A 72,089-nucleotide genomic window follows, 5' to 3' on the forward strand; every position below is an offset into this window, starting at 1 on the left:
AGGATTGAACCTATCCTATAAATACCCCAACCAAAAACAAAAAGGCAGGTACAGGAGTTTTTAGGAGCAGTTGGATACTGCCGGCTCTGGATTCCTGGATTTGCAGAAATAGCAAAACCCCTGTACACTAGCACAGGGGAAAGGAGGAAGCTCTAACCTGGACCGAGGCTGAGCAAAAAGCTTTTAAAACTTGAAACAGGTGCTTGTGAGCCCCTGCCTTGACTTTGCCTGACCTGTCCAAACCTTTTCAACTACATGTTGCTGAAACCCGAGGAATAGCAAAAGGAGTCCTCACCCAAATGTTAGGACCATGGAAAAGGCCAGTTGCCTACCTGTCCAAAAGACTAGACTATGTAGCTGCCGGGTGGCCAAGCTTCCTCCGAGCCATTGCAGCCACTGCCATTTTGGTAAAAGAAGCATCTAAATTAACTCTGGGACAGGACTTACACACAGTGGCCCCACATTCAGTAGAAACATTACTAAGGAGCCCGCCCGATAGATGGCTCTCAAATGCCCAGATAACTCAGTATCAGGTATTGCTACTGGATCCCCCAAGAATCCGCTTCCTAAAAACAGCTCTTAACCTGCCACCTTGCTTCCGGATGATGACCCATCCGAGCCCATCCATGACTGTCGTGAGATCTTGGAATCTTTCAAACCTGAGGGCTGATCTCACCGACAACCCCTGGCCAAATCCTGATGAAGAATTATACAGACAGCAGTTACATCTCAGAGGGAATCAGGTATGCGGGGCAGCGGTGGTAACTGTGGACCGGGTCATCTGGGCTCAGGCCCTAGGACATGGGACTTCGGCCCAAAGGCCGAATAGCTCTGACCAGGCTCTAAGGTGGGGAAAAGGGAAGGTTGTCAACATCTACATGGACAGCAGATACGCCTTCGCAACTGCACATGTCCATGGGGCACTATATCAGGAGCGGGACTTTTGACATCGGGGAAAGGAAATAAAAAATATACCAGAAATACTCACCTTGCTAGAATCTATCTGGTTACCAAAAAGGGCAGCCATTATACATTGCAAAGGACATCAGACTGCCGAAACTCAAATTGCCAGAGGAAATGCCCTGGCTGATAAAACGGCAAAAGAGGTTGCCCAAAAACCAGTGGGGATGCTGCAGATACTTCCTGTTTTACCAGGGCGAGTGCTGCCGAGCTCTCCAGAATACACCAGGGAAGAAATTAAACTAGGTGAAACACTGTGCACCAAAACAGATCCAGACGGTTGGAAAATTCTCCCGGATGGGAGAATCCTAGTGCCAGAGCGCCTGGGGCACAATTTGGTTGCCCAGGTTCACCAAAGTACACATCTGGGCAATACAAAACTAACTGAACTCTTACAAAGGGATTACTGTATTCCCCAATTGCAGCAACAAGCCTGGCAGATATCTTCCAGATGCCACATCTGCGCCCAGGTAAATTCCGGCCGAGGGAGAGAAATGCCCCAAGGAAACAGGCTGAAGGAACAAGCCCCAGGGGAACAGTGGGAAATAGACTTCACAAAATATTACTGGTCCATATGGATACAAATACCTGTTAGTCTTCATCGACACCTTCTCTGGATGGACTGAGGCATTTCCTACCAGAACCAAGACAGCACAAATAGTAGTAAAAAACTAGTTTCTGAAATTGTCCCCCATTGGCCTCCCGACTGCAATGGGGTCCGACAATGGCTGGCGTTCATCACCCAAGTTACCCAATTGTTAGCAAAAATATTAAATATCAAATGGAAATTACATTGTATTTATAGGCCACAGAGTTCAGGGCAAGTTGAAAGAATGAACAGAACAATAAAGGAAACTTTAAATAAACTAAAGCTCGAGACTGGTGAAAACTGGGTGAGTCTCCTTCCATTTGCCCTCCTAAAAACTAGATGTACTCCCTATGTTAAGGGAATTACCCCATATGAAATCATGTTTGGATGACCACCTCCACTAATCCCTAAATTGGGGGAAGAAAAAATAGCTGAATTAAATAACCATTCTCTTCTAAAATCATTACAGGCCCTGCAGTCTACCACCCAGCAAACTTGGAACTGGTGAAGGCAGCCCATCTGGGACCAACAAATCCTGCCCCTAAAAAAGATTTATTTCAGGTGCAGCCCGGAGACCTAGTCTGGATAAAGAAACTTCAGCCAGCCACCTTGGAGCCCGGTGGACAGGACCCCTGCCAGTGATCCTCTCAACTCCAACAGGCAGTGAAAGTTGCGGGAAAACGGCACTGGATTCATCACACCAGATAAAAAAGGCCACCCCAGACCAGATCCCTGAAAAATGGACCATCCAGCGAACTGAGGATCCACTAAAATAAGACTTTCCAGAAATCCCTCTGGGTCCTCTTAATATCCCTGGTGGGGTCACGGGAAAAAACCCTCACCAGGTTATAAACTATACCTGGGAACTCACAAAAATGGTGGATGGAGTACTGGTGGCTACAACCACCACTCCTCTCAACATCTCTGCCAACTGTTGGAACCTGGGGAAGGGGAGTTATGGTAACATGCTCAGATATGGGTGTGCTACCCCCCACCAAGAAAAAGGTTATGGCATACCCAATACTATGCCTGTCCTGAGGAGGGAAGTTCTAACTGCCAAGGGGGAGGCCAAATTACTGTGCCAACTGGGGTTGTGAAACAATCACAGAATGGACTAACCGAGACCCGTTCATAACTTTAACAAGGGCACCAGCCCATAACCCCAACAGTTGCACCCAAGGTGCCGTAACCCAATGATTATTACTATCCCTTCCTGGTAGCCAAACCTGGGTGGAAAAACTGGGGATTGAGATTATATGTCTCAGGTCACAACCCAGGCACCATTTTTACAATTCAAGGTTCCGACCCCATAAAGCAGACAATCCCATAGGACCTAATCGACTTCAACCCTGGCATAAAACTGGCACAGCCCCCCAGACTCATAAATTCCTCTCCCTCCCCTAAGAAACCCTGCTTGACATGTTAAATTCAGTTTTCAGTTTATGAATCAAACCAATCCACTTATTACTAAAGACTGTTGGCTTTGCTTAAACCCTGAACCCCCTTATTACATTGGAATAGGAGCTAATATCTCCCTAGTCTCACGATACCCATATCAGAAACCTCTCAGTCCAAGAAGCACAAGGCCAACACCTATGCAAGTGGGGACAGGAACCGAAACTCACCCTAGGAGATCTCAAGGGCAGGGAACCTGCATTTATTCTGAGAATTTTAATCTAGCTAAATCCCCCTAAGTGACTCCTGCGGTCTCATCATGTCACTAAAGGGCATTTTAACTTGAACCCCAGGTGGATGGGACCGCCTCCTTGTAGCCCCTGATGGTACTTGGTTTGCCTGCACATCCGGCATCACCCCCTGTATAACTCACCCACTAAAGAGTCGAGGAGGAGTTTGTATTTTGGTTCATATTATCCCCCAAGTATATTATTATTCTGGGAAGGAGGTAGGGAACATTTAGAACCCACTTACCGGTCAAGCGAGCCCCAATCTTAATGCCCCTCCTTGTCAGACTGGGCATTGCAGGATCAACTGCAGTCGGGACTTCAGCCCTTATCACCGGGGACCAAAATTTTAAAACTCTTAGCAAACAAGTTGATCTGTATCTTAGTGAATTAGAAAGCTCCGTCAGCCATTTGGAAAACTCCCTAAATTCACTGGTGAGGTCATCCTCCAAAACCGCAGAGCTTAGACCTCCTATTTCTGAAACAAGGGGGGTTATGTGTAGCCCTCGGAGAAACCTGCTGCTTCTATGCCGATCATTCTGGAATAATTAGAAATAGTCTATCCCAAGGCCATAGCAGCTTACGAGAGCAGGAAGAATGCCAACAAACTGAAACCAACTGGTATGAAAACTTATTTTCCTGGTCTCCATAGCTAACCACACTCTTGTCTGCCATAGCAGGGCCCCTAATTCTCATATCATTAGGCTTAATGTTTGGACCCTGTGTAATCAACTGTCTAACTTCATACGTGCAAAGCAAAATACAAACTGTTAAACCGTTAGTTCTTGGAACCCAATATCAACAGATTTATAATCAAAATGAAGAAACAATGATTTGATTCTCTCATAAAACCAGTGGGGAATGTGGAGGGCCAGGAGCAATTAATCAGGCCCAAGCAGGAGCAATCAATCAGGCCCAAGCAGGGAGAGCCCCCATACCAGTGGGGCGGAATGTCCCCAAGAGTTAAACAATAACCAATGCTAAGAAACTGTGGGAATGGGATAGGTTTTGGCAACGGCTAACGGCATTCTTCTGCTTCTATGAACAGCTTGCTTGCTAGCAACTGCAAAAACAAAAACAAAACAAACAAACAAAAAAAAAACCCCACAGCATGATTTTAGCCTTTATAAGCACACCTTGAAAACCTCTAGTGGCTGCTCTCTGAATCCTCTTTCTTGGAGGTTTCTGAGGCAGTGGCCAGCCGGCTAATAAAGACTTCAAAATGGCTTGTAGTTTTAATTTGTGTGGTCTCTCTTTCGGTGTGCCGTAATTTGTGCCTGTATCCTCTAAAGGTAAGGGTTTTTTTTCCCTATGTTTCTTTCAAGATTTTCTCTTTCATTTTTTTCCTAAATGCTTTCAATCTGATATGCCTAAGAATAGAATTTTGGTATTTATCCTACTTGGTGTTCTCTGAGATTCCTGGAACTGTGGTTTGGTATTTGTCATTAATTTTAGAAAATTATCAGCCACTATTACCTCAAATATTTCTTCTCCTCCTTTCTTTCTTTTCCTCCTGGAATTCCCATCTCCCTTATGTTATACTTTTTATAACTGTCCCTCATTTCTTGGATATTATATTTCTTCTTTAAAAAAATTATTTTTTTCTTTGCTTTAAAGTTTGGGAAGTTTCTTTTGCTATATCTTCAAGCATACTGATTTTTTTCTTTAGACTGGTCCTCTCTATTTATAAGCCCATTAAAGGACTCATTCATTTCTATTAAGTTTTTATTATTTTTTTAAATTTCCGTTTTCATTTCCATCTCTATGCTCACATTACCCAACTTTTCTCACATAGTCTACTTTTTCTATTAGAACTCATAACTTATTAATTCCTTCTATAATTCCAAAATCTGGGTCATAGCTGAGTCATGTACTAATGTCTGCTTTGACCCTTTAGACTGTTTCTTCCTGCCTTTTAGCATGCCTTATACTTTTTTAAAGTGAAAGTCAGACATAAATAATCCAGTCAGACATGAAGTACTGGATTATAGGAGCAGTCACAGACAGGCATTTAGTATGAGGTTTTAGGTTAATTTGGCTGGAAGACGATCTGTGTTTAATGTTTCCTTTAGCTGCAGGTGCAGAGGCTTCATTTTCCTCTAGGGCCCTTGTTTTTTGTTTTTATTTTTCTGAATTGTATTTAAATTTCCCTAACTACTCCCTCTTATATAGAATCTGTGTCTTGTAGCTCTCTCAGTTATAATTCAATGTTATCATACTGGAGTCCCATTCATGTGATGGTAAGGTGTTAGAGAAGGAAAGCATTCTATAATCCCATGATGAAATATCAGATTTTTTTTGTGATCTTGAATCTCAGGGTTGTGACATTCAGAAGCATTTCTTAGCCTTTTTATTGCTCCCCTAAGATGAGAAATGATGCTTGGAGTGGGCTAGATTCGACTAATTGCCTTTCCCCCAGGCAACTGGTAAAAAATAAAAGGCTCTGGTAAAGTCATTTCCCTTGGAAAACAGGCAGACAATCATTATGGAGAATAATCTGGGAGTATTTAAAAACGGTTCATTTTCCCCCTTTCCAGAAACATGAGAAGTTTGTCTTGGATCTTCAACATGAGAACATGGTAGGGTTTCTGTAGGTAAAATCTATGTATATCCTACCATACATAGATTCCTAAGGAGATCTTTATTTTCAAGTCAGTCTGCATTTGGCTTCTAATAATTTGTCTAAATTACCAAGTGTTCCTACCTGTTTATGGCTCCAGTTGCTTCTGCTCCATGTAAGCTTATCTCAGCTGTAATTCTCCGTATTTGCCTATCCAGATTTCCGGGGGGGGTAATTTATCCTGTGACCTCAATTATCTGACAGGTCTAAGAAAAGCCACCAATTTGTTTATTTAGCTTTTTGTGGGGGGGGGGTCTGTGTGTGCATGTGTGTGTGTGCGTGTGTATGCGTGTGGTCAGGAGTGATGATTTCCAAATTCTCTACTTGTGGAGGTGAAACTGGGAGTCTGGTTGTCTTTTTATTAAACAGTTGCAAGAGTTTGTGTGGTCTAGATACAAGTTGTTTACTAAATACATGATTTGCAAATATTTTCTCCCACTCTGTGAGTTATCTTTTCACTTTTTAAAAGGTTTGGCAACATATGCAATATAAAAGTTGCCATTTCAACCATTGTGCTGGTTTGAAAAACTGTATGTACCCTAAAAAGCCATGTTTTAAACCTAATCCCATTTTATAAAGGCAGCCATTTCTTTTAATTCCTATTCAGTATTGTATGTTTGAAACTTTAATTAGATACTCTCCCTGGAGATGTGACTCAATCAAGAGTGGTTGTTAAACTGGATTAGGGTCTTGATTAGTTTACTGAAATCCTATAAAAGAGGAAACATTTTGGAGAAAAGGAGAGACTCCGAGAAAGAAGAATGACATAGCCACGAGAAGCAGAGTGTCCACCAGCCAGTGACCTTTGGAGATGAAGAAGGAAAATGTCTCCTTGGGAGCTTCATGAAACAGGAAGTCAGGAAAGAAAGCTAGCAGATGATGCCGTGTTCACCACGTGCTTTTCAGATGAGAGAGAAACCCTGACCATATTTGCCATGTGCCTTCTCACTTGAGAGAGAAACCCTGAACTTCATCAGCCTTCTTGAACCAAGGTATCTTTCCCTGGATGCCTTATACTGGACATTTCTATAGACTTGTTTTAACTAGGACATTTTCTCAGCCTTAGAACTGTAAACTAGCAACTTATTAAATTTCCGTTTTTAAAAGCCATTCCATTTCTGGAATATTGCATTCTGGCAGCTAGCAAACTAGAACAACTGTACGATCTGGTGGCATTAATTATTTCTTAAATGCTCTGCAGCAATCACCATCTTCAATTACTCAAAGTTTTTCATCACTCAAAACATCAACTCTTACCTTTTAAATAGTAACTCCTCACACTCTTTTCCCCAGCTCCTGGTCTTCTAATATTCTTGGTGGCATCATTTGCTGTCCGTTTTTAAAATTTTTGACATCATCCAATTTATCTATTTTTTCTTTTGCTTGTACTTTTGTCACACCTAAGAAACCAATGTCTATTAGAAGATTTATTTTCCTCTAAGAGCTTTATAATTTTAGTTTCTACATTAGATAAATGATTTCTTTTTGATTAATTTTTGCATATGGTATAAGGAAAGTATCCAATTTCTTTCTTTTGCATATATTCATCATTTGCTGAAAAGACTACTCTTTCCTCCATCAAACTATCTTGGCACCTGGTTGAAAATTAATTGATCATAAACACAAGGGCTTATACCTGGACTCTCAATTCTATTCCATTAATTCATGTCTATCCTTAGGTGCGCATCACACTGTAGTTCGGAGTAACTAAAATTTTGGTAATTTCTTCTTCTCCAAAATTGTTTTGACTCTTCTGGGTTCCATTTCCATATGAATTTTAGGACCAGCTGGCCAACTTCTACAACAAAAGACAACTGGGATTTTGATAGGGATTGCACTAAGTCTGTAGATTAATTTGGGGAGTACTGACAATATTCGGTCTTCCAATCCATGAGCACATGATGTCTTTCCATTTATTTAGGTCTTCAATTTCTTTCAATGATTTTCATTATTTTCAGTGTACAAGTCTTTCACTTATTTTAATGAATTTATTCCTAAGCATCTTATTCTTTTGATGCTATTATAAATAGAATTTTCTTAATTTCATTTTTGGATTACTTATTGCTATTGTATAGAAATACAATTGACTTCTGCATACTGATTACATATCCTGCAACTTTGTTTAACTCACTAATCAGTCCTAATAGTTTTTATTGCTGTTGTTAGTAGAAGATTTCTTAGAATTTTCTATATACAAGATCATGTAATGTCTAAATGGATAATTTTACTTCTTCTTTTCTAACCTGGATGCCTTTTATTTCTTTTTCTTGTCTAACTGCTCTGGTTAGAAACTCCAGCAAAATAACAAACTGAAATGATGAAAGTGGAAGCTCTTGTCTTGTGTTCTGGTTTGTAAGCTGCCAGAATGTGATAGATCAGAAACGGAACAGCTTTTATAAAGGGGAATTTATTAAATTGCAAGTTTACAGTTCTAAGGCCATGAAATGCCCAAATTAAGGCAAGTTTATGAAAATGTCAAATTAAGACACCAACAAGAAGTTACCTTTACTCAAGAAAGGCCAATGAAGTTAAGGGCTCCTTTCTCAGCTGGGAGGGCACATAGTGGGAGTCTGCTAGCTTTCGCTCCTGGCTTCTTGTTTCATGAAGCTCACCCAGGGACATTTTGCTTCTTCATCTCCAAAGGTCTCTCGCTGTGTGGCTCTAAATCTTTTTCCAAAATTGTTCCCTCTTAAAGGGGTCCAGTAAGCAACCCCACCTTGAATAAGTGGAGACACATCTCCATGGAAACCATCTAATCAAAAGTTACCACCCACAACTGGGTGGTGACATTTCCATGGAAATAATAAAAAAGCTCCCACCCAGCAATACTGAATGAGGATTAAAGACCTTGGCTTTCCTGGGGTGCACAACAGATTCAAACCAGCACATCTTGTTACTGATCTTAGAGGGAAAGCACTCAGTCTGCCACCATTAACTATTAGTTGTGGAATTTTTCATAGATAGCATTATCATTTTGAGGAAGTCCCCTTCTATTCCTAGTTTGTTGAGTGTTTTTTTTTAACCTTTTTTTATGGTATAGTATAATATATATACAAAGCAAAGAAATAAGAAAGCAATACTTTTTCAAAGCACTCTTCTACAAGTAGTTACAGGACAGATCCCAGAGTTTGTCATGGGTTATCATGGGATCCTCTCATATTTTTCCTTCTAGCTACTCCAGAATATAGGAGGCTAGAGGGCTTAAATATTTTTTTATCATCACAATTGACTTTTCCCTTTTTTGTGAAAAATAATATATATACAAAAAAGCTATAAATTTCAAAGCACAGCACCACAATTAGTTGCAGAACATATTTCAGACTTTGACATGGGTTACAATTTCACAATTTTAGATTTTCACTTCTAATCTCTAATACTGGAGACTAAAAGATATCTCAATTTAATGATTCAGCATTCATATTCATTTGTTACACCCTACCTTCTCTGTATAACTCCACCATCACCTTTGATCTTTCCATCCCTCTCTTTAGGGGTGACTGGGCTATGGTGATTCTAAATTTTTCATATCAGAAGGGTCTGTCACTAATATGGGGTAGGGAGATAGAACTATCAGATGTTCTGTAGAGGCTGGGCTAGGTTTCAGGACTTATCTGGACCAGGGACCCATTTGGAGGTTGTAGGTTTCTGGAAAGTTACTCTAGTGCATGGAAGCCTTGTGGAATCTTACATATTGCCCTAGGTGTCCTTTAGTATTGGCTGGAATGGTCCTGGTTGGGGGTTAGCAGGATATGATAGGTAACAAGGTCTTCCTGAAGCATGCGCAAAAGTAACCTCTAGAGTAGCCTTTTGACTTTATCTGAACTCTCTCTGCCACTGATACTTTATTAATTACACTTCTTTTTCCCCTTCTGGTCAGGATGAAATTGTTGATCCCATGGTGCCAGATCTGGATTCATCCCTGGGAGTCATCTCCCACATCACCAGAGAGACCTTCATCCCTGGATGTCATGTCCCACATAGGGGGGAGGGCAATGATTTCACTTGCAGAGTTGGGCTTAGAGAGACTGAGGCCACATCTGAGCCACAAGAGGTCCTCCAGAAGTAACTCTGAGGCATACCTATAGGTAGTCTAAGCTCCATACCTACATAAGATTCACAAGAGTAAGCCTCATGATCAAGGGTTTGGCCTACTGATTTGGGTAGCTCTAAAGTTTGGCACAGTATCAGGGAATTCTCTGATGATATGGTTTAATAGTTTCGTATTATTCTCCCATCCCTCAGAGGACTTTGTGTTGAGTGTTTTTTTTATCATGAATGGGTACTATTTCATAGATTTTTAGTTATTTTTATAATTTTCTTTCTTCTGCTTACTTTGGATTTAACTTACTCTTTCATGTTTCTTAAAGGAGAAGCTTAGGTCACATTTTTCTTCTTTCTAATATAAGTATTTAGTGCTATAAATTTACCTTTAAGTATTGTTTTAGCAGCATTCTATACATTTTTAAAAAATTTTTTTCATTAATCAAAAAAAAGAAAAGAAATTAACACATTTAGAAATCATTCCATTCTACACATGCACTCAGTAATTCTTAGTATCATCACATAGATGTATGATCATCATTTCTTAGTACATTTGCATCGATTTAGGAAAAGAACTAGCAAAACAGCAGAAAAAAATATAGAATGTTAATATAGAGAAGAGAATTAAAATAATAATACTAATAAAAAATATATATATATAAAAAGGAAAAAGAAAAAACAAAAACAAAAGATACAAACAAACAAACAAACAAAAAACCATATTTCAGGTGCAGCTTCATTCAGTGTTCCAACATAATTACATTACACTTAGGTATTATTGTGCTGTCCATTTTTGAGTTTTTGTATCTAGTCCTGTTGCACAGTCTGTATCCCTTCAGCTCCAATTACCCATTATCTTACCCTGTTTCTAACTCCTGCTGGTCTCTGTTACCAATGATATATTTCAAGCTGATTCTCGAATGTCGGTTCACATCAGTGAGACCATACAGTATTTGTCCTTTAGTTTTTGGCTAGACTCACTCAGCATAATGTTCTCTAGGTCCATCCATGTTATTACATGCTTCATAAGTTTAGTCTGTCTTAAAGCTGCATAATATTCCATCGTAGGTATACGCCACAGTTTGTTTAGCCACTCGTCTGTTGATGGACATTTCGGCTGTTTCCATCTCTTTGCAATTGTAGATAATGCTGCTATAAACACTGGTGTGCAAATGTCCATCTGTGTCTTTGCCCTTAAGTCCTTTGAGTAGATACCTAGCAGTGGTATTGCTGGGTCGTAATCCATTCTGCCATTCTATGTCTTTTGATTGGGAAATTCAGTCCATTAACCTTTTAGTGTTATTACTGTTTGGATAATATTTTCCTCTACCATTTTGGCTTTTTTATTATATATATCATATCTGATTTTCCTTCTTTCTACACTTTACTCCATACCTCTCTCTTCTGTCTTTTCGTATCTGACTCTAGTGCTCCCTTTAGTATTTCTTGCAGAGCTGGTCTCTTGGTCACAAATTCTCTCAGTGACTTTTTGTCTATAAATGTTTTAATTTCTCCTTCATTTTTGAAGGACAATTTTGCTGGATATAGGAGTCTTGGTTGGCAGTTTTTCTCTTTTAGTATTTTAAATATATCATCCCACTGTCTTCTAGCTTCCATGGTTTCTGCTGAGAAATCTACACATAGTCTTATTGGGTTTCCCTTGTATGTGACAGATTGTTTTTCTCTTGCTGCTTTCAAGATCCTCTCTTTCTCTTTGACCTCTGACATTCTAACTAGTAAGTGTCTTGGGAACGCCTATTTGGGTCTATTCTCTTTGGGGTGCGCTGCACTTCTTGGATCTGTAAATTTAGGTCTTTCATAAAAGTTGGGAAATTTTCAGTGATAATTTCTTCCATTAGTTTTTCTCCTCCTTTTCCCTTCTCTTCTCCTTCTGGGACACCCACAACACATATATTTGTGCGCTTCATATTGTCATTCAGTTCCCTGATCCCCTGCTCAAGTTTTTCCATTCTTTTCCCTACAGTTTCTGTTTCTTTTTGGGATTCAGATGTTCCATCCTCCAGTTCACTAATTGTAGCTTCTGTCTCTTTAGATCTACCATTGTAGGTATCCATTGTTTTTTCCATTTTTTCTTCTTTGTCCTTCACTCCCATAAGTTCTGTGATTTGTTTTTTCAGATTTTCTATTTCTTCTTTTTGTTCAGCCCATGTCTTCTTCATGTCCTCCCTCAATTTATTGATTTGGTTTTTGAAGAGTTTTTCCATTTCTGTTCGTATATTCAGCATTAGTTGTCTCAGCTCCTGTATCTCATTTGAACTATTGGTTTGTTCCTTTGACTGGGCCATATCTTCAATTTTCCGAGCGTCATCCATTATTTTCTGCTGGTGTCTGGGCATTTGATCAGATTTCCCTGGTTTGGGACCCGGCTGGTTGAAAGGTTTTTCTGTGAAATCTCTGGGCTCTGTTTTTCTTTTCCTGCCCAGTAGGTGGCGCTCGTGGCGCTCGTCTGTCTGCAGGTCCCACCAGTAAAAGATGCTGTGGCTCCTTTAACTTGCCAATCCGAATTTCGCAGTTGGCCCAGGAAACCGCGCGTGGAGGTGGGGGGTCGCTGGCCGCCGCGGCTTGGGGGAGTGCCGGTCCAAATTGCCCAGCTGGCCCGAGACGCCAAGCGTGGTGGGAGGGCCCCGCTATCCAACGTTCCCAGTCAGACCGGGGAGCCATGTGCGTGGAGGGGACCCCAGTCGCCAGCCGCCCCGGTCGGGAAAACGCGCGCCCCTCGGGTATCTCACCACAGCGGATTCTCCCTGCCTGTTCAGCCGTTCCAGAATGGGGTACGCTGTCTTTTTGGTCTCTGTCGTGGCTCCAGGAGCTGTTTCGTATTGTTTCTGTTTCTTTAGTTGCTTTTCTGGAGGAGGAACTAAGACCCGCGCGTCTTACTAAGCCGCCATCTTCTCCGGAAGTCCCATTCTATACATTTTGATGTGTTGTGGTTTTATTTTCATTCAGCTCAAAATACTTCCTAATTTCACTTTTGATTTACACTATGACACATGGGCTAATGAGAATTGTGTTTAGTTTCTAAATATTTGGAGAGTCCAGCTATCTTTCTGTTCTTGATTGGGAAAAACACAACATACTTTGTAAAGCTTTTGAGACTTGTTTTATGACTCACACTATGGCCCATCTTGGTAAATGATCTGTGATATTTGGAAAGAATGGTTATTTTGCTATTGTTTGGCAGAGTATTATACAAATATTAGATCAAGTTGGTTGACAGTGTCGCTCAAGACTTCTATGACCTTACTGATTTTCTGCCTATTTGTTCTATCAACTCTTGGCAGCTGGGTATTAAAATTCCTGACTTTAATTGTTGATATGTCTAATTCTCCTTACAGTTCTATATATTTTTGCTTCATGCGTTTTTAATGTTACTCAATCTGTTGTTCAGAATGGGTCATTTCTATTATTCTATCTTCCAGTTCACCGCTTCTTCCCTCTTTCCTCTCCATTCTGCTGTTGAGCCCATCTGCTGAGTTTTTATTTCAGTTATTGTATGTTTAAGATCCATTTGGTCTTTCTTTATATCTTCAATTTCTTTGCCAGGACTTTCTATATTTTTCATTTATTCCAAGTGTGTTCAAAATTGCTCACTGAAATATTTTACGATGGTTGCTTTAAAATTACTGTCAGATAATTCTAACATTCTGTCTCTTGGTGTAGGCATCTCATAGTTTTGTTTCATTTTTAGAGATCTTTCTGTTTCTTGTTATGAGTGACTTTTCTACTGAAAACTGGACTTTTCTTATTTGTTTTATATTATGAGGAAAAGGGGGCACTACCTTATTATTGTCAGGTGGCAGTACAAATACAGATTCCCCACTCAGCTTCCACTGACACTCCAAGAAGGGGCTCCACATACTGCTGACAGGGGTAAGAGTTCCAGCTCCCTATTAGATATCCACTGTTACCTCCCTGAGTGGGAGGAGCAAGGACTGCCTCTTCTACAGCTGAAGCATTACTGTACTTCAGTAAGAGTCCACTATTACAATGGATGGGTTGGTGTTATTACCACTCAGCAATAATGAGAGTCCTGATTCTCTTCACAAGGGTGGAGTCTAGACTCACCACGTGGCCTGTGCTGGCATGCTGGAGATGAGATGCAGTTCTTCCTGGGGTGTTTGGCTGGAGTACAGCAATTATCTGAAATTTTTCCATCTTGCTATACTGCCCCTTGTCTAGTCCTCTGGCTTGAGCATGGAGGTTTTTGGGAGGTCTTTTCTTATTTTTTAACTTTGTATATATTTTTAACCTATATACAAAGTAAAGAAAGAAAAAAGCAATAGTTTCCAAAGCATTCTTCAAGTAGTTACAGGACAGATGCCCCAAGTTAGTCATGGGCTACCATATCATCATCTCAGATTTTTCCTTCTAGCTGCTCCAGAATATTGGAGGCTAGAATGAATAACAATATATTTGTCATCATTTTTTTTCTTTTTTGTGAAAAATACTATATATACAAAAAAGCAATAAATTTCAACACATACTGCATTAGTTGTAGAATAGATTTCAGAGTTTGATATGGGTTACAATTCCACAATTTTAGGTTTTTACTTCTAGCTGTGTTAAGATACTGGAGACTAGAAGAAATATCAATATAGTGATTCAGCAATCACATTCGTTTATTAAACCCTACCTTCTCTGTATAACTTCACCATCACCTTTGATCTTACTCTTACTCTTTAGGGGTATTGAGCTATGCCCATTCTAACTTTTTCATGTTGGAAGGGCAGTCAGTAATAAGAGGTAGTGAGATGAAACTAGCTGATGTTCCAGAAAGGCTGGCCCCTCTAGGTTTCAGGACTTATCTGGTCCAGGGAGGCATCTGGAGGTTGTATGTTTCTGGAAAGTTACTCCAGTGCATTGGAACCATTGTAGAATCTTATATATTGCCCTAGGTGTCCTTTAGGATTGGCTGAAATGGTCCCGGTTGGGTTTGGCAGGTTTGGTAGGTAGCAATGCCTAAGGGAAACTTTCATAAAAGCAACCTCCAGAGTAGCCACTTGACACTATCTAATCTCTCTCAGCCACTGGGACCTTTTTTGATCGCACCCATTGGTGTTCTAGGTGGCCATTTCTCAAGTTCCAAGTCTAGGATATATGTGGCAAAATAAAACCCAGGGAACTCATCACCATTTCATTCATTAAGTCAAAGATCCCTAGTTTGTCTACCTTCTTCTACTTTTCAGAGTCTTATTCTATTTGTTTTATATACAGTGCCCAGCGTTTCATTGTACATAGCTGGAGGAATAGGGGAAAGCACATCTACTCCATATTCCCAGAAGCAGAAATCCCTTCTCAATATTCTTAAGATGTCAATTTTCCTGAAAAATACCCATATATTTAATACAATCCAAATAAAAATGCCAATGCCACAAACATTCCTGTTCAAGTATTTTGGTAAATATATGCACAGTTTTGGGGGATTAAACGTAGAAATGGAATTGCTTGGTCATAGGAAAAGTACAAGATCAATTTAATAGACCCTGTCAAACAGTATTCCAACAGAGTTGTACCAATTTACACTCTCATCAAGAGCACTTAAGTGTTCAGTTGATCCAAAACCTTGCCAATACATGGGACTGAGATTTTAAAATTTTTTAGCAATTCTGATGGGTTGATCTGCATCTAATTATGGTTTTAATAATAAAATTATGACCAATAACAGTATATTGTTGTCTAATATGCAGATCAGTATCAGGACATGTCATGGACAGCAAGAGCACTGTGAAATCTCTAAGGATTTTATATTATCTCTAAGTGTTTATAGGAATAACATTTCAGAAAAATTTAAACAAAAGGTTAGAAAATAAATCCCTTTTGATTTTACACTTCCCATGTATTCTAGTTTGCTAGCTGCTGGAATGCAATATACCAGAAATGGAATGGCTTTTAAAAGGGGGAATTTAATAAATTGCTAGTTTACAGTTCTAAGGCTGGGAAAATGTCCCAATTAAAACAAGTCTATAGAAATGTTCAATTTAAGGCATCTGGGGGAAGATACCTTGGTTCAAGAAGGCTGACGACATTCAACGTTTCTCTCTCAGCTGGAAGGGCACATGGTGAACATGGCAGCACCTGCTGGCTTTCTCGTGCCTCTACCAAAAAGGGACTCTCTCCAAAATGTTTCCTCTTTTAAAGGAGTCCAGCAAGCAACTCCACCTCCAGTGGGTGGAGACACACCTCCATGGAAATCATCTAATCAAATGGGTGGGTCACATCTTCATGGAAACAATCAAAATGCTCCCACCCAGCAATACTGAATGAGGATCAAAGGGCATGGCTTTTCTGGGGTCCACCACAGATTCAGATTGGCACACCATGCAACTCATAATATATCAAACTAACCTAACTATTTCTAGCACCTCTTTTTTCTTTTTTTGTATGCTGTATGGCAGGGTACCATTTCATTCATTTTCCATGTGAACATCCCACTATTGCAGCGCCATTTGCTGAATGTTTGTTTGTTTGGAAGTGTATGTACTGGGAATAGAACCTGGGTCTCCTGCATGGCAGATGAGAATTCTACCACTGAACTACCCTTGCACCCTCACCTAGCACCTCTTTATTTATAAGATGTAAGAATAACCTTATGTGTTTTGTGATTTGATTTTGAGAAGAAAAAATGTCAAAATTTGTCAGGAGGTCTGAACATGATTAAATAGTATCATAGGTCTCTTACAAGCAATAGTTGGTTACCTACTTAAACAAAGTGAAAATAAAAGAGTTTAGAGTAAAGCAGTAACATAAATGTAAAAGAGACTTGTTTTCTTAAACAATAAAGGATGCTAAGGTCAATATAAATATAAATGAGGATATTAATCTGATATGACATACAATCTTTGCCTTCTAGGCTGATTACTCAGATGGTTAAAAACAACCTTTCATAACCTCCTACTAAGAGCAGACCAATAATCCAAGAAAATTTAATCATTTTAATAAAGAGAAAACCAAAATCTTGCAGGAATATTCTGTTTGATACAAATGCGCTTTAAAAAAAATCTTATAAGACTATCAAATCTTAGTTAGCATTGACCAAGACAAATACAATTCATTTCCACAAACCTTCTACAGCTTTCTATATCCATTTAGATTTTGTCCTACACCTTCCTGTTACTTATTTCCTATTACTGCAACACACAGTGAATTTACTTTAGGACAAAACCTCTCTTTTTTTTCTTAACATAAATGCATCTTGCTCACTTTATATACTTAAGTTCCCAAAATGATCTTGGAAATTGACCTCAAGCTCACATCCTACAAAACAATAACTCTTGAAATAAACTTTGTCAGAATAATAACTCAATTTGGTTAAACACAAATTTACATTGTTCATCATCTTAAATATGTAGTGGATATAATGCTAGCTTATTTTAGTAGTATATCTGTATAAATTCAGGAAGACATACTTAAGTAGAATAAAATTTGTATTGTACTTAACACTGATAATTCAGAAGATATAGCTGTTTTTATTTAACTGACACTATAAAAACTAGTCCTGTTTGCCAAAAGTTTACCTAGATTACATGCACTTCAATTAAGACATTTGGATTTAGCTCTATAAATGTCTTTTTACATTGGAAGAATCAGAAATTCAGTTTCCTCAATTTCTTGGATTTTAGTACTATCAGTTTATATATAAGTGCTTATTTATCTTTAAGTAATTTGAATAGAACTCTTCTAAGGATTTTTTTTTTCTTTGCATAGGCAGGCACCAAGAATCAAACCTGGGTCTCTGGTATGGCAGGCGAGAATTCTGCCACTGAGCCACCATTGCACCATCCCTCTACGGATTTTTATATGTTAATTTGGTATTACCACCCAGAGTAGGAAAACATAGATCAAACATACTGACAGACACAAAAGAGAGCTTAGAGCTTCAATTAAAAATTTTTCAGCCATGAGCCTGACATAAAAACACAGAAACACAAAAATACAAAACTCTCCATTTTATATAAATGAGCTGGCTTTCTCCCCTTGCTAGAAAATTTCTCAAGAATTTACACCAAGAAGTTGTAACTGAGAAGGGACAAGTGATTATGACTACTGAATCATTATATAAATATTTCTTTTTTCTTTTTGGTTTATTAAGGTAGACAGAGAGGAAACATCTGAAATCTCTGAGCTACAATCCAGTAGCCCTGATCCCTGAGAATGATTGTAAAAGCTCTCACATGCCTTCATCCTTTTTTATTTTTAACTTTAGAAATTTGTAAAGGTAAATGCCAAATACTAATCAAGGAATTTGAGTCAGCCATTAACTAGTTCCAGCCCCAGTTTCACTCCTTTACATTTGTAAATTGTTTTGGCCTACATCTGCTATTGAAATAAACTCGTCTGGCTTCGTTCCTGCTTACATTTGCTATTGAAATCTAATTGTCTCTCTTCCCTCTGCTTACTACTGAAATTGTAATGACTTCATCTCCTCTTGTTAGAATCCATAAAAACTCTGAATCCCTTAGACTCAAGAAAACAGATTTTTGGGCTGCTAGACCATCTGCTTGTTCTCCAGCTTTGTACCTAACAATAAGTTCTTTCTCTCTTTGACACCCCAGTGTGTCAGGAATTGGTCATTTGAGCCATTCAATAGAGAATTCACTAACTTTGTCCAGCATCATGGCCACTACAAGGACTTATCATTCTCCATCATATCCACCCACGAACAGAAAGACATAGGTCCATAATGAGAGTACATATAAAAAGCAGAAGTAATAGGAGGAGGAAAAGAGGGAGATTTAGAGCAAGAAGAACCCATTATGCTGTGCCCAGACAAAAGGAATTCAGATAATAGAAATGGGTTACCAGGGGGATGTAAAGTCTCAGCAATTGAACAGCAGACATAAAAGTATCTATCATGGGCACTTCACTGGGCTAGTTGCCAGAGCCTACAGCCTCACAGGGCACATTCTGTATCTCACTGGAGCCTACCAAACTTACCAAAAGACAAATTTAAGTCAATTTTGCAGGCTACAGAATTTTATTCAGGACACTGAAGTTTTGTTGCAGCAAAGAATGCCAGACTACTTGTAACAATAGAGGTAGCTTTGGAGTTCTAGGGATGGCAAATGATATATATATATCATATATATATATGGCATGGGTAGTCTCTGGGAATCAAACTCAGGTCTCTGGCACAGCAGGTGAGAATTACACCACTGGGCCACCACTGTACTGCTGGCAAATGATGTTTACAGACATAAGGATGTTAGCTTGATTCTTACTGATTGGATGAGGATTTCTCTGTCTTTTTTAGGGAGAATTTTAGGGCATGTGGGTTTTATTTTATTTTGGGTCAGAACTAATGAACTAGGAGGCCTGACTGGTTTTGATTTAAAAGTTCATCTTTTCCTACTGATTTTAAAAGAAATTAAAACATTTTTGTGAGTCCCTAAAAGTACTGAGGGCCTTATCCACTGCACCTGCTGGATAAGACAACCCACTTAAGTTGGTCTGGGGCTAAAGGTCAGGCAGATTCGGGTTTTAACTGAATAGAGGGAAAGTTGTTGGGGATAGGGAGATTCGGGGTGTGGGGGAAAGGGACGAGAGCCTAACAAATTGTGTATGATCTCGAAATCTGAAACACAAACCACTGCACATCCAAAGTAATACATTCGGAAACAAACCACAAACAGAAATAAGGGAGAATCCACGCTTACTGACACACGGTGGATCCCACGACATCACAGAGAATGAAAACACATACACAACTGTGCTGGTTTGAAAGGCCATATGTCCCCTAGAAAAAACATGTTTTAATCTAAATCCCATTTCGTAAAGGCAGAATAATCCCTATTCAGTACTGTAGTTTGAATCTGTAGTTTGATCATCTCCCTGAAGATGTGATTTAATCAAGAGTGGTTGTTAAACTGGATTAGGTGAGGACATGTCTCCACCCATTTGGGTGGGTCTTGATAAGTTTCTGGAGTCCCATAAAAGAGGAAACATTTTGGAGAATGAAATAGATTCAGAGAGAATAGAGCAGAACGACATAGCCATGAGAAGTAGAGAGCCCAAAAGCCAGGGACCTTTGGAGATGAAGAAGGAAAATGCCTCCCCGGAGCTTCATGAAACAGGAAGCCAGGAGAAAAAGCTAGCAGGTGACACCTTGCCTGCCACGTGCCTTTCCAGATGAGAGAGAAACCCTGACGGTGTTGGCATGTGCCTTTTCACTTGAGAGAGAAACCCTGAACTTCATCAGCCCTCCCTGGATCTCTTCCTGGATGCCTGTGATTGGACATTTCTATAGACTTGTTTAACTGGGACATTTTCTCGGCCTTAGAACTGTACACTAGCAACTTATTAAATTTCTCTTTTTAAAAGCCATTCATTTCTGGTATATTGCATTCCGGCAGCTAGCAAACTAGAACAACGCTCACTCTTTTTTCTTGAAAACAAATGCATAATGAACGCCTGCTGAGCTCCTGGCCATAGTCCCTGGGCCAGAGTTTCCTTGTGGGAGGAAACACAAAAAGTTTTTGCCCACAGAGGTCGCGTCCCAACCCCTACCTGCAGACCCTACTCGAGAAGCGTGCCACTTCCTCCCACACGCAGGCTGAGGCTCTGAAGTCCGCAAGCGCCTCCTCTGTCTCCTCTAGCTGGACTCAGATTTCACTCGCCTTCTGCAAGCCCTCAAGACATCCTGAAATCACCATTCTCTTTGGGACTTCGCTGCGCGTGGGTGCACACCTGCGCCTGCGCACTCCCAGCAAACAGCGCCCATCAAGGGCGGGGCGTCGGCCACCGGAGTGGTCGGAACAGCGGGTTCCCTGCGGCCATGAATAGTAGGGCTGGACTACATTTCCCAGAAGCCACCGGGCTCGAATCACCCTCCAACTCTGTGTCCCTTCCGGTGTTCAGCGGTTGTGGTCCGGGCGCGGTGGTTAGAACACGTCCAAATTAAAAATATCAGCGGGGGCTTCCATGGTACTTGTCTGGAGCCGTACTGGAACCCGTGGTGGAGGTGGCAGTGAGGGAGGTGCTCAAGGTGAGGAGGCCCGCGGCGCGGACAGGGCGTCTGGTCCCCCGATCCTCAGGCCTGTGTCTGCTGGAGCTGCAGAGGAGGGTAGTTGTGAGCCTGTGAGAGTTAATGTGATGGGTGCTTAGGGTGGGTGGGGGGCGTGGGGCGGGTGCAGAACCGCAACTAGTAAGGCACGCACTTCCATACTTTTTGGATGTTAAGAATCGTCTCCAGCTTCTCTGCTTTTCCCGCCTTACAGTTTAAAACTGCCAGTCTCCACCATCTGGGGGAAACCCCACTCCTCCCCTATGGGTCACAGTAATGGCAAGAGTCTGCCACCCATATTTTCCCACCTCCACCCCCAGTCCCCGCCCTCCACGGATTCTTGCAGTTATCTATGTTAGGTAAGCCTTGGCCTGCCAAATTCTTCCCTCTCCTCCAGACCCTTTGATAAATAAAGCCGTCCTTTCATGCATTCTCTACTGTCTGCTATCTGTGTTGTGTCATCACCCGAAGAACTTCCACATAACGTCCAGAACAGTGTGGCTGTGTGGAGTTTCACCGTGAGTGGTAGAATCCGCTTCAGCTGATTCCTCCCTCCTCTCCTCTCTGCCACAGATGAAAAAAACTCCTGGGAGGGAAGCCCGATTCTGAACCTCAGACTGCAAGAATGGAGGATCCCAGCAAAAAGACTGACTTGCTCTGGAGATGAGATTTTTGAAATAGGATGTGGTCCCAAGGCAGGCTTCTGGGAATGAGTAGGGTTCCCTCCTGAGAGGTTCCCTCTTAGAGTTCTGAAGGAGCCAGCTACCTGTTTTATAACACAGCATTTCCAGAACTCTGACCCTAGCAACTTGCTGTGATTTAAAAACAGATATTACCCTAGACATGGATAACCCTGACCTCTTTTCATATTGGGAAGAGCAACACTGTTCAGTCTTCTTCCTGCTTGTGCCTGGTTGTGTATGGTGGACAGGGTGAGCAGATATGGTCATGAAGGTCATTAGTTTCTAACTTAACTTTGCTGTCTGAAAAAATCGGCTTGGCTCATGATCCCTTTCTCTTTTCCCAGTTCAATCAGTCTCTTAGAAAAAAAAAGGATTCTGAGAGAGGAAAGGATTTTTGTTACATACCTAAAAGTTAAAGTCCAGGTAAGTTTGTTTCTTTTTTACTCATAAAATACACTTTAATTTTAAAGACACGGGAACCTTTATTTTCCTTCTTCTGAAATGCCCTGCCTAATAGTGAAAAGCTTCTTCTTAACATTAGACACCTGACCTTCCTCACTCTGGTCCTTACATAGTCCAGATAGAAAATGTTCCACCTGGCATTAACAGTAAACTCAGGAGATAACTCCATGTGATCCATCTACCCCAGTGCTTGACCTCCCCCTAACGTCATCCATTACTTTTCCACTAGCTCACCCCAGTCCTTAAAAACCTTCCTGTTGGGGTGGTTCAGTGGTGGAATGCTCACCTTCCATGCAGGAGACCCAGGATTGATTCCTGGACCATGCACCCCCCAAAAAACAAAACAAAACAAACAAAATCTTCCTGTTCTCTGCTTCGGCAAAGTGAAATTTTGATTATTGTTTTTTCTTTTTAGCTCTTTAATTAATTAATTTAATTTCTTTAATTCTTTTTTTGTGCTCTTTTTTAATGCAATTTTATTGACATATACAATCAGCGTTTGTATATCTCTTGGAATTTGTTAAAAATATAGTTGTGTATTCATCACCACAAATTTTTGAACATTTTCACTACTCCTCCCAAAATACATGTAAGAATAAAAATGAGAAAGAACACCAAAACATCCCATACCCCTTTACCCCCTATTATTTATTTATTTGTTGTCCTTATTTTTTCACTCATCTGTCCATGCACTGGATAAAGGGAGTAGGTCACAAGGTTTTCACCATCACACAGTCTTACTTGTAAAAGCTGTATCTGATTTGGTTTTGATCTTGCTCCCCTATGGAGTTAGCCTTCTGTCTCTCTCTTTCCTATTGCATATAGCTTTGACTAAGGTTATCTTTGCCTGTTTAACATTGCCTGGTGCAGTTTTTTCTTTGACAGTTTATAATGAACATCCTCGTGCACAGGGAACTGAAGGAAAGGAAATGAAATCATTCAGTAAAATACAGCAACTGTATTTAGAGCAGCATTGGTTCTCAAACATAGAGTGCATCAGAATTACTTGGAAGGCTTGTTCAAACACAGTTTGCTGGGAGTTTTTGATTCAGTAGGTCTGCAGTGAGGATGAGAATCTGCATTTTTAATAAATTCCTAGAGAACATACAATATTTTGAAAACATTAGTTTTAGAGTATGTTAAACTTTTTCTTCAGGTTCAAGGGAAGACTGTTAAAATAGGATGGGGGGAAATATTTTTCCCCATCTGTTTGGAGAAGAGGTTACTCAGCAAAAAATTAAAAACATGTGTGTTTATTCAAATTAAGCAATGGCCATTGTTTAAAAACTTACAAAATATACTTTAGGAAAAGGAAGAAGACCAGGACTAAACCACACAAATAAGCAATATTAATATATAGGTCTATAACTTTCCATAGTTTTATCTATTTATTGATATCTGTCACTTCTTTTCTGTACATTAAGTGCATGTATTTTATAAATGTAATCATATTTTATATTCATATACTTTTGTACATTTGTAACCTAATTTTTCACCTGCTTAATGAAATATAACTCATATACCATAATATTCAACCATTTAAAATGTAAAGTTCATTATTTTTAGTATACTCTCAGGGTTGTGCAACGGTCACCACAGCAACTTTTTCATCACCCCCAAAAGAAACCCCAATACGCATTAGCACTCCCCATTTTCTTCAGACCTCCCAGTTGTAGACTGTCACTTATTAACTTTGTATCTATGAAATTGCCTAATCTGGACCTTTCATATAAATGGAATCATATAATATGTTGCCTTTTATGACTGGCTTCTATTACTGAACATTGTATTTTCAAGGTTCATCTGGGTAATAGTGTGTTTTAGTACTTCGTTCCTTTTTACTGCTGAATAATTTTACTTAGTAAGGTTATATGACATTTTATATATCCATTCATCAGTTGATGGGCATTTGGGTTGTTTCCACTTTTTGGCTATTATAAATAATGCCAAAATATGAACATTTGTGTGCAAGTTTTTATGTGAACACACATTTTATGTCTCTTATATATATATATATATAAGAATGAAGTTGCTGGGTCGTGTGGTAACTATATTTAACCTTTTGAGAAACTACAGACTTTCCCACCTTTTGAGAAACTACAGACTTTCCCAAAGCGGCTGCATCATTTTATATTCCTATTAACAATGTATGAAAATTCAAACTTCCCACATTCTCACCAACACTTGTTATTATCTATCTTTTTTATTATTGTGGGTTTGAAGTGGTATATCATTGTGGATTTGATTTGCATTTTCCTGATGAATAATGCTAGCAAGTCTTTTCGTGTACTTCTTGGCCATTTGTATATCTTTGGAGAAATGTGTATTCAGATTCTTTACCAATTTTTCCATATAGGTTTTTATCTTTGTAACCTAATTTTTTTACTATTGGTACATCTTGAATATTTTCATTCCCTTAATTTCTTAAATTTAGCATTTAATGATAGCTTAGTATTTCGTTACATAGGTGTTCTATGTTTAACTAATTAGCTGTACTTGAACTCAGAATTCAGAACACATCTGCTTCTATATGCTATCCCACTTCCACATTTTCATCAACTTCACTTCTTGCAATGTTTCAGGGCCACATGGAAATTTAGGTCTTTATAAATTTAGAGGTAGCGACATGTGAGAATGTGACAACAGTTTCCATTGAGTGGAGTACTGATGACTACTGTTCTAGTTTGTTAGCTGCTGGAATGCAATATACCAGAAACAGAATGACTTTTTTTAAAGGGGAATTAGTAAGTTTCTAGTTTGCAGTTCTAAGACCGAGAAAATGTCCCAATTAAAACAAGTCTATAGAAATGTCCAATCAAAGGTATCCAGGGTAAGATACCTTGGTTCAAGGCCAATGAAGTTCAGGATTTCTCTCTCAAGTGAGAAGGCACATGGCAAACACAGTCAGGGCTTCTCTCAGCTGGAAGGGCACATGGCGAACATGGTGTCATCTGCTAGTTTCTCTTCTGGCTTCCTGTTTCATGAAGTTCCCTGGGAGGCATTTTCCTTCTTCATCTCCAAGGGTCGCTTGCTGGTGGACTCTCTGCTTCTCATGGCTATGTCATTCTTCTCTGCTCTCTCTGAATCTCCCAGTTTCTCCAAAATGTTTCCTCTTTTATAGGATTCCAGTAAACTAATCAAGACCCACATAGAATGGGTGGAGACACGTCTCTATCTAATTATATTTAATACCCATATTGATTGAATCACATCCCCATGGAGATGACCCAATCAATTTCCAACCTATAGTACTAAATAGGGATTAAGAGAAACGGTTGCTCCCACATGGTTGCTTAGGATTAAATCATGGCTTTTCTAGGGTACACAAATCCTTTAAAACCAGCAACTACCCACTCAGAAGGACTTACATAGTAAGAAACCACAGGAGGAAAGTTTTTATGATCAAATCTTTAAATTCAAATGATAACCTTTGGAGCTTTTTTATTCCTGCAGTGTGGCCCTTTTGGGAGGCTATGAAGTATTTCAATTTAGGATTTATTTTACATTTAATGATAGTTCTACTCTGTTTTTCTTGAAGTATTATCATCTTTGTTCCTCCAGTGACTTTAGTATATGTAGGGTATTCTATTTCCAAGTTAGGTATAATTCCTGTATTGAGCAATCCAGGCCTAGTTGGTGGAGAATGTAGTGATATGAGGATTTGTTCAGGTGAGCTAATGGCAACCAGTAAAGTGAAAATTGTTGCAAGTAAAAACTTAAGACTCAGAACCTTGATATTCTAATTTGAGACATTCAGCTCAAAGACTTTTAGGCCATTGGGGAAAATAAGGCCTCAATATCATACCCCAAATATCACTATAGAGCACACTATATATCACTGTGTATCTGTAGTCTCAAAGAGAGTGGTTAGCTTTATTATTATTTTTATTATAAAAGCAATACATTTTCATGCAATAATTCAGAAAATACAGAAAGTTCAAAGTGAAGATTACCTGTAATTTCATCACTAAGAGACAACTGCTATGAACATTTTACTCCAAATCTTTTTGTCCATCCTTCAATGTACATGAGTATAATCATATTTTTCTTAACTTGCCCTAAGAGGATAATATTTTTGTAATATAATGTTTTTACTCATTATCATCAAATATAGGAATACATCATAATTTTTTATTGAATTATATGGTATATACAATAAAGTGCACACAGCTGTGTATGTAGCTCCATGAATTTTTTCATTTGAAAACATCTGTGTATTCACCATCCAGATTGGGACACAGAGCATTTCTATTTCCCCCCTGGAGAGTTTATTTGCGCACTATCCCAATTAAAACCTATCCCTTCCCCACAAAAAGTAAACCCTATTCTGACGTATCATGACAAATTAGATTTACCTGTTCTTGAGCTTCTTGTATCTGCCATCTCGCATTCAAATTATGTTTTTGAGATTCACCTATGTTGTGTGACTCAGTAGGGGTTTTTTTCCAGTTGTTGTATAGTATTCCATTGTATGAGTATATCACAATTTGCTTATTAATCCTCTTGTTGATGGGTTGTTTCTAGTTTGGGGCTATTATGAATAACCTTCCTATGAAGTTTCTTGTACAAGTCTTTTAGTGAACATATGTTCTTGTTTCTGTTGTGTGTACACCTAAAGGTAGAAGGGGTTAACCCATTTTACATTCCCACTGCAATGTTTGAAAAGACCTAGTTGCTTCTTAAACTTGCCAACACTTGATATTGTTCACGATTTTAATTTTAGCCATTGGTCACACATATTGCTATCTCGTAATTTTAATTTGTATTTTCCTGATAAGTAACAACATGAACATCTTTTCATATGATATTATCCACTTTGATATTCTCTTGTGAAATGCCTCTTCATATTTTTTGTCCGTTTTTAAAACTTGGTTCTTTGTCTTTTTCCTATTGATTTTCAATATATTTTTAATTAAGTTCCTTTGTGTGTGTATATAAACATCTGCCGGTATATGTGTGTGTATCTGTGTGTTTACATATATACACATGTAGAGAGAAGGAAGAAGGGAGGGTGGGAAAAAGAGAATCTTTGTCTGTGGTTTCCTGTTTACTTCCTTAATTATGTCTTATAGTGAACAGATATTCTTAATTTTAATGAAGTTCCAGTTTATCAGTAGTTATGTTTTATGGGTATTGCATTTATTTCTGAAAACTTTGTTGCAGAAGACAAAAAGCTCTTCTTTACAGTAGAATTTCAATTGTTTGATGTAGAAGGAAGAAGGGACAAAATAATGGCTTTTAGGCAAATAGTGAAGTAATAATTGTTTCAGTAAAGAACCACACCAATTTATGCTAAAATTAGTGGTTACAAGTTTGAGAACCAAATGGATTTGTATAGTTTTAAGTATTCCTCCCCCTAAGATACTTATTAACTATAAAGGGAAAGATATAACCTTACAGTGGGAAAACTCAGCGGAGAGCACTTAACCAAGAGGTCAAGGTTAACATCACCAATAATAAAATATATTAACATCATGAGCCCTTTGATGTGATACAAGGAGAAGAACACAGCAACCTTTCTATGGTACTCCAAAAAATGTATAAACTCATTACAGTTCTGAGAACACATCAGGCAAACCAAGTGGAGGGACATTCAACAAAATAAATGGTTGTTAGACCTTGGCATGAGAATAGGTGTGGTGGACAGGTTTTATGGTGGCCTCTTGATTCTCTCCTGCTGTCCATACTCTTATATAATGCCCTTCCCTGAGTATGGGCAGGACCTGTGACTTGTTTTTAACCAATAAAATACGGCAAGAATGATGGATGCCACTTTTGTAATTAGATTATGTTATATGGCAAAGGTGATGGAATGTCGCTCCTGTGCTTACATTATGGCATATGAGACTTGTAATTGAGTCCTGTTTTCTTTATAATCCAGTGCGACAATTTTAGTTTTTAATTGCAGTTTAGTTTATATTTACTATAATTACTGATGTGGTTTGACTTATGTCTGTCATCTTGCTATTATATATTTGTATTTACCTTCCATTTCTTTATGCTTTATTCCTCCTTTCCTGCTTTTTGTATTAATCAGGTAATTTTTATTCTTCCATTTTATCTCCTCTTTTAGCTTTTTTGGCTGCACATCTTTGCATAATTCTTTTAGTGGTTACCTGAGATATTATAAAATGCATCTTTAAACAGTTTACTTTAAATAACTGAATTATTTTTAAAATAATTCAGGAAACTTTAACTCTACCTCTTCCATCATTTTTCTATTATGGTCATAACTTTTTCCAATGTTTGTAAGCCCCACAGAGCATTATTATAATGCTTTAAAGAATACATTTGTGTAGTCATATTCGTCATGTATGTGCTCTGACTACCATTGTTTATTCTTTCTTGCATAGCCATGTCTCCATCTGGGTTTATTTTCCGTTAGCATGAATGTTATCCTTTAGTGTTTTTAGTATTGTGGGCTGTGCTGGTTTGAATCTGTTGTGTACCCCGAGAAGAGTCAAGTTTTAATCCTGACCCAATTTTGTGAAGGCAGGTGTTTCTTTTAATCCTGATTCAATGCTATAGGTTGGAAAATTTGAATAGATTATTTCCATGGAGATGTGACACACCCAATTGTGGGTGTGGCCCTTGATTAGATGGAGATATGACTCCACCCATTCCAGGTGGGTCTTGATTAGTTTACTGGAATCCTTTAAAAGAGCACACATTTTGGAGAGAGTTAGAAATGACTGAGCTGTCAGAAACTTCAAAGCAGAGCTGACACAGGTGCTGACTCTTGGACTCAGAGACACAGATATTTGGAGATGCTTGGAGCCCAGCAGACATTGCCATGAGATGTTAAGCAAGCCAGAACCTGGAGAGAGCCCAGGGAAGCCAAGAGATGAAAGCCAGCCCCAGAGAAGCAAAATGAGGAATCTTCATAGGAACAGAGGCTGAAAGCAGTGGAACCCAGAATCAAGGGATCTGCCGATGCTAGCCACGTGATTTCCCAGCTGACAGAGCTGTTCTTGACCCATCTATCTTCCTTGAATTCAGGTATCTTTCCCTGGATGTCTTAGTCTGGACAATTTTATAGGCTTAGAGCTGCAAACTTGTAACTTATTAAATTCCCCTTTTTAAAAGCCATTCCAGTTCTGGTATACTGCATTCTGGCAGCTTGTAAATGAGAATATGCGCCTCTTCATAAGGAATTCTCTCAGCTTTTGTTTGAAAAAAAGAAAAATCTTTATTTCACCTTCATTTCTGAAAGATATTTTCTCAGTAAAAATTCAGGAGTGTCAGTTTCTTCTTTTAACACTTTAAAGATATTCTTCAGGCTGCTATGGTTTCTGCTGAGGAGGAAACCATTTTTCTTGTTGTTTTGCTGTAGATGATGTATTTTTTTTTTTTAACTACATATTTTCAAGATTTTTTTTTTTTAAGTTTTTTCGTTCATCAGTTTGACTGTGTTGTGCCTTGGTGGGGTTTTCTTTTATCTTGGTTAGGTATGCTGAAGTTTTTGATTTGTGCATTGAGTCTTCATGAGAATTGGAAAATTCTTGTTCATTGTTTCTTCAACTATTATTCAGTCCCATTCTCTTTTATTTTCTTCTAGGATTTTAATTTTGACCATTTCCTAAACTTTTCTTATGTTCAACTCTAGTCTTTTCTGTTTTCGCTCTGCAGGAGATTGTTAATTTGACTTGACTGTATGTATTAATACTGTTTTCTCTTGTCGGATCCATCCAATAAGCTCTTAATTTTAGATTTTGTATTTTGAAATTCTGAAATGTTCATGTGATTCTTAAGATTCTAATTCTTCGTCAGTCTATTCCATTTTTCATTCATTTTGCTTATTTTTTCCTCTGTTTTCTTTAATGCGTTAATAATATATTCAAATACTTGTATGCTAGCTCTAATATCTTCATCATCTTTGGGTCTTTTCTGTTGAGTTTTTTTTTTCTTGATTATCAGTAACTTTAAAATTAATTTGATTTAAAATTTAAAAACACTCTCTACCCACCAAGCCACAGCTCCTACTTCATCACATCCCACTCCCCTATCCCCTGGCAACCTCTGATCTACTTTCAGTCTCTACAAATTTGTAGTTTCTAGATATTTAGTATAAGTGAAATCTTACAATATTTGTCTTTATGTATCTTGCTTATTTCACTCAGCATATTTTCAAGTTTCATCCATGTTGCAGTATGTCTCAGAACTTTACTTCTTTTTAAGACCAAATAACAATCCATTGTGTAAAGACACCATATTTTGTTTTCCATTCGTCTGCTAATGGACATTTGCATTGTTTTTACCTTTTAGCTATTATGAGTAATGCTGCTATGAACATTGGTGTATACGTATCTGTTTGAGTCCCTCTTTTCGATTTCTTTGGGTATATACCTAAAAGTAGAATTGCCAGGTCATATGGTAAATCTATATGTAACATTTTGAGGAACCACCATACTGCTTTCACAGTGGCTGTACTGTTTTACATTCCCATTGATACCTGCAACTTTTTCTTTTTTTTATGTTTTATAATTTTTATCATATGTTGGCACTGTAGTGAATATATTATAGAAATTCTGGATTATGCATTCCTCCTTTATGAGTTCATATCAGGGTTTCTCAAATTTAGCACTACTGATACTTTTGGTCAGATAATTATTTGTTGGTGGGGAGGGGGAGACTGGCCTGTGCATTGCTGTATGTTTTGCAGCATCCTTCCTCTACCCATTAGATACAGTAGCACCTTTACCCCCATTATGATAGCAAAATGTGTCTCCAGATGTTGCCACATGTCCTCTAAGGAGCAAATTCACCCCATATTGGTAACCACTGTTCTATACAATATTTTCAAATATCTACCTCATTTTCCATTATACAGATGCACTATCGTTTATTTAACTATCTATCAAAATCCCTCTAGAATTTCTCCAGCTCTTTGTTTTTCATTATAATCAGTGTCTATCACCACATTCCTTTTTATACATCTTTGGGCACAGTTTACAGTTATTTCTTTTAAGTGGAGTGTCAGAAATGACCTTTCATGATTAAATTCTGCTTCTGCAGAATTCTGTTTACATATCTCAGTTGTTCCAGGTTTTCATAAATCTACAGTACATCGGAACAATGCCCTTTTTTTACAACTTTACTTATATGTGGTGCATCATTAGCCTTTTAAATCTGACAATTGAATGCCTGTAAAATCATAGTACCTTATTGCTTAAAAACATTTCTTTAGTAAATTACATATCTTGATAGATGGTATGTTATTTCTACCTTTTTACTTAGATTTTACACAAATGAAAAAGAAATCCTGGGTATCGTAGGCAACAATTGGGAAAACAACAACAACTGGCTTTGTAATGATAGAATTGTGGATTTAAAACACATTACTTCAGCTTATTGTTTGTGAATTTGGGAAAATGTCTCTAATTAGAGGAATGTCTAATTCCATTTCCTCACCTTTTGAATTGAGATAGAAACTGCACTGAAGGATTAAATGCTAATACATTTAGAACACAGCCACATAAAAGATTGCAAAAATCTACTTGTTAATTACTGGTTTCAGTGAGCATGAATTCATCCTTACCAGTGGGTGTGGGGAGTGGGTGGCAGGGACAGGCAATGAGTGGATCCCAATACGGAAATCTACGGTGTTTAGCCCAGATCTTGGGAGTTACAGTTTTGACTGGGGACGTGTGTGGGGGGGGGGGGAGTGTTGAGGGGAGGGTGTTGGGGGAGGGGAGAGGCTTCACAGAGGCTGGCAGCTTTAAAGTGGTAAAGGTGCCAAGTTGGTCTCCACTGTTTTCTGCCTTTTGTCTGTTATAGTCTAGGCCCATCCCAAGGCCATGAAGGTTGTTGAAGTTTATATGGTACAGTTTGGACTTGACCCTGGAAGGTAGGTCTGGAGAGAGGAGGAACTACTCAGGATATTCAACATCATCAGAATGAAACAAAGGCCAGACTAGGGGGTCAGGATCTAGCTTTAGTGCAGGAGTGCCTCACTTCTGCAGCTTTTTTCCCTAAGTATGGGGAAGGTCTTGGATTTGTCTGGACAACTTCTCACATCTGCTGATGTATGTTAATGTGTGTTTGGGAAGAGTGGGGAGTGGGCAGGGTCAATGGGAAGCATGAATAATAGAAAAGGAAAAAAAAGGAAAGGTTATCCTAACTTTAAATTATTTTTGGAGTTCTGACATATACTAGATCTCAAGGTCTCTTATTCTTCTCCCAGCTTTGTTTTCTCTGAACTGTGATTCTCTAGTAGAAGAAACCTGAGGAGTGCTGGCAATTTTAAAATCATGGCCCAGGTAAGTTGTTATCTCTTTCTCCTTCCTAAAATATTATGATTTTTTTTTTTTTTTGAATCTTTTTTTTTATTAATTAAAAAAAGAATTAACAAAACAATTAGAAATCATTCCAATCTACATGTACAATCAGTAATTCTTAATAACATCACATAGTTGCATATTCATCATTTCTTAGTACATTTGCATCGATTTAGAAAAAGAAATAAAAAGACAACAGAATAAGAATTAAAACAATAATAGAAAGAAAAAAAAACAAAAAAAACAAAAACAAAAAACCTATACCTCACATGCAGCTTCATTCAGTGTTTTAACATAATTGCATTACAACTGGGTAGTATTGTGCTGTCCATTTCTGAGTTTTTATATCCAGTCCCGTTGTACAGTCTGTATCCCTTCATCTCCAATTATCCCTTCTCTTTTTTTTTTTTTTTTTTTTAATTAACGGAAAAAAAGAAATTAACCCAACATTTAGAGATCATACCATTCTACACATGCAATCATTAATTCTTAACATCATCACATAGATGCATGATCATCATTTCTTAGTACATTTGCATTGGTTTAGAAGAACTAGCAATATAAAATATTATGATTTTTAAATTCAAATAATATTTCCCTCTTTACCCTGAAACCTACTACCCAAGAAAGCCCTATCTCTGAGTCTCCTTCACAGTTCTTCCCATTACAATAAAGGAGAGTGTCCTCATATGTTTCCTTTTTCTCAAGCAGATTAACACTTGTCACATAGTTTATTCATCCTTTATGTGTTCAGTCTTCTCTCAGGAACTGTTTTGGAGCAGAGAAAGAGGCAAATATCTTGAAGGGAGTATTTGAGCTTCTCTTGTCAAGTTCTTGGTTTCATGACATAGAATTGATGGTCCTATTTAATCACAGGAGGGAAAACTTTCTCCACAGCCCTAAGTTTTCCAGGTAAATAAGGTAGGATTTGGTTACTAGTGATCTCAGTCTCAGTGTGAGATGAGGTCTCGTGTTTTAGAAAGTTTCTGGGTTGGGTTGAGATGGAATTGGTGCCTGCTTAGAGACAGATCAGGGATCTGGCTAAGGATTCACAAAGAAATAAAGAAGCAACCACAGTCCATTCTGTAGCTGAAGAGGAATTGCCAGTCTTGAGCGAATCAGTGTTGTTCTGGATCATCCTACATCAGTGTGCTCTGACTCCACAAGAGTTCAATAAGAGATTGCAGAAAAGAAGATCCTCTGGAACTTCATGTGGTAAACATTGAACTGTATGAAAGAAGTTAGAATTTTGTCCAACTTAAATGCCTTAATAGTGTAATACTTTATGTATTAATATTATACTAACAACTCCATAATACCTTAAGAGTGATTACAACTGATATCTGAAGGTGGATTAAATAAAAGCATTAATTAGTTTTGTCAGAATAAGGGAAAATGCTTATGATATAATCTGCCATAAGATGAATTGCATCTTGAGAAAATTAATACATTCTCTAATTGTCTAAGATACTGTTTTCCTAAATAATTGACTATAATTAAAGGGTTTTTTTTGCCTTTTTAAAGCAGCTTTATCGAGATATAATTGACTTACAAAACATTGTTCATGTTTAAAGTATAGAAATTGATATGTTTGACAAATGAATATACCTGTAAAGCCATCATGATAGTGAACACAATCAAGATAATGAACAGATCCATTTTCCCAAAAGTTTCTTTGCGCCACTTCATAATTGCCAGCATCCTCCCCCTTCATCCCCAGGCCAACCAGTATTCTGCTTTCTATCACTATAGATTAGTTTCCATCTTCTGGAATTTTATGTAAATGGAATCATACATTTTGAAAATTTTTTCCTAATTTCTTTCATTTAGCACATTTATTGTGAAATGTATCCATGTCACTGCATATTTCAGTAGTGCATTTCTTTTTAACACAGTGTAATATTATATTTTAAGGATATCCCACAATTTGTCCATTCATCTGTGATACACATTTAAGTTGTTTCCATTTATGGAAACATAATAGCTATTACAAATAAAGCTGCCATGAACATTCATGCACAAATCTTTGTATGGATGTATGTGTTCATTTCTTGGTATAAATACTAAGTGTGTAATAGCTGGGTCATATGGAAAATATACTGTTAACTTTTTAAGAAACCAACGAATTGTTTTTCAAAGTGATTGTACCATTTTACATTCCCACCAACTGTGTATTAGAGTTCTGTTTCTTCCAGTCCTCAACAATACTAGAAATGGTCAGTCTTTTTAAGTTTAGCCATTCCAGCAGTTCTGTAGTGGTATCTCTTTGTGGTTTTAATTTGTGCTTCCCCAATGAATAATAATGTTGAAAATCTTCTCCTGTATTACTTATCTATCTTCTTCAGTAAAGTATCTGCTCAAATCTTTTGCCCATTTAAAAAATTATTATTTTTATTTTCTTAATACAGATTTTGAGAGTTTTTTATATGTTCTAGATACAAGCCCTTTATCACAGACGTGCTTTGAAAATAATTTTCTCATAACCTGTTACATAATGAATAACATAACTCCATTTTTGTGTTTCACTGCTGACAGCTTTTAAGCTCACACTTCCCTCTTCTCTTTCTGCCTCACATCTGGACAAGCTGATAAGAAAATTCCGGTGCTCCCGCCTTTGCTGCTACTGGGAGTTTCAAACCACACAAGCCCATGCCCATGTACCAGAACCCTTACTCCAGCCTACCCCTGCCACAATAAAAACCCAAGCCATTCTCCTTTTCTACTCTTTCAAGCCATTTTCAGACCAGTATGGGAGCTGCCGTCCTCCTTCCAGGAAGCCTCATTATGTGGATAATGAGGTGTGTGTGTGTAAGCATGCATGTATGTGTGTGTGATGTCATCTGTTTCAACATCTGAAGCAAATTTTGGGTAGGTGTCCACTATTTCTCTGCACAGAAGTCGTAACATATAGGCTTTCTTTCCATTCTCTTAGTAGTGACTTCTGAAGATCAGAAATTTAAAATTTTTATTTTATCCAGTTTATCAACTTTATCTTTTGTGGATTGTGCTGTACATGTATCTACGTAATCATTGCCTAACCCAAGCTTACATAGGTTTTCATTTTTACTTTTTTTTTTCTTTGCATGGGCAGGCATCAGGAACCGAACCCGGGCCTCCGGCATGGCAGGCAAGAATTCTGCCACTGAGCCACCATCACACAGCCCCATAGTTTGTTTTGTTGTTGTTGTTGTTTTTAAATATGGAAACGCTTCACGAATTTGCATGTCATCCTTGCACAGGGGCCATACTAATCTTCTCTGTATCGTTCCAATTTTAGTATATGTGCTACCGAAGCAAGCACCATAGGTTTTTTGTGTGTGTGCATGGTCTGATAATTGAACCCAGGTCTCCCGCATGAAAGACAGGCATTCCGACCACTGAATTACCCATGCACTCTATAGGTTTTTATTATATGTTTTCTTAGGGTTTTATAGTTTTGTTTTTACATTTAGGGATATGGTTCATTTTGAGTTAATTTTTGCATATGGTGTAAGGTATAGATTGAAACTCATTTCTTTGCATGTAGAGATACCCATTTGTTCCAGCATCATGTTTTTAAAAAGACTGTCCTTTCTCCACTGAATTGCTGTTGTACCTTTATCAAAAGTTAGCTGTCTGATCCAGGACCTTTCTTTGTTGGGGTGAGGGTGGGGGTTGATTACCAAATCAGTCTCTTTACTAGTTATTGGTCTGTTGAGATCTATTTCTTCTTGAGTCAATGTAAGTAAAGAATTTATATATTTATCCATATAATTGTTATTTCCAGTATTCTTCATTCTTTTGTGTAGATCCATATTTCAACTGGTATCATTTTCCTCTGCCAGAAGGACTTCCATTAACAGTATTTGTAGCATGGGTCTACTAGTAATGTCAGTTTTTTTCAGCTCTTACACATCCGAAAAAAAGTATTTTCTTTTTTGGTGCATAGTCTGGGTATCGAACCCGGGTCTCCTGCATGGCAGGTGATCATTCTACCACTGGACCACTCGTGCACACTTTTAAAGGATGTTTTTGCTGGATATAGAATTCTAGGTTGTTGGTTGGCTTGTTTGCTTTTCCTTATTTTTCCTCTCTCTATAATTTATCTTTTTTCTCAGGATGATTTTCAGATTTTCCTTTTATCTCTGATTTTGAGCAATTTAATTATGATGTCCCTTGATGTTGTTCCTGTCTTGCAGTTTGGTTTCATTTCCAAATTTAGAAAATTTTTGGCATTACTTCCTCAATTACCCCGTTATAGGCACTCTAATTACATGTATGTTAGAATACTTGAAGTTCTCTCACAGATAATTGATGTTCAATTTTTAAATCCTTTTTCTTTCTGTTTCATTTTCCATAATTTCTATTCCTATGACTTTTAAATTTACTCATTCTTTTGTGATCTCTGATCTGCCTGTAATCCTATCCTAGTATACTTTTCATCTCAGATGTTATAGTTTTCATCTCCATAAGTTCAGTTTGTGTCTTTTTATATTTTACATATTTCTACCTAACTTGTTCAGTGTTTCTGCTTGCTTTTTGAACACATGGAAAACAGTTCTAATAACTATTTAATATTCTTCTAATTCTGACATATCTGTGATTCAGAGTGGGTTTTGATTGATTCTTCTCATTATAGGTTGCATTTTCTTGTTGCTTTGTATGTCTCTTAATTTTTTTATTGCATGTATGACATTTTTAATTTTACCTTGTTGGGTGCTAGATATTTTTTACTCCAGTAAATATTCTTTAACTTTGTTCTGGGATTTAGTTGGGCATAGTTTGATCCTTTTGGAGCTTGCTTTTAATTTTTGTTCAGAGCACCATGTAGTCTAGGAGTAAATATTCTCCATTATGGAGACAAGACCCTTTCCCTAATCTGATCAAAATAGGCACCATTTCTAACCCTGTGTGAATGCCAGGTACTGTTCTCTAATCCTTTTATGTCATTTGTTCCATTACCTTGAGTAGTTTCCTCACATACATAGGTGGTCAGTACTCTTCACTCGGAGTGTTCCCTCTGGAGAGATTCAGACTTCCCTGTCTGTGCATTTCTCTTCTCTCTTTGCTATGTTGATCTTAGCCTCCCCAGACTCCCAACTTCTCCTCAACTCAGTGAGTCTGCCAGGTGATGCCTGAGTTCCCTTTCCCTGCCTCACAGCCTGGAAACTCTCTTTTCATAGTAGGCTAGGGCAACCAGAAGGCTTCCCTCATTTGTTACTTGCCTCTCAGGGATAACAGCTTTTCATTGTCCCATGTATGAAAACCATTTTTTTGGTATATTTTGTCCAAGTTTTTGGTTATTTCATGGAGGAAGGTAAATCCAATCCCTGCTACTCTATCTTGGCTGAAAGCAATCTTCCAGTACATTAAGAAAAAAGAAATTTAGTCTGATTACTTTGTTTTAATACATATGGATGTTTAAGCTTTCCCCTGTTGTTAAGGAAATTTTGTCTGCTATAGCAAGATTCTTCAATATTATGTAGGCACTCTACTTCAGATATATTAATTTATTTACTCTCCTCTAACCATGTCACAGCCTTCTAACTTCAGCCTACTTGATTTTATATATTGCTCCATTACTGAAATTCAGTATTCCACCTTGAAAAAAATTTCTTTACTTTTACAAACAATACATGGGTTTCTCATTTCAGGTGCCATTGACATTCAATGATGTTGCAATAGACTTCTCTCAGGAGGAGTGGGAATGCCTAAACTCCGATCAGAGGGATTTGTACAGGGATGTGATGTTGGAGAATTATACTAACTTTGTCTCATTGGGTAAGGATGTCTGCCTCAAGTGATGTAAAATATGCTATGTATTTTATACTCTATGTCAAGAAATGAGCTAAATTTCTGCTTCATATTCTCAAAGTACTGGTTTGAGGTTTGTCAGATGGAAATGGGCATCTCCATTCAGCACCTGAATCTTCCTTATCCTTTCTCTCTCCCTACCTCCTTCTGTTTCTTCCTGTAATTGTTTTCTCCCCTCCACGTGACTAAAGGTTTGACTTCTGGAATCTTTCTGCATAATCAAAGAAAAAAAATTTCATATTATATGTATGTTCAGAATGTCTGTAAATATTTTATTTTAAGCACTGGTTCACCTACACAGAGAACAGATACATCCAGATTGCTGGTTTTCTCTTTACTGCAAACAAGACTGTAATTTTTATAATAATGGAATGGATCAAGACCATTATCGTTTTTAGTATTATTTTTTCTAGTTAGAGCAGTCGAAATGTTGACTTGCAGTTACCTAATAGATTCTACCCAGAAATGGCAATCTTTGGTCATTCTCTCTTCTCCTCTGTGATTCCAGTACACCTATGTTAGATCTTTTGAACATATCTGCCATGTGAATATCTTCTTTTCCCTCATGTTTTTACCTGTGTGCTTGAGTTTGAGTATTTTCTACTGACTTTTATTCCAGCTCATTTATCATGTCTCTCTTTCCAGTCTGTTCTTTCAGGACCTTGATAATTTTGAGGAGTACTTGTCAATATGTTTTAGAGTGACCCACAGTCTGGGTCTATTTGAGGTTTTCTCTTGATTCAACTGAGGTTATAGAATGAGGAGGAAACCTCCAAAGCGTCCTTCTTGTCTTATCATATGAGGAAGTACATGATATGAACATAGTTTATCACTGCGGATGTTAACTTTTGAAAATTTGTTTAAATTAGTGCTTGGTTTGCTAAAGCTGCTGGAATGCCATATACCAGAAATAGGTTGGCTTTTACAATTGGGATTTAATTATTTACAAATTTACTGTTCTAAGGCTGTGGAAATGTCCAAATTAAGGCATCAATAGGAAGATACCTTGACTCTGAAGACAGGCTGCTGGCATCCAAAGTTCTTCTGTCAGATAGCAAGGCATATGGCTGGTGTCTGCTAGTCCTTCGTCCCCAGGTCTCATTGCTTTCAGCTTCTGCTTCCAGTAGGCTCTCTGAGCTTCTGTGGGTCCTCTCTTAGCATCTCCAGGGCTTTTCTCTCCAAATTCTCTGGGTGTTTCTCCCTCAGCTCTCTAGATTTTTTTGCCTTTTATCCTCATAAAGGACTCCAGTAAAGAATTAAGACCTACCTTGAATTGGGCGAGTCACATCTCAATTGAAACAACTTAATTGAAACGTCCCACTCCATAATAGGTCTGCACCTACAGGAATGGATTAAAAGAACACGGCTTTTTCCAGGTTACATAACAGCATCAAACCTGCACAGCTGGTGTCTGTCAGTTTTCTCCACTGTAAAGTTATTATTTATCTTTCCATGTTCTATCTGTTAAAAAAAAAAGGTTGGGGGGAGAGGGAGTCTGCAACTCTAGCTGGGGGCATTTTCAATAATTATACTTTCAAAAAATGTCATTTAATCAATTTTAAATTTAATGGCATAGTAATCTTATGATTTTTTTAACATTCTCTTTTTTTTATTGATGACTGTTTCCTCCTGTCATTATGTTTGCATTTTTCCCCTTTTTTTCCTTGATTAAAGTAAGCTAGTGGTTTGTATGTAATTGTACTATATTATCTTTTACTTTTATTAATTTCTCTTTTCTGCCTTCCTTCAGTTTACTTTGTTGTAATTGTCCTACTTTCTAGATTGAATACCTAATTCATTGGTTATAATTCCTCCATTTTTTCAATGTATATAAGCATTTCAGTCCATGAGTTTTCCTCTGAGCACTATAGTTGAAGACAGTAGAATCTGGTAGGAAGCCTTTTCATTATTACTGTTTTCAAATAATTCTGCAGTTTCGGTTTGTATTTTCTCATTAACTTAACAGTAGTGTAAATAGAGCTTGCTATTTATAAATAGAAAGTGTTTGGATTTTCTGATATTGTTACTTATTTATCATTTATTATACACTAGTTCAGAAAATATTGTTTTTATTATTTCAACTTTTTAAACATGCCATAATTTATCATCAAAGTATTCCGCCTATCTTCAACTCCTACTTGACCCATGTGGCATAGTTTTTTTCTCAGGCTTCTCCCCCATCGGATTGACAGTCTGCCACCCTCTTCCCATATAATCTTTGTTGTGGAATCCCAGGCACTTTGTTTCCCAGACCCTTTCCCCATACTATTTAGGTACTCTATTTTCCCAACACCCCCAAGTTTATTTGCTTAGATTTTCATAAGCCTTCCAACATAATATTAACTGATATGATACCTGAAAAGTTACTGAGATGTATTTCTGAGTTCAAGGAGTTGGTTTCAAAGGAATAGAAGGGATAATTTTGGAAAAGCATTGAAGAAACAAAATAGATAGGGCATCTGTAGGATAGATGAATAGTCAAATTCTATTGAAGAAGGTAAGTAAATACAACATCTGTTTACACTGAGATAGAAACAGAAAAACAACCATGACTGTACTGGAAGGATTAAACAGTAGTAGCAGAGATATGTATATTTTTAAGGGGACAGACAATTGGAGAATAATCAAGTATCACTTTTTCCATTAATACTTTTTATTGAGTTAGTTTGTATGTTTGTTTTGTTTTTTTCCCATCTGTAAGGTAAATGATAGGTGAAAGAGTATATCACTGTAATAAGGTTTGAGAGATTGGTGTCTAAGAGCCATAGTCAATAACTGTTGAGTAATGTTCAGCAATTAAATGGTTATTTTACTTAGCTAGCCATTCCCAGTGGCCTCTTGGAAGTGTTTACTTCTTTTCCACCCAAATTACCTTTTTTAATTCAACATTTTATTATACAATTAATAACTACCTTGTGATAGCGACTTGTTTTTCAGTGACAGTTTAAAAGGTTTGTATCTATATTTGAAATTTTAGAGTAAGGAAGTTGGTAAAACAAATGAGATTTAATGAACCTGTAATTGAGAAAAGCATTACAAGGCAAAGGCTTAGGTGTTGGAATATAGAATAAAAATTATGGATTTATTTAGAGTTAGCAGACTCGGCCTTTTTTAGGAAAGTGATTTCTAACACACAACACCCGAAGATAGTAATTGAAAGAAGCCATGTGAGAAACCTGTGAAAAGGCCCAGGAGTTAAGAATGGTTTTGCTCAAAATAAGCAGCATAATAATGGAAAACAAAGATAGAGCTTGAAATGAATTCTTATACATGAGATAGGGCCTTTTTATTCATGGTTATATGTTTGGATTTCAGTCTAAACCACTGAAAAAATTATGTAGAGAGCCATCTTGTAGGTAATATTAGAAATGAAGAATTCCGGTATTTAATTCCTATCCTTTCTGACTCACTCAGTCTGAGCGTTTACCTAAAGGGTAATATATGTAAGAATTCCCTTGGTAATTTTGACCCACAACAAAATATGAAAACTCCTGACCTTTTTCTCTTTGCCTAATCACAAACCTTATATTCTCATATGAACTTCCATAGTTTTCTGAGCCCTTCTTGAAGCCTTTTTAAAACTGCATGACAATATTTTAGAGTTTTCTCTAAAATACTTTTACTTCTTGTGTATATACTTTTCAGTTATTACTATTTTTACTATAGGAACTCCTTCTCCATTCCCAGTACAGGCAAATAGCGTTGTTTGTTTTCTTATTTTCTTTCAGACTTTGATTTCACAAATGAGACCAACAAGGTATCTTCAGAAAAGAGCAGTTATGAAGTAAATTCATACCATCGGGACACATTGAAAAGAAGTAAAACCTTCAACCTTAAAGGGTTTATTTTAAAAAATGATCCACAGTGCAGAATTGAATTTGGGAGACAACAGGAATCTAAAATGGCATGTTTTAGTCAAATAATATTCAGAAAACATATATCTCTTCCTCTACATCAGAGAACTCACAGTAAGGAGAAATTATATGAAATTAAGGAATATAGGAAGTCCTTTAGAAAATGCTCACACCTTACTGAACACCTGAGAGATCATACTAGTGTGAAGCCCTATGAATGTAAGGAATGTGGAAATACCTTTAAATTTCTCCAGAATCTTATTAGACATCAAAAAATTCACACTGATTTTAAACCCTATGAATGTAATGGATGTGATAGGTCCTTTAGGTTTTATTCACAGCTTATGCAACATCAGATCATTCATATTGGTGTGAAACCCTATGAATGTAAGGAATGTGGGGAAACTTTTAGACTATACCGACATATGTGTCTACATCAGAAAATCCATCATGGTGTGAAACCCTATATATGTAAGGAATGTGGAAAGGCCTTTGGTCATCATGCAAGTCTTTTTCACCATAAGAAAATTCATACTGGTGAGAAACCGTATAAATGTAAACAATGTGGAAAGGCCTTTGTTCGTAGCTATCTACTTATTGAACATCAGAGAAGTCATACTGGTGAGAAACCTTATGAATGTAAGGAATGTGGGAAGGCCTTTAGTAGGCGCTCAAGCCTCCTTAAACATAAAAGAATTCATAGTAGTGAGAACCTCTTTGATTGTAAGGAATGTGGGAAGACCTTCTATAAAGGCTCACAGCTTATACAACATCAGAGAATTCATACTGGTGAGAAGCCATATGAATGTAAAGAATGTGGGAAAACTTTTAGGCTTCATTCATACCTTATACAACATCAGATAATTCATACCGATGTGAAACCATATGAATGTAAGGAATGTGGGAAGTCCTTCTGTCGTGTTGGAGACCTTAAAACACATCAGTCAATTCATACTGGGGAGAAACCCTATGAATGTAAGGAATGTGGAAAAACCTTTAGACTTAATTCTCAGCTCACATATCATCAGACAATTCACACTGGTTTGAAACCCTATATATGTAAAGAATGTAAGAAGGCCTTTAGTTCTATCTCAGGTCTTTCTCAACATAAGAAAATTCATACTGGTGAAAAACCCTATGAATGTAAAGAATGTGGTAAGGCATTTATTCGTAGTGTTCGACTTACTCAACATCAGAAAATTCACACTGGTTTGAAACCATACAAATGTAAGGAATGCGGGAATGCCTTTAGTCAGTGCTGTCAACTAACTCGACATCAAAGATTTCACAATGCTGAGAAACTCTTAATGTAACATGAGTGGAAAGACCATTAGCCATGGCACATCCTTTACCTTTCATTCTCACTGTTCCATCATCTAATGATGTTATGGTGAGGATTAAAGTAGTTAACATAAAATACAAATGCTTGGAAGGGCATCTGGCCCATAATATTTGTTTACTAAATATTAGCTATAAACATTTTAATGATAATCATTAGTACTACTATAATTCATGTGGAAAGAATGATGTTTTTAAAAACTTTCCTTCTTCACAAGTCCCTGATTTAACTTCAGAAAATTCATTCTGGACAAAATGTAATAGTAGATATTAAACCAGAAAGTTTTTATTCAGACTTTATCCCCCCGAAGATTATTAATGTTGGAAAGGAATCAGCTGTTGAAACATCAGAGTGGTTTGAAGATATTTTCTCATATCTATAACACAAATAACATACAACACACACATTCACACATAAACATGTTGTATATATAATATATATATATATTGTATATGTCAATTTTGGTGTGCTTTTTTCAGTGAATGTTTTAGTTATCATGACACTTGACCTCTAAAAATTTAGCCTACAACTCCTAGGATTAAAAGATAACCTACCTGACACTAAACTCCTGTCACCTAAAAAATTAACAGTAGCCCCACAATATCTTATAATATCCCTTTGCAAATTTTGCCAATTATTTAAAGAATGTCTTCTAGGAAGCAAACTAAGCTCATATGTTCTATCATTGTGGCTCATTAAGTGTCATTTGGGCAGGAACCCATCCTCCACCTGTTTTGTGATAGACTTTTGAAGACTCCAAAGAGCTGACTTGTATAATGTTACACATTCCCTGTATGTCCTGCTGTTTCTTACAATGTGCTTCTTTCTCTGTCCTTTGCCTTTCTTGTGAACTAGAGGTTGTATCTAGAGGCTTAATTAGGTTTCAGATTAAACATCTGTGACAAAGACTATTTCATGCATAATGTTGTACACTTAATATTGTAAAATATCAGGTGGCATACAAGTGGAAACTATGTTTGATCTCTTGATTCATGTTTTGACCACCAGCGCTCTCCACTGTACCAGTATATTTTTTTCCTTTGTAATAACTAAGTAATCCATGAAAAGACAGACTGGCATCTCCACTTGAAATTTTGAAGTCTTTTGTATTTTAAAGAATTTGAGAGGGAAAAGCCTCATCTTTTATATTTACCCATTTATTTGCCATTTCCCATGCTTTTCATTCCTGAAGATCTGAAGTTCCATCTGGTATCATTTCCCTTCAGCGTGAATAATGTACTTTAGCAGTTCTTGGAGTACAGTTCTGCTGGTAATGTTGTCATAGTTTTCTTTTACTGAAATACTTTTGTTCTTAAAGGATAAAGAATTCTTGTTTAACAGGTATGTTTTTCTTATATATTTTTAAAGATAACAGATCACTGATTTCTGACCTCCATAGTTCATGAGAAGTCAGTGCCATTTAAATTGTATGTAATGTGTCAGTTTTTTCTGGATGCTTCCAAGATTTCCTCATTACCTTTGGTTTTCAGCTGTTTGAGTCTGATGGGTTAGGTATGGTTTTCCTTGTATTAGTCCTTTTGGGTTCTCTGAGCCTCTAAAATCTGTACACTTACGCCCTTTGCCACATTTCAGAAAATTTTGGCCATTATATATTGGGCATTTTTTCTCCCCTTATCTTTCCTTCTCTTTGAATTCCAATTACACATATGTTAAGTCTTTTGATATTATCCCACAGATCACTGGCTCTATTAATTTATCTTTCATCTTTTTTTCTCACTGTTCTTTGGATTGGATAACTTCTGTTGCTCTGTATTAAAGTTCACTGATGATTTTTTCAGTCATCTCAATTCTGTTGCTGGTTCCATCTTTCATATGTTAATTTCAGGTATTGCATTTTTCAGTTCTAGAATTTCCATTAGTACTTTTTGTTTCTATTTCTTCACTAAAATTCCCTTTGTTATCATTGCAAGTGTATTTTTACAATGCTCTTAATTCTAGTTAAAAGCTTCTGTCATTCATGCTAGAAAAATGTGTAAAATCATTATTCATTTGTATCATAAAAAGTTTCCATTTCAACACCTACCCATTTAGCTAGGTCACAAAAGTTTTTCTTTTCTGTGGAGTTTCAGATTTAACTTGTTCATACGCAGTATGATACTGATGAAAAACCATAAATCACACTGTCATTTTTGTCTGCTTAAGAAATATTTGGCAGACATTCCTTTCTTCCCAGAAAATCTTTAATTGGAGTTAAAAGTACAGTAAATCATTATATGCTCAGTCAATGAGCACTGGCAAAGAACACAAGAAAAATTCATTTTTTTTTATTTATTTCAGTCATTCCATAAGCTGGCAATGATGAATAGCATTTGCACACACATGATTAGGTGAGTTTCACTGTATCCATGACATTTTTCAGACAGTGCTGCAGAATAATTATGGAAACATCATTCTTTTGCTTTAAAATTCTAAGGAATCTGGATATGTTGACCTAAAGTAATTGGAGCATCACCACCATGATAGAAACTAATTTTTTTCCGTATCTAGCTGAAATTCCTTGACAGATATAAATGTTTAAAAAATATCTCTAATATTAATCTGATTTTGCAAACTGAAAAGTAACATTTCTGCACCCTACCCCTTTTATTAATTAGAGAACTTGTAGGTTTACAAAAAGTCATACAGAAAATGCCAATTCCCATATACACCCTATTTCCATTATTAACACCTTGCATTTGTGTAGTACATTTGGACATTTCTCTTTTATTTAGAAGTCTTTTGAGATGAAATCTACCCAGAGTTTAACTGGGCGGTATCCCATATTGCACAACTCATCTAACACAAAAGAAAAGTACTTGAAACTTTTCTAATTTTTGTGTTAATTGATCTTTGATATTATTAGAAAGATCTTGTATTCCATTATTCTGTGTAAAAAATTTTGTTGGACATCTGGTTCTGATTTCAGGCAACTAATTTCATCTCTCTGTCTTTCTTGTTGAGAGGAAATTCTCATCAAACACATTATTTGCTGAAAATGTCACATAATACTGTCAACTTTATTAGCTTAAAATTTTTTTACATAAGAAGTCTGCTGTTTGTTTTGCTCTGGCACAGCAAAACAAAATGCCATTTATCACAAAATTCACAACATATCTTCTTCTGTTCTCTTATTCTTTACCATTCCAGTCATGGTAATGATTTCCACTTGATTCTGAATCAATAGTATGGCATCATGTTAAATTTAAGAATTTATCCATACTTATTTTTTAGCCTACAATAATACTTATAATTAAGTAGTAAGTATTTCAATTTAATTACAATGACTATTTCTTTAGTATTAATGTAATTTACATTGTGCTCATATCTTCACAAAATATTCAAATAAACACATTACAATCAATTTCTTGATATCAACTAAATCAGTGGTGTATCTATTTGTAGTACTAGAAATGATGCATGCACCCAATATGTGCACTATAACATGGAAATAATATTTATGCAATGCTATGGCTAATGTCAAGTGTAAGTCTTACCAAAACAGTGAAGTTTTCCATAGCATAGATATTTTATACTGCTTCAGATTTTCAATTCAGAATAAAATTATCTAAAATTTGAAAGTCAGTTCCACCATCACAGTAGCCTTGTGTTTTAGAAAGTTCAATCTGGTGACTAGTATAAAATATACTAGCTGTCAGCTGGGGAAGAGAGGATAAAGAGGGAAAACTGAAGGCAAGGTGTCTGTCCCATGATACTAGGTATTGCAATAATATAGATTGGACATAGAGAAGATTTATTACATCTGTGATGGTGGAAAAGATAAAATATTTTTCATATATTAAGTAAAATCAGTAGGACATGGTGATTAATGGAATGTGAGGGACCAGAAATTCCAGAGAGGTACTAAATACTGGCCATATACCTGTAAGATCCCATTTCAGTTATGTAATTAATGCTTAGTAGGTTTTTTGCACTAGTACTAGTGTCCAGAAACTAGTGTCAGGTTTCATGGTTGAATTAGGGGCCAAGTGTGCTATTTATCCCAATATTCATCTTTCCTCCCAATATTCATCTTCCCTTCTCCCATAATAAAAGAACCATCACATTTTTATTTGGTCACTTGGCCACTCAGGAAAACTGACTCTATTTCCCCTCCTTATTTCTCCATATGGAGAAAACTGGATTGTGTAAAGTTTACAGGAACCTTCTTTAAAAGACACCTGGTTCAGCACCTTTTCTCCGTTTCTTCTTTCATATCTCCATTTTGCTGCCTGGATGTGAACAACTTGATTTGGGGCACTTTGGAGCGGAGCCATAACTCCAGGCTTAGACTGCCCACCTCCAGACTTTACATGATGGAAAAAAAATTTCCTGCTTGAACCACTGTCTGTCTTACAACCAAACATAAGCTTAGCTGTTTCACCCAGGTTGCTGCTTACCAAGAACAGTCATTACCCTCTCCTGACTCATTTCAATCAAAAGCCAAGCACACATTCCATGAGTGTTCCCATGAGTACTCATCCTCACCTCACAAAAAATTCAGGGTACTAGCAAGGAGGAGACACTTATAGTTCCCTTCTAGTGCATGCTTTTCTGCCACTCTGGCAGAATGAGAAAGGTGCTAAATGATATACTGAAAGATTGCATGAACTTTGGAGGTAAAGGCATTAGTGCCTTTTGAGTTCATCCCTAGGGAAAGAATGGATAAGGTAATACATGTGGAAATTGTAAGATAGGAAATTTCATAGAAGAAAATGAATGCTCATGGGCTTGAGAAACAGAATTAGGTAAACAGAAAGGAATTGTCACCTTGGTCTTAGATCTGTAGTAACTGTTCCCCTTGTTCTTTGGTCCCATATGCAAGCAGTAGGAAATTGGAAGAGAACATTGTTTTAAGGCAGGTGGGGAAATGGGAGCTATAATCCATGACAACAATCCTGCCTTTTATCTCCCTAGATGACCAATTTATAAGAACTCCATCTGAGACTCAGACATTAAAATCTGGACCCCTACTTCCAACACTGGAGAGCCATAGGTTCTTTACAGGAGTGGAGATAGGGGTCTAGCCCTATCATATGACACATTCTGTTTCATTCAAGCTTTCAGAGGAGGCTAAGTTTCTCCTATAATAGAATTGAAACTAGAGCCAATCTCAGAGAAGTCTGAGAACTGAGCCTCTAGAACAGGATTTTCTATCCTGCCTTGTCCTGCCCTGAACTGAACCCCTTCTGACAGAAGGAACCAGATACAAGAATAATGTCCTTGGCATCCTAAGAATAAATGCTTCCTCCCTAAGTCCTGGGATCCAAATGCTCCTGCTCTGTAGATATGTGATTGATCCTCACATCCAGCCCTGCAACAAATATTCCAATGTCTTCTGCCAGTTCTTCCATCTATAAAGTGTTTCTAAGTCCCGTTCAAAACTTTGAATATATTTCTCTGAGATATGTCCAAGGTGTTGGATGAAGGTCCTTTCATCCTACAACTGGGAATACAAAGATGAATCTCTGAAATATAGCTGCCTTTAAAGAACTGCCAGTCAAATTAGAAAAAAAGGTATAAATATACTCATAATGCAGAGTGACTAGGAACTAATAATAGTAAAGAATGCTGATTTGACCCAGGGTAGGTACCAAAAGCAGAGACAGGAGGCTTCCTGAAATAATATGGAGACTTCTATTTGGGGCAATGTGACAGACTAGGTAACCTGAAAAATCCTACAAGGTTCCCAGAAATGTTGGCAAAATAGAAAAATTATTCTTTCAAGTGCCTAAGAACATTAAGGAACTCTGCATGGGGACAAAACTGAAAATAGAAACTGAATAGTCATTGAAGTTGGGGCTCCCTTGAGAAGTTTACAAAATAAATGGAAAGTAGAAAGAGAAGTGATTACTAACTGCATTTGACAGAGCTACAAGGAGAGATAGACAAATCCATGCCCATAATGGGAAATTTTAACACCTTTTAGTAAACAGTAGTGCAAGTAGCAAAAATAAGGACATTTATGATTTGAATTGCGTGGTGGGCATATTGAGCTAATGAACATATTATAAAATTCCTGCATTTAACATGCACCTAATAAACTCTTCAAGTGCTCATGAGTTATTTATAAAAATTGATCACATACTAGGCATAAAGCAATATACATACATTTTAAAGATTTGACATAAAGTATGTTTTCTGACTAAAATTCAATTAATCAGTACCACAAAGATAAATGGAATATCCCAATGTGATGAGAACAAGCAATACACTTCTAAAAGCTCCTTGTATCAAATCGCAGTAGAAGTCATATACATAAGCACTGATGTCTAAATATAATATGTAGGTTGATATATATAATTTATACTGATTTATATACACATTAAATCAAATGAAAGTTTGCAATATATGGGATGCTTCTAAAACTATCTTTGTAGGGAAATTTATGGTTGTAAATTCATAAGTTAGAAACGTTTGAAATTAATGAACTAAATAATTTTGCTACAATGACTCCTGTCTCTCAACCCCTGCCTGTGAACTCCTGTGGAGTTCATTGTGATTATAATCTAAAGAAATTAGAAAAATAGGAAATGATATCCAAAGAAAGTAAGCAGATAACACAAATTAATGAGATATTAAAAATAAATATATATATATAAATAAGGATAGACCAATGGAGTAGAGTTAAGAGTTCAAAAATCAAACCATGGAGAGAGCAGAGAGCAGAGAATGCTGCAGCACCATGAAGCAGAGTCCACCAGCCAGTGACCTTTGGAGATGAAGAAGGAAAACGCCTCCCGGGGAGCTTCATGAAACCGGAAGCCAGGAGAGAAAGCTAGCAGATGACACCGTGTTCACCATGTGCCCTTCCAGCTGAGAGAAGCCCTGACTGTTTTTGCCATGTGCCTTCTCACTTGAGAGAGAAACCCTGAACTTCATCAGCCTTCTTGAACCAAGGTATCTTTTCCTGGATGGATGCTTTTGACTGGACATTTCTATAGACTTGTTTTAATTGGGACATTTTCTCAGTCTTAGAACTGTAAACCAGCAACTTATTAAATTCCCCTTGTTAAAAGCCGTTCCATTTCTGGTATATTGCATTCCGGCAGCTAGCAAACTAGAACACCAGCACAAAGTCTGAATTTTTTTTATTTACAATAACTTATTGGTATTAAAATACAAAACATTCATATTATATAATACTATACATAAATTTTATGCATTTTTGAGTTCCTAAACATCTTCTGTGTTGTCTAGTGGCCTTCATGTGTCAGCTGCATATTCTGCATAACTCCACTAAAGGTTCCATTTAATTTTGTATGTTAACCTGTGATATATTGAATACATGATGGAGAAAGTCATGATGTAGATGGGATATCTGCAATTTCTGTTTGAGATATTTAAGACATTTACTTTTAAAATAACTCCTAGTAATTCAAGACTTCTGACATCTTGGTATTTGATTTTTGAAAGTTATAATTTTTTTGTACCTCAATTATTTCATTCCTTCTTCCTTTTTAATGAACCCCTATAGAAACACTTCTCATTTCCTTTTTTACATATTTTACAGGTATTTTCTTTGTGGTTACCTTGGAGTTTAATTTAACATCCTGAATCTAATAATCTCTTTAAATTTGATAACAACTTAACTTCAAGATTATCCACAAACTTTGTTCCTGTATTTCTCTATTCACCCTTTATAAAGTTCTTACCACAAAACAAACACACACAAAAAAAAAAAACATACATCTGTGATCAAGTGATTTTTCAGTAAAGGTGCCAAGACAATTCAAAGGGGAAATAATAGTCTTTTCAACAAATGGTGCTGGTACAATTTTATATCCACATGCAAAAAAAAAAAAAAAAAAACAAAGTTGGATCGCTATCTCACACCATATAGAAAAATTAATTCAAAATGGGTCAGAGGGGGTAAATACAAGAATTAAAACCATAAAATTTAGAAAACAGTCATAAATTTTTGTGAGCTCGAATTAGGCATTTGTGAAGTTCAATTGGGCAAAAATATAAATAGAAAAAGATAAATTAGACTTTATTCAAATTGAAATCTTTCATTCTACAAAAGACACCATTGAGAAAGTGGAAAGACCCACAGAATGGGAGAAAACATTTGAATATCAAATACATAATGAGGGGCAATATTCAGACTGTTTAAAGAACTCTTACAAGTCAATTTAAAAGATAACCCAGTTACATTAAAAATGAATTACACATCTGTTCAAATGAGAGGGAGGAGTTGTAACAGAGAATTTAGGATTTCACAAAGGATTATGACTACTGAATCATATAGATATTTCTTTTTAGTTTCTAGTGTATTAGAACAGCCAGAAGAAAATATCTGAAATTGTGAAACTGTAAATTGTACTGTACTTTGAAATTTGCTCTATAACCATTCGTTAAACTGTATTTTGAAATTTTTCACTTTTTGGTATATATAATAATATTTCACTATAAGAAATGTTTTTAAAAAATGAATTACACATCTGCCACTGCCATCACCACTGTAATCACTGCAGCCCTCAACCTCATGTGTTGTTGTTACCTCCTCACACAGTGATATCAGAGAACTTCTGGGAAGATGGTGGCATAAAAAGCAGAACTCACTCCTCCACCAAAAATACTTACAGAACAGGCAGAAACTGTCCAAAGCAGTAGTTCTGAGGCTCAAGAGACTTGGGAAAGTCTATTGTAACATACAAAGAAGAGCTGGATGAAGAAACTGAGAAACTGTGAGAACTGGTGAGTGAACTCGACTATGGCCGGTGGTGCCCATCCTCCATCCCTGAGGACAGCAGCTGTGGGTCAGCCTGGTTCTTGTCCATCTGGTGAGACGTAGCACAGTCATCCAGCTGTTGACTGGCAACCAGTCAGTTGCCAGTTAACCCTGAGGGTTAAATCCCTCAGGGTCCTGCAGCCTCAAACCTTTCCACCCAGGAGCCTGGAGTGCCCATGGGTCTATTATATCCACAAACAGAGATACTGCAGTGAGTGATTGATCTGACTGTGGCTTCCAGCACCCATTTCCCACCCCTGAGACTAGCAGCTTCGTGCACGCCTGGTTCTCATCCGGCTGGCTGCTGCAGTCTGGAAGAAACAAGGAGGCCCTCTCCTCAGGAAAATAGGGGGAACAGTCCCAGTCCAACTGTTGGTTAGCAAGGGTGACCCTCTGAGTCCCGCACGTTTAAACCTTTACATGCAGGAGCCCAGGGTGCTCGTGGGTCCACTATTTCCACAAAGAAACTGGCAAGTGACTGAACTCTATTGTGGCTCCTGGCACCCATTGCCCATCTCCAAGGCCAGCAGCTTTGTCTCGGTCCAGACCCTGCCTGGTTGGCTGCTCTTGTCTGGGAATTGGGGCTGTGCGGAATTGGTTGCTGAAAACACCATCTTCTGGGAAAGCTGGGAAGTGCAATTTGGGAAGCTGCTTTCCTGACTCTTTCTCTAGGACCCATTAGAATAGGTCTGACCCCTTTTTGGAGGGATGTTGGCCCTGGATTGACTGGGAAGTACTGACAAGCCAACTGCCAAAGACCTTCAGCATGAACCGAGTCAACAACAAAAATCTTAGACAAGAGAAGGAAATCAACTTTCAAAATAATCCTGTTAAGATAATCAGATGTCCAGATACCAACAAAAAATTACAAGACAATACTAAGAAATAAGAAGATGCAGACAAGCCAAATAATCATATTAAAAAGTCAGGGGAGATGCAGAACTAGGAATAACTAATCAAAGGTATTCAAACAAATCTCAGTAATTTCAATGAAATGGCTAGAGAGGTAAAAGATATTGAGAAAACACTATGAGAGCATAAAGAAAAAATTGAAAGAATACACAGAAAAATAGCAGATCTTATGGGAATGAAAGATACTGTAGATCAAATTAAAAATATACTAGAGACACACAGCAGCAAATTTGAAGAGGCAGAAGAAAGAATCAGTGAACTAGATGAAAGACCAACCAAATTTGAATATACAAAAAAACAAATGGGGACAAAATAGAAAAATATGAGCTTGGTTTCAGGGAAATGATTGACATGAAGCATGCAAATATGTGCATCAGAGGTCTCCTAAAAGGAGAAAAGAAGGGAGGAGGTCCAGGAAGAATATTTGAGGAAATAATAGCTAAAAATTTCCCAACCCTTATAAAAAACATAAATATGCAAACCAAAGAAGCCCAAATGCACTCCAAATAAAATAAATCTAAATACATCCACTCCAAGACATGTAATAATCAGCCTGTCAAATGATGAAGAGGAGAGAATCCTGAAAGCAGCAAGAGAAAACCAATTCGTCATATTCAAGGGAAGCCACATAAGGCTAAGGGCTGACTTTTCATCAGACATCATGGAGGCAAGAAGGCAATTGTGTGAAAAGCTGTCCTTCAAAAATGAGGGAGAGTTTAAAATAGTCATAGGTAAACAAAAGTTGAGTTTATTAGCAAGAGACCTGTCCTGCAAGAAATACTGAAGGGAGTTCTTCCAGCTGAAAATAAAAAGGGCAGGGGGGGCAGGCGAGTGGAACAAGAAAGAGGGGCTTGGAGCAGAATATGGAAATGAAGATTATCAGTAAGGGTAACTAAAAGGTTAGAATGAGAAAAGAAAAATGGATCTGACAAAACCCAAAAGACAAAATGTTCAAAGTACGGAGTGCTTTTATAGCAGTAAAATTCAATAAAATTGAATTTTAATAGATGAAATTCCCCAATTGAAAGACATATATAGCAGAATAGATAAAATATATATATGATCCATCTGTATGATGCCTGTTAAGAGACTCATTTTAGATCCAATGATACAAATAAATGTGAAAGAATGGAAAAAGATATTCCATGCAAGCTCCAATAAATAAATAAAAATCGGGGGTAGCTATACTCCAGACAAAATAAACTTGAAAGGCAAAACTGTCATAAGAGCTCACAATCATGCAGCCCATGGACAGCCATTGCATGGAGAATCTGGCATGCCAGGTCAATGCTAGATACAAACTCCGTGGTCCCTGCAGCCCATACACACATCTCTCTCCCTCTCTGCCTTCTCGTCCTACCCTGGTCTACCAGCTGCCAGTCGAGCTGCATGTCCATCTATTGCTTATGAAGCTTATGGCTGGATTTGGTTTATCCAGTTTGAGAACATCTGTCTTAATAGATCTTTGGAACATAGACACTTGCCAGAACACTTTCTGGAAGTAAAGGAGCAGCCAGACTCTAAATCCACGCAGGAGAACAGATCCTGCTGTAATGGCTTTTCTCATTGTGTGACTTCCTAACCATCTCCACCCTATCAGATGTAAATGCAGTTGGGGAGCCTGCTGAATCTGCATCTCTAAGATTAGGGTCTGGGAATCTACCTTTTAAAGAAGAGCTCCTGAAAAAAGGCAAAAAACAATTGGCAGTGGTTCCAGGGTACAAGTGGTCAGAGAGGGACTTCTACAATATATGGGGAGGACCTGGATGAAAAAGAGGAGAAATTATGACTCAGGATGGGGTGAGTTTGTTTAATCCTGACTGCCTCTGGTGCTGGCTGTTATGTGCTGGCTGAAGCCAGTGAGAGAGGAGCTGCACATTCCCATCTCCACAGCCAGCTGGGGAGTAATCTCTCAGTCCTGCAGACGGGAGCTCCCATGTGGGAACTCAGGAACCAACAGACTTGTTTTGACCACAAAGAGACCTTGCTGTAGTGCTCAGTGCCTACCCCACAACCCTGAGGCAAGCCACTGTGAGCACCTGGACTTGGGAAATATGGGGTCCCTCCCCTTGGGAGGAGAGGGAACACAGAGCAGAGCAAAGCCAATCCAATAATTAGGCGAGAAAGACACTCTGTGTTCCACTGCCCATATCCTTTCTCCATGGAGGCCTGCAGTGCACACTACATTTACAAGCAGAGAGGCAGGGGCAAGGGAGAGCACCACATGGAAGCACCAAGAGCTCCTCCCCCATGCCAGTGGGCCACAGGTGTGTGGTGGCTGGGGATCTTGCTAGCCAACGAATAGCAGGGCACTTCTGAGCTTGCCAAAGGATGGGGAAGGTGGAACTCTCAGCCCCATAGTGCAAGGTTATTGCACACAGAAGCCTGGGAATCATCAGCCCCTTTGTGGCCTCAAGTGGATTCTCTGCTGAGATGCACCGTACCCAACCCTCAACCCAACACATGGAGAACTGCTGCATTGACTGGATTTTTACCGGGTTTGGACCCCACATGGCAGGCTGCTACAGTCACAGAAAAGCAGGCTGTGTTAGTTTGCAAGCTGCTGGAACACGATATACCAGAACTGGAACAGCTTCTTAAAAGGGGAATTTATGGTATTAAGAGATAAGAACAAAACAAATAAAGGTAATGGGGCAAAGAAGATATTGTCTGTTTTAGAACATCCTCTACTCCTTGAGACCAAAAAAAGAAAGGTCTATTTTATCCAGAGCCTAAATTTTCTGTAGCACATAATCTAACTCAGCCTGTCCAGATAGATCATTTAAACAATCCAAACACAAGGAGCCCAGAATAAGAATGAGAGCCTTTAATCCTGTATATCTTAGTGTAATGCCTGGATACGTCCCCGAATATATTAAGCAGATAATCAATAAGTATTAGCAAAGTCCCTTGAGGGATGGGAGAGAAAGTATAGAACTGTTAAGCTTTATCACCAGGGAACCCCCTGATACTGTGTCAAACATTAGGGACAGCTATTCTACTTTGCTAGCTACCGGAATGCAATATATCAGAAACAGAATGGCTTTTTAAAAGGAGAATTTAATAAGTTGCAAGTTTACAGTTCTAAGGCCAAGAAAATGTCCCAATTACAAATCTATAGCTGTGTAATGGTGGCTCAGTGGCAGAATTCTTGCCTGCCACAGTGGAAACCTGGGTTCGATTCCCAGTGCCTACCCATGCAAAAAAAAAAAAAGAAGAAGAAGAAGTTTATAGAAATGTCCAATCTAAGGCATCCAGGGAAAGATACCTTGGTTCAAGAAGGTCAGTTAAGTTCAGGGTTTCTCTCTCAAGTGAGAAGGCTCATGGTGAACATGGTCAGGGTCTCTCTGTCATCTGGAAAGGCACATGATGAACATGGCATCATCTGCCAGCTTTCTCTCCTGGCTTCCTGTTTCATGAAGCTCCCCAGGAGGCATTTTCTTTTTTTTTATTAATTAAAAAAATTAACTAACACAACATTTAGAAATCATTCCATTCTACATATACAATCAGTAATTCTTAATATCATCACATAGATGCATATTCATCGTTTCTTAGTACATATGCATCGAATTAGAAAAAGAAATAGAAGGACAACAGAAAAAGAAATAAAACGATAATAGAAAAAAATAAAAAAATAAAAAAGAAGGAAAAAAAAACTATACCTCAGATGCAGCTTCATTCAGTGTTTTAACCTAATTACATTACAATTAGGTAGTATTGTGCTGTCCATTTCTGAGTTTTTGTATCCAGTCTTGTTGCACAGTCTGTATCCCTTCAGCTCCAATTACCCATTATCTTACCCTATTTCTATCTCCTGATGGTCTCTGTTACCAATGACATATCCAGGAGGCATTTTCCTTCTTCATCTCCAAAGGTCACTGGCTGGTGGATTCTATGCTTCGTCATTCTCTGCTCTCTCCGAATCTCCAGCTTTCTCCAAAATGTTTCCTCTTTTATAGGATTCCAGTAAAGTACTCAAGACCCACCTGCAATACAATTTTTAATACCCACTCTTGAGTGAGTCACATCTCCATGGAGATAATCTAATTAAAGTTTCTAACAGATAGTACTAAATAAGAATTAGAAGAAATGGCTGCCTTTACAAAATGGGATTAGGATTAAAACATGGCTTTTCAAGGGTACATACATCCTTTCAAACCAGCACAACACCCAAATCAATAGACCAAGTCCTTGATCTTGAGGCTTGCTCTTGTGAAGCTTATGTATGTAGTGGAGAAGCTTAGCCTCCCTATAGTTATGCCTAAAAATCACCTCCAGAGGACCTCTTGTTGCTCAGATGTGGCCTCTCTTTCTCTAAGCCCAGCTCTGCAAGTGAAACCATTGCTCACCCCTCTACATGAGACATGACATCCAGGGGCGAAAGTCTCCCTGGTGGGGTGGAAGATGACTCCCCGGGATGAGCCTAGCCCTGGCACCATGGGATCAACAATTCCATCCTGACCAAAAGGGGTGAAAGAAGTGTAACAAATAAGTTATCAGTAGCTGAGAGAGTTCAAACAGAGTTGAGAGGCTACTATTCAGTTACACATTGCTACCTACCATAACTTGCCAACCCCCAACCAAAACCATTCCTGCCAATCCTAAAGAACACTGAGGTCATTATATAAGATTCTACAAAGGTTCCATGCCCTAGGGTAATTTTCTAGAAACCTACCACCTCTAGATGGGTCCCTGGATCAGATAAGTCCTGAAATGCAGAGGGGCCAGTCTCTCCAGAACATCAACTAGTTCCATCCCCCTATCCCATATTATTTACACCTCCTTCATCATGAAAAAGTTGAAATTGGCATAGCACAAATATCTCTAAAGAGTGGAAAAAAGATCAAAGGTGATGTTGGAGTTACACAAAGAAGGTAGGGTTTAACAAATGAGTATGATTACTGAATCCTTATATTGATATTTCTTTTAGTCTCCAGTATCTTAGAATAGTAGATGTAAAACCTAAAATTGTGGAATTATAACCCACACCAAACTCTGAAATCTGTTCTACAACTAATTGTTGCAATGTTCTTTGAAATTTATTGCTTTTTTGTATATATGTTATTTTTCACACGCAAAAAAAGTTGATTGTGATGATAAAGGCACAGCTATGTACTGATATTGTGAACCATTGATTGTATACTTTGGATGATTACATGGTGTGTGAATATATAATATATATCAATAAAAATAAATAATTTTAAAAGGGGGAATTTAATAAGTTGCAAGTTTACAGTGTAAGTCTATAAAATTGTCCAAACCAAGGCATCTACCAAGAAGTTACTTTCACTCAAGAAGGCTGATGTGTCTAGAATGGCTCTGTCAGCTGGGTAGTCATGTGGCTGGCACCTGCTGGTCCCTTGCTCATGGGCTCCATTGCTTTCAACCTCTATTCCTGTGGGGGTTCCTCACTTTGCTTCTCTGGCTGGCTTTCATCTCTTGGCTTCCCTTGGCTCTCTCCAGGTTCTGGCTTGCTTAACATTTCATGGTAATGTCTGCTGTGCCCCAAGCATCTCCAAACATCCATGTCTCTGTTCTCCAGTGTTTGTATCTGAGTCAGCTCTGCTCTGAAATTTCTGTTGGCTCTACTTTTTCTATCATTTTTGAGGCTTCTCCAAAATGTTTCCTCTTTTAAAGAATTCCAATAAACTAACCAAGACCCATCTGGAATGGGTGTAGTCACATCTCTAATCAAAGATCACATCCACAATTAGGTGTGTCACATCTCTGTGGAGATAATCTGATCAAAAGTTTCCGCCTACAGGATTATAAGAAATGGCTATCCCTCACATGATTAAATCAGGATTAGTACAACTCTTTTTTGGAGTACATAATACTTTCAAGCCAGCCCACAGGCTTTCGGGGAGGAGGTGGCCCAAGAGTGCCATCTACTGGGAAGACAGGGAACGTGCACTCTGGCAAATTGTTGTTCTGCCAAATCTTTTACAGATGTCCAAATAGACATGAATTACCCATGGGAGTCCTTGACCTTGGTCTGCTTGGGAATTACTGATAAACCAAGTGCCAAAGGAGACCTTCAACACAAACCTAAGCAGCTATCAAATCTCGGGTGAGTGAGGGAAATCAACTTTCAAAATAACCTTATCAAGATAATCAAGTGCTGAGAAATCAGCAGAAATATCACAAAGCACATGAAGATGCAAGAAGATATGGCCAAGACAAATGACCAAATTAAAAAGCTGGAGGAGACAGAGAATTTGGAACAAATATCAAAAAAAGTACATACAAATCTCCAAAATAACTTCAGTGGGTTGGTTAAAGACAAAAAGGATATCAAGAGTACTGGAAGAGCATGAAGAAGAATTTGAAAGAGATAAATAGAAAAATAGCATATCTTATGGAAAGTAAAGATACTGTAGATCAAATTAACACACAACAGAAGATTTGAAGAGGCATAAGAAAAAATACATGAACTAGAGGACAGGGCAATTGAATGTGAATGCGCAAAAGAACAAATAGTGAAAAAATAGGAAAAAAATGAATTGTATCCCAGGGAAATGGTGGACAAAATTAATCTCAGAAATATAAGAATGATTGGTATCCCAGAAGGAGAAGAGAAGAGGAAAGGGCTAGGAAGAGTATCTGAGCATGTAATTGGGGAAAATTTCCCAACCCTTATAAAAGACATAAATATGCAAATCACAGAAGGCCAATGCACTCCAAATACAGTAAGTTCAAATAGACCCATTCCAAAACACGTATGACTCAGATTGTCAAATGCCGAAGAGAAGGAGAAAGTCCTGAAAAGAGCAAGAGAAAAGCAGCAAGAGAAAAGTGACTCACCATGTACCAGGGAAGCCACATAAGAGTAAGTACTGACTACTCAACAGACACCGTGGAGGTGAGAATGCAGTGGTATGACATATTTAAGATTCTGAAAGAGGAAAATTGTCAGCCAAGAATTCTTTAGTCAGCAAAGCTGTCCTTCAAAAATGAGGTGGAGTTTTAAATTTTCTCAGCCAAACAAATGTTGAAAGAATTTGTTAACAAGAAATTGGCCCTGCAAGAAATATGACAGGGAGTTATGTCAGCTTGAAAAAAAAAAAGATACAGGATAGAGTTATTATGGGGAAGGGCTCAGAATTGAAGAGTATTAGTAAGGATAAAAAGAGAGGGGGGGAAGGGATCTGACAAATAAAAATCAAATGATAAAATGGTTGGTTCAAGCACTGCCTTTACAGTAATAACTTTGAATATGAACAGATTAGACTCACCAATTAAAAGATACAAATTTGCAGAATGGATTAAAAAGTATGATCCATCTATAAGCTGTTTACAAGAGTCTCATGTTAGACCCAAGGATAAAAATAGATTTAAAATGAAAGTATGGGAAAAAATATTCCCCTTAAGCTGCAACCAAAAGAAAGTAGGGGTAGCTATACTAATATCAAACAAAATAGACTTTAAATGCAAAGATTTCCTAAGAGATAAAGAAGGACAGTATATATTATAAAAGGGATAATTCACCAAAAAGAAATAACAATCATAAATATTTATTCACTCAATCAAGGAGCTTCAAAGTACATGAGGTAAATATTGGCAAAAATGAAGGAAGTAATAGATGTTTCTACAATAATATTGGAAGACTTCAATACACTGCTTTGTTCTATAGATAGAACAACCAGACAGAGGATCCATAAGGCAATAGAGAACCTAAACAATGTGATAAATGAGACTTAACAGACACATATAGATCATTGCATCTCCAAACACCAGGATATACATTCTTCTTTGGTACTCATGGAGCATTCTCTAGGATAGATCATATTCTGGGGCACAAAACAGTTCTAAATAAATTTTAAAAGATTGAAATTATTCAAATCACTTTCTATGACATAATGGAATGAAGCTGGAAATCAATAACCACCAAAGGAACAGAACTTTCACAAGTATATGGAGATTAAACAACACACTTTTAAATAACCAGTGGATCAAAGAAGAAATTGCAAGAGAAATCAGTAAATATATGTAGGCAAATGAAAATAAGAATAAAACATATGGCATGCAGTGAAATTGCTGCTTAGAGAGAAACTGACAGCTCTAAATGCATATATTAAAAAGGAAGAAAGAGCTAAAACCAAAGACATAACTCAGCAACTGAAGAAGCTAGAGAAAGAACAGCAAACTAACCCTGACAAGTAGAAAAAAGAAATAACAAAGATTAAAGCAGAAACAAATGAACTGGAGAACAACAACAACCAAAAAAACAAAACCAATAGAGAGAATCAATAAAACCAAAAGGTAGTTCTTTGAGAGATCAACTTAGCTAGTCTGACAGAGTCAAAAAGAGAGAAGAAGAAAACAAATAAAATCAGAAATGGGGGGGTGTCATTTCCATGGATTCCTAAGAAATAAGCAAAAATCGTAAGAGGAGACTATGAACAATTATATGCCAACAAACTAGATAGTGTAGAGGAAATGGACAATTTCCTAGAAACATATTAACAAGAAGAAATAGAAGACCTCATCAAACAAATCACAAGTAAAGGGATTCTATCAGTCATCAAAAACTTTCTTACAAAGGAAAGCCCAGGTCCAGTAGATGGTTTCACAGGGGATTTTATCAAACATTCCAAAAATAACTAACACCATTCCTGCTCAAACTCTTCCAAAAATTTGAAGAAAAAGAATACTACCTATTTTATGAAGTTAACATCACTTTAATACCAAAAACAGATAAAGATACTACAAGAAAGGAAAACCACAGACCAATCTTCCTAATGAATATAGATGTAAAAATTATCAACAAAATGCTTGCAAATTGAATCCAAAGGCAAAAATGGGGGTGTATGGGTAGTTCAGTGGTAGAATTCTCACCTGCCATGTAGGAAACCTGGGTTTGATTCCTGGCCTGCACACTTCCTTCCCCCCCCAAAAAAAAAATTTCAACAAAGGGTGCTGCAATAACATGATAATCACATAGAAAAAGAATGAAATGTGAACCCCAGTATGCAAAAAAAAAAAAAAGAATTATTCACCATAATCAAATGGGCTTCATTCCAGGAATGCAAGAGTGGTTCAACACAAGAAAATTAATCAATGTAATATAACACATTAACAAATCAAATTGAAAAATCACGTGATCATCTCAATTGACACTGAAAAAGCACTAGACAAAATTCAGCATCCAGTTCTGATAAAAGCACTTCAAAAGGTATGAGTTGAAGGAAACTTCCTAAAAATAATAAAGGGCATATATAAAAAACTCACACCCAGGATCATTCTCAATGATGAGAAACTGAAAGCCTTTCCACTAAGATCAGGAATGAGATAAGGATGTCCACTGTCAACACTATTATTAAACATTGTGCTGGAAGGTCTAGATAGAGCAATTAGTAAAGGAAAGGGGGGAAAAAGCATCCAAATCAGAAAGGAAGTAGTAAAACTCTCATTATTTGGAGATAACATATAATACTTGGAAAATCCCAAGAAATATATGACAAAGCTACGTAAGCTAATAAACAAAATTCAGTAAAGTGGCAAGATACAAGATTAAGGCACAAAAATCAGTAATGTTTCTATACACTAGCAATGACCTAACATAGGTAATAAAGAAAAAAATTCCATTCAGAATGGCAACTAAGAGAATCAAGTATTTAGGGATAAACAACTTAGAATGTAAAGGACCTTGTCATGGTCAGGTTCATGTGTCAACTTGGCCAAGTGGTGGTACATGTTTGCTGGTTGGGCAAGTGCTGGTCTGTCTGTTTTGATGAGGACATTTCATAGAATTAAATCATGATCACATCAGCTGCATCCACAGCTGATTCCTTTTGTAATCAGCCAAGGGGTGTGACTTCTGTAATGAGTGATACTTAATCTAATCACTGGAAGCCTTTTAAGGAGGATTCAGAAGAGATAGGCTCTCTTCCTGCTTCAGCCAGTAAGCCTTGTCTGTGGAGCTCATCCAGACCCTCCACTGGAATCATAAGCTTCACAGCCTGCCCTGCGGATTTTGGACTCTGTCTTCCCATGGTTATATGAGACACTTTTATAAATTTTATATTTGTGAGTGTTTCCTGTTGATTCTGTTTCTTTAGAGAACCCTAACTAATACGCTGCTATTAAACAAACAGGAAACTATAAATGTAGGAGAGAATATGGAGAAACTGGGATACTTATGCACTGCTGGTGGGAATTTATAATGCTGCAGCCCCTATGGAAGGCTGTTTGCGGTTCCTTAGGAAACTTAATATTTATTTGCCCTATGACCCAGCAATAGCACTACTTCATATATACCCAGAAGAGCTAAAAGCAACAGCACAAACAGACATTTGCATACCGATGTTCATAGCAGCATTATTCACAATTGCCAAAAGATGCAAACAAACCAAATGCCCATCAACAGACGAGTCGATCAACAAAATATGGTATATACATACGATAGAATATTATGCAGCATTAATTCAAAATGATGTCCTGAAGCATATGACAAGATGGAAGAGCCTTGAGGACATAATGCTGAGTGAAAGAAACAGACACAAAGGGATAGATACTGTATGATTCCATTTTTATGACCAACATAAAATTATAACCAGAGGTTTATAATACAGAATATAGGGGACTTAGAGATACATAGAAGCTAGAGATGGGTGAACCATTAGCTAATGAGGTTGAATTCTAATGTAAGGGAATAGATAGGAGCGAAGGTGATTCTCTTATGGATCTAGAAGTAATATAACTATATTAAAGATGAACAAGATTGAAAGGGTTTGTATAGACCTACATATCGCATTTTCACACTAGAAATATGAATGAGTTCTTGTAAGAATTTCATCAAAGATATGATTCTTGTATAAAGAGTGTTTAAGCCCAGGGTATTGGGGGGAAACTGTAATTGCATGCTATGAGCTAACAGCAGACATAAATAATGGGGTGAGGGACAAGAGTTAAGAGGAGGTTTAGATTATCTATTCTTGAGGGTATATTTATTGGTTTTCTGTCTCTTGGGAACCATGAAATTGTCTAAAATTGAGAAAGTTGATGGACTGTGGACTTTGGGCCTTCTAGATGATGTCCAGTGAATGCAGGTAGCAGGTTGATTACAATGGACCACTCCCTTCATAGAAGGGGCTGTGATTTGTTCTACCTGGAATAGACACATACTCTGGATATGGGTTTACTTTCCCTGAATGCAATGCTTGTACCAAAACTACTATCCATGGGCTTACAGAATGCTTTATTCATTGTCATGGTATTCCACACAGCATTGCTTCTGATCAAGGTACACACTTCACAGCAAATGAAGTTTGGGAATGGGCACATGCTCATGGAATTCTCTGGTCTTACCATGTTCCTCATCATCCAGAAGCAGCTGGATTGATAGAATGATGGAATGGCCTTTTGAAAACTCAGTTATGGTCCCAACTAGGTGGCAATACCTTGAAGGACTGGGGTAATGTTCTCCAGGAAGCTGTATATGCTCTGAATCAGCATCCGCTGTATAGTGCTGTTTCTCCCATAGCCAGGATTCATGGGTCCAGGAACCAAGGGGTGGAAATGAGAGTGTTACCACTCACTATTACCCCTAGGAATCCACTAGGAAAATTTTTGCTTCCTGTCCCTGCGACTCTGAGCTCTGCCGGTCTACAGGTTTTAATTCCAAAAGCGGGAGTGCTTTCACCAGGAGAAACAATGATTTGATTGAACTGGAATCTAAGACTGCTGTCTGGTCACTTTGGGCTACTCATGCCCCTGGATCAAGAAACCAAGAAGGGTATTACATTATTGTCTGGGGTGACTGACCCTGACTATCAGGGGGAAATAGGACTGCAATTACACAATGGAGGTAAAGAAGAGTTTTCTTGGAATACAGGAGATCCCCTAAGGCATCTTTTAGTACTTCCATGCCATGTGATTAAAATCAATGGAAAACTGCAACAACCTAATCCAGGCAGGACTATCAATGGCTCTGAAACTTCAGGAATGAAGGTTTGGGTCATTCCACCGGGCAAAGAACCACGGCCAGCTGAAGTGCTTGCTGAGGGAACATGGAATGGGTAGTGGAAGAAGGTAGTGATAAATATGAACTACGACCATGTGATCAATTACAGAAATGAGGACTGTAATGCTGTTTTGTTCATGTTATACTATTTAAGTTGTAAGATATCAAGTTTAAGAATGAATATTACCCAAGGACTTGCACCCTATTCTGGAGAGATTTAATGTGTTTCCAGTTATATGCAGGACAGTTGAGTATTGTTAGGCGAAAAAAAAAATGTGTGTTTTGTTTTTTATTTAGAAGTTAGGTGTGGTTTAAGGTGATATGTATAGCTGCCAAGTTGACAAGGGGTGGACTGTCATGGTCAAGTTCATGTGTCAACTTGGCCAAGTGGTGGTACCTCTTTGTCTGGTTGGGCAAGTGCTGGCCTGTCTATTGCAATGAGGACATTTCATAGAATTAAATCATGATCTCATCAGCTGCATCCACAGCTGATTCCTTTTGTAATCAGCCAAGGCCATGTCTTCTGCAATGAGTGATGCTTAATCTAATCACTGAAAGCCTTTTAAGGAGGATTCAGAAGAGACAGACTCTCTTCCTGCTTTGGACAGCAAGCCTCTCCTGTGGAGTTCATCCAGACCCTCCATCAGAATCATTGGCTTCACAGCCTGCCTTGTGGATTTTGGGCTCTGTGTTCCCACGGTTATGTGAGACACTTTTATAAATTTTATATTTGTGAGTGTTTCCTGTTGATTCTGTTTCTCTAGAGAGCCCTAACTAATACAGACTTCTACACAGAAAACTACAAATTTTGCTAACAGAAATCAAAGAAGACTAAAGAGGTGGAAATATATTACATATTCATTAATAGGAAGGTTAAATATCATTAAGATGTCAATTCCACACAAATTGCAGATTCAATGCAATACCAATCAAAAGTCTAACAACTTACTTTGCAGACTTGGAAAGTCTAGTTATCACATTTATTTGGAAGGAAAAGGGGCCTTGAACTGCCAAAAACATTCTTTAAAAAGGTGAGTGAAATGGAAGGATGTTCTAGTTTGCAAGCTGCTGCAATGCAACATACCAGAAACAGAATGGCTTTTTAAAGGGGCATTTATTAAGTTGCAGTTCTAAGTCCATGAAAATGTCCAAATTAAGGCCTCAACAAGAGGTTACCTTCACTCAAGAAAGGCTGATGAAGTTCACGGTATCTTTCTCAGCAGGAAGGGCATGTAGTGAAGTCTAATAGCTTTCTCTCCTAGCTTATTGTTTCATGAAGCTCACCCAGGGGTGTTTTCCTCCTTCATCTCCAAAGTTCTCTGACTGTGTGGGCTCTCTCATCTCTGGTGGGTGATTGGTTCCACATTTGGTTAAATCCTCGCATGGGGCACTATTCTCTGGGGTCTCCCTTCCTGAAAGACCAGAAATTTCCAGAACACCAATTTCTGGTTTCTTTGTACCCAAGAGTTCAGTTCTCAGCTTATGTCTTTCCTGCCAAATTTCACTATAAGATGCAAGGAGAAACCAGGCTTCACTTTCCACATTTAATTTGGAAATCTCTTCTGCTAAATACCCAAGTTCATGGCTTTTAAAATCTCCCTTCCAACCAAAGCCACTAGTCAATTTTGCCAGATTATCTGCCACTTTAAAATAAGGATCACCTTCCTTCCAGTTTGCATAATACATTCTTTGTTTCTGCCTAGAGCCTTGTCAGAGGTATCTTTAGAGTCCAGTTTCATGAAGCTCCCCCAGAGGCATTTTACTTCTTCATCTCCAAAGTTTTCTAGCTGTGTGGGTCTAGTTTCCTAGACCTTACATCAAAGCACAAGCAATTACAGAAAAAAAAATAGATAAATGGAATCTCCTCAAAATCGAATACTTCTATGCTTCAAAGAACTTTGTCAAAAAAGTGAAAAAGTAGCTGACTCAATAAGAGAAAATACTTGGCAATCACATATCTTATAAGGGTTTGAAATCCATAATATACAAAGAAATCCTACACCTCAACAATAAAAAGATAAGTAACCCAATTTGAAAATGGGCAAAAGACAGAAATAAACATTTTTCTAATGAGGAAATGCAAATGGCTAAAATTCACATAAAAGGGACGGTGCAACAGTGACTCAGTGGCAGTAATTCTCACCTGCCAAGCCAGAGACCTGGGTTCGATTCCCAGAACCTGCCCATGCCAAAAAAATCACATAAAGATGTTCATCTTCACTAGCTATTAGGGAAATGCAAATCAAAACCACAATGATATCATTTCACACCTATTAGAATGGCCACTACTAAACAAACATAAAACTACAAATGTTGGAGAGGATGTGGAGAAATGGGAATGCTTATCCACTGCTAATGGGAATGTAAAATGGTACAGTGACTGTGGAAGGTGGTTCCTCAGAAAGCTAAGTACAAAGTTGCCCTACAATCTGTTAATCCCTTTACTTGGAATATACCCAGAAGAACTGAAAGCAGGGACATGAATGGACATTTGTACACCAATGTTCATAGTGGCATTATTCACAATTGTCAAAAGATGTGAACAACCCAAGTGTCCATCAACTAATGAATGGATAAAATATATTCATAAGATGAAATATTATTTAACAGTGGGAAGGAATGAAGTCCTGAAACATGAAACATGGATGAATCTTGAGGACATTATGTTGAGTGAAAAAAATCAGACAAAAAAGGAAAAATATTGTATGATCTCACTAATATGAACTAATCATATTAGGCAAATTCATGGGCATAGAATCTGGAATATAGTTTACCAGTAGATAGAATGAGGCTAGAGAATGGGGAGCAGTTACTTAAGATATGCGCAGGTTTTAATGAGGTTGAATTTAACTGAGTTAGAAATGGATAGAGATGATGGTAGCACATTATTGTGAATATAATTAACAATGTTGAAAAGTGTGTGAATGAGGTTGTCAGCAGAAAGAAAGCCAGAGGTTAAAACATGGGAATAATATAACTCAGTAACTCTTGTTGTGGACAGAGACTGTGGTTAACAGTACAAATGCACCTACTGCAAACTATGTATTATAGTAAACAGTAATATGTTAATAATCTTTCATCACCAATAACAAATGGACTGCACCAAAGCTAGGGATCAGTGATGGAGGGGATAAGGGACACATGATGTTTTGGTTGTTCTCTTTCTTTCTTTCCTTTCTTCTTTTTTTTGCTTCCTGGAGTAATGAAAATGTTCTAAAAGCAATTTTGATAAATGCACAACTATGTGATGATATAATGAGCCATTGATTGTATACTTTGGATGAATTGTATGGTATGTGACTGTATCTTGATAAAATTGCATTAAAATGAATGACACTATTTTTGAAAATTGGGTTATAGTTATGCACATATTAAATTGAGTCAAAATTTGTTTTTGCATTGGAGAAATTATTTTATGACCATATTTAATGCAATTATATAACTTATTTGAAAATATTTTAAGAATGTTGAAAGATTTCTTTCATTTATTATTGTTGGTTTTTCATGTGATAATTGTACATCCTTTCACTTTACATTTTTAAATAAATATTGGATAAATGAAAAGTTTTAATGTTCATGTGAATTGATAACATTAAAATTTATATATGTTAGGACATTAAGTGATATATAGAAAGCACTTAATACATATAATACATTATCTATCTATCTATCTATCTATATATCTATCTATCTAACACCCATCGTTCCATTTTTACCTCCCAATCAGTTATTCTTCCATGACTCAAATTAAACACAGTATTATCCTAAACTCTACTTTAACTGATATTAATATAGCTATACCAGCCTTATTTTGTTTTATGTTTGTGTGGTACAGATTTTCCATCTTTTTTCTTTCAGCCTATGAATTCATAATTACAACTGTATGCTTATAAAACAGTACATGACTGAGTCTTGTTTTATTATCTAAATTGGACATTTTAAATTTTAATTAATGTATTCAATTTATGTGTATTTAATGTAATTACTTATAGAGTTAGGTTTAACCCTACCATCTTGCTATTTGTTTCCTGTTTGTCCCATCTGATCTTTGTTTTTTTTATTCCTCCTTTTCCAGCTTTCTATTGTGTTAATAAAATGTTTTTATTATTCCATTTCATCTCCTGTGGTACCTTTTTATAGTACACCTGTTAGTATCATTCTCTTTATAATTAGCTTAGGAGCTAAAAATGCTATTCTAAGCTTATTTCATGCCATATTAAATTAGTATGTTTTCTATATGGTGACAGTCCAAGAACATTACAGTAATATGCTCTTTTACACTTTCTGTCTTTTTTTACTGTTGTCGGCATATTTATACTTCTATATGTTTATAAGCCCACAAATATTTAAAAAATGTTTTAATTATTTCAAAATATTTTTGTGCTAATTAGCCAGGAGATTTTCTTTGCATGTGATTGTTTTTAAAAGTAATTTTTCCTTTCTGGTACTCTTTATTCCTCCTTATATTTCCATCCTTCCATCTGGGAATTTTTTCTCTCATCTGAAATTTGTCCCTTAGTATTTTCTGAACATGGTCTACTGGTGATTAGTTCTACAAGGTTTTTTTGTGTGTGTGTGCTTGAGAATGTCCTTATATTGCTTTTATGTTTGAAATACATGTTTGCTGAGTTTTAAATTTCTAAGCTAACATTTATTTCAGCACTTTAAAGATGAAATTCCGTTGTCTTCTAGATCCCATAATTTCTGTTGGAAGGTCACCTAATTCTTATTATTGGTTCCCTGAGGTTAATGCCTCAAACCCCCCACCTTTGCCTGCTTTTAAGATTTTCTGTTGTCATTTAGCAATTTGACTATGATGTGCCAAATGGTAATTTTCTTGGTATTTTATCCTGCTGAGCTTCTTGAATTGACTTTTATGAGTTTTGACAAATTCCCACCTATTATTTCCAATAATAGCAAAGTAGTCCTGTTGCACCAACTGTACACAAACAACAATTGAGGTTGAACAAAATATGAAAAATACCCAAAGGCCCATAAAAGTCTCTAAAAGCAAACAGAAACTGGGGGAGAGTTGACCCTTGGAAGTAGGAAAAGCACTGGGTGAATTTCCTGTTTTATGATTTTTTGTGTAGTGGAACATTTCCACTGGCCTCACCTAGGGCAGCAGAAGCTTGGGTAAAAAAACATATTCTTACTAGCTTAAAGAAACATAGGACAGAGTTTGGTGCTAAATCAGTAGCTGAAAAATGAAAGAGGAAATCCTGGGAAAGAGCATATGGTAAGCTGAATTATGGCCCCCATAGATGTCCATATCCGAATCCTCCGGTCCTGTGAATAAATTACCTTATAAGCCAAAATGAATTTTGCAGTATGATTAAGTTAAGGATATTGAAATGGGGGAGATTATCCAATATTATCCAGGTGGGCCTAATGTAAACACAAAGATCTTTTTAAGAGAAGAGAGAAGTTGCTGTGCTTCTGGCTTTGAAGGTGGAAGAAAGGGTCATGAGTCAAGGAAAGCAAGCAGCCTCTAGAATCTGGAAAAGACTAGGAAAGAGATTCTCCCCTAGAGCCTCCAAAAAGAAATATCCCCCCACTCCAAGATTAGACCTTTATTTTAGCCAACTGACACTGATTTTGAACTGTCAGAGAACACATTTTTGTTGTTTTAAGGCACCAAATTTCTGAAAGTAGTTTATAACAGCAATAGGAAACTAATATAGAGAGCCATAGAGAAGGTGCTCCAAATTCTGCATATAATCTCTACCACTGAACTATGCATATGTGGGATGGACTCAAATAATCATATCTAAGGCTAAAAGAAATGAACTATACTAAGATTTCAAGAGCTAGCCTACTAGAGAAGGAGACAGAATTTGAAGTTTGAGTTTAGCAAATTTAATGGACTGTTTACAATAAATAGAGAAGCCAACACTTTACAGAGGAATATAATAGAATCCAGAATCTTTATAGGCCTCACAATGTCCAAGATTCAATCCAAAATTACCCCACACAGTAAACAAGAAAATGAGACAATGTTCAAGAGAAAATGCAATTGATATACCAACCTTGAAATGACACAGATATTGGAATTAGAAGGCAAATTTTTCTTAATTAAACTTTTTATTTTAAGATAATTGTATGTTAACAAGCAGTTTTAAGAGAATACAGATAACAAGGTATCAGTGGCTGAGAGAGTTCAAATAGAGTTGAGAGGCTACTCTGGAGGTTACTCATATACAAGCTTCAGTTAAATTCTGCTATTTATCATAACATGCCAAACCTCAACCAAAACCATTCCAGCCAATCTTAAAGAACACCTAGGGCAATATATAAGATTCTACAAAGGTTCCATGCACTAGGGTAACCTTCCAGAAACCTACAACCTCCAGATGGGTCCCTGGACCAGATAAGTCCTAAAACCTGGAGGGCCAGCCTCTTCAGAACATCAGCTAGATCCATCTCCCTACCCCATATTACTGACAGCCCTTTCAAACAAGAAAAAGTTAGAATGGGCATAGCCCAAATAGCACTAAAGAGTGGGAGAAAGGTCAAAGGTGATGGTGGAGTAATACAGAGAAGGTAGGGTTTGACGAATGAGTATGATCACTGAATCATTATATTGATATTTATTTTAGTCTACAGTGTCTTAAAGCAGCTACAAATAAAAACGTAAAATTGTGGAATTGTAGCCCATACCAAACACTGAAATCTGTTCTACAACTAATCATTGTGCTGTGCTTTGAAATTTATTGCCTTTTTGTATATACATTATTTTTTTACAAAAATGTCAATTGTGATATAAAAAATATTTATTCCTTCTAGCCTCCAACATTTTGGAGCAGCTAGAAGGAAAACTCTGAGATGACAGTATGGTAGCCCATGACAAATTCTGGGATCTGTCCTGTGACTACTTGTTGAAGTGTGCTTTGAAAACTACAACATTTTTCTTGCTTTGCTTTGCATATACACTATATTACACAATTAAAAAGTTTTTAAAAAGATTTTTTTAAATAATATAAAGAGACCCCATATACTGTATACCAGTTTTCTCCAATGGTAATATCTTGCAAAACTATAGTATTATATCACAATGAGATATTAACATTCATAGAGTCAAGATGTGGAACATTTCCATCATCATAGGAAACCTCATGTCCTTTTATAGCCACACCCACTTCCCTCCCACTTCCACCC

At 37.4% G+C, this 72,089-nt stretch overlaps 1 protein-coding gene and 1 non-coding gene across 9 annotated transcripts; one reads left to right on the plus strand and one right to left on the minus strand.

Moving 5' to 3' along the window:
* Positions 1 to 20,633: 20,633 nt before the first annotated feature.
* Positions 20,634 to 50,816, plus strand: ZNF404 (zinc finger protein 404). 8 transcript variants are annotated; one of them, XM_077131588.1, is made up of 7 exons: positions 20,634 to 20,894; positions 21,486 to 21,607; positions 21,940 to 22,018; positions 31,835 to 31,904; positions 32,241 to 32,316; positions 37,968 to 38,094; positions 41,856 to 50,815. In XM_077131588.1, exons 5-7 carry the CDS (start codon positions 32,308 to 32,310, stop codon positions 43,292 to 43,294), a joined length of 1,575 nt encoding a protein of 524 aa, XP_076987703.1. In that variant the 5' UTR covers positions 20,634 to 20,894; positions 21,486 to 21,607; positions 21,940 to 22,018; positions 31,835 to 31,904; positions 32,241 to 32,307; the 3' UTR covers positions 43,295 to 50,815. The 8 variants fall into 8 exon arrangements, with proteins under 8 accessions (XP_076987703.1, XP_076987706.1, XP_076987705.1 ...); XM_077131591.1 differs by lacking the exon at positions 21,486 to 21,607 and adding an exon at positions 33,089 to 33,246; XM_077131590.1 differs by lacking the exon at positions 31,835 to 31,904.
* LOC143660514 (U6 spliceosomal RNA) lies at positions 35,529 to 35,635 on the minus strand. Its single transcript, XR_013164109.1, has one exon. It is a non-coding gene; the product is annotated as a U6 spliceosomal RNA (small nuclear RNA).
* Positions 50,817 to 72,089: the final 21,273 nt, after the last annotated feature.

The sequence above is a fragment of the Tamandua tetradactyla genome, chromosome 16 (assembly GCF_023851605.1).
Source record: "Tamandua tetradactyla isolate mTamTet1 chromosome 16, mTamTet1.pri, whole genome shotgun sequence".
NCBI lineage: Eukaryota > Metazoa > Chordata > Mammalia > Pilosa > Myrmecophagidae > Tamandua > Tamandua tetradactyla.

Bases quoted from the DNA above. Each gene is read 5' to 3' on its own strand.
- ZNF404 (XM_077131588.1), top strand. The intron at 38,095-41,855 runs GTAAGGATGTCT...ATTTTCTTTCAG, and splicing joins TACTAACTTTGTCTCATTGG to ACTTTGATTTCACAAATGAG.